Source organism: Melitaea cinxia, chromosome 20, assembly GCF_905220565.1.
Source record: "Melitaea cinxia chromosome 20, ilMelCinx1.1, whole genome shotgun sequence".
In the NCBI taxonomy this organism is placed as follows: Eukaryota; Metazoa; Arthropoda; class Insecta; order Lepidoptera; family Nymphalidae; genus Melitaea; species Melitaea cinxia.
This window is the reverse complement of record NC_059413.1, coordinates 13,082,991-13,154,451: the sequence shown is the minus strand read 5'-3', so window position 1 is coordinate 13,154,451 and position 71,461 is coordinate 13,082,991. Positions and strand designations below refer to the sequence as shown.

The following is a 71,461-nucleotide window of genomic DNA, read 5'->3' as shown; positions in this document are numbered from 1 at the left end:
TGCACCAAATCTCTAAACCCCGTAATTGGGCACAAATTGCCCAGTCGGCGGATCATGAGACCCAGACCTTAATTCAAAAATTACAAGATGGTGAAATAGACTCACAGAGATACATCCACAAAAATGACCTACTGTTCTATCGCTACACTCCCACGGGCGACAAACCTCGACTCCTTTGCTTTGTCCCTAAGGGTTTTCGATTGAGTTTATTGAGGATCTTCCATGACGAACACGAGCATATTTCCCCCGAAAAGACCTTAGATTTGATATTAAAACATTTTTGGTTCCCTTCAATGCGCCAGTTTATTGCCAAATATATAAAACACTGTTTGGTGTGTGTATCCATGAAACGAATCCCGAGAGCCCCTCACCAACCTATAACATCATGGGAGAAACCTGACATCCCGTTTCATACAATACACCTTGACGTCTTGGGTCCTTTACCACAGTCAAACGGGTTTAAATTCATTTTGTTAATGATTGACTCTTTTACCAAATACTGCCTGTTGTACGCTATTTATAGACAAGATGCTGTCGAACTCACCCGTACGTTCACTAATGCCGTTTCTCTATTTGGTGTTCCAAAACTCCTTGTAACCGATCGCGGGAGGATGTTCGAATCTACCGATTTTGTCAGTCTTCTTTCTCAATTCGGTTGCGAAATTCATATTACATCACGCCCGAAATGCATAACGCCAACGGGCAAGTCGAGAGATACGTGAGGACTGTCTTAAATATGATCCGAATAGAAGTTAACCATAAACACGCAAGTTGGTCGGAGCAATTATGGAAGCTTCAACTTATTCTCAACATAACCCGACAAAAGACTACGAGGACATCGCCACTAATGTTGCTAGTTGGGACCGACGCTACTACACCCGTCATTAATTCCTTGATCTGTGACATATGTGTTGAGATGTCGCAAAATCGAGATGGTTGGAGAGAACTCTGTCGAGCCAGGGCTAGTGAACACCTACAGCAAAACCAAACAAATCAGGATCTACAAGTAAACCGAAACCGCCAGCCACCACGTAGCTTCAACGAAAATGACTTAGTCTTTGTGATAAAGTATTCACAGAGTTCTGGGAAATTGGATCCCGGGTAAAACGGGGGTTGGAAGTTTGTATGAGAGTCCCGTGTTTTTGAAGTAAGAGACTTGAAATTTAAGGTTTATGCTCTATAGATGGTAACAAGGTGCCCAAATATTTTATCTTTAGAAATCAACTCCCTTTTGGGGTTAAAACGGGGGATGGTAGGTTGACTCACTCATCATTAAATCTCCGAAACTATTACACCCAAAAACTTGAAATTTGACAGATAGGCTCCTTATAGGTCGTAAATATCGGCTAAGAACGAATTTTAGGAAATTCGACCCCTAAGGGGTAAAACGGGGGTTGAAAGTTTGTATGAAAGTCCTATGTTTCTGAAGTAAGAGACTTGAAATTTAAAATGGATGCCTTATAGATGATGAGAAGGTGTCCAAATAATGTATCTTTAGAAAGCACCTCCCTTTTAGGGTTAAAACGGGGGATGGTAGATTGATTCACTCATCACGAAATTTCTGGAACTATAACAGCTACAAACTTGAAATTTAGCAGGTAGGTTCCTTATAGAGCATAAACATCTGCTGAGAACGGATTTAACGAAACTCGACCCCTAAGGGGGTAAAACGGGGGCTGCAAGTTTGTTTGAAAGTCCTATGTTTTTGAAGTAAAAGACTTGAAATTTAAAATGTACGCTCTTTGGATGGTGAGAAAGTGTCCAAATAATGTATCTTTAGAAATCAACTCTCTTTTTTTTGGAGTTAAAACGGGGTATGGTAGGTTGACTCACTCATCATTAAATCTCCGAAACTATGACACCTAAAAACTTGACATTTGGCAGGTAGGCTCCTTATATGGCGTAAACATTCGCTAAGAACAGATTTTACGAAATTCGACCCCTAAAGGGGTATAACAGGGGTTGGAAGTTTGTATGAAAGTCCTTATGGTTTTGAAGTAAGAGACTTGAAATTTAAAGTGTACGCTCTTTAGATGGTGAGAAGGTGTCTAAATAATGTATCTTTAAATATCAACTCTCTTTTGGAATTAAAACGGGGGATGGTAGGTTGACACACTCATCACGAAACCTCCGAAACTATAACAGCTACAAACTTGAAATTTGGCAGGTAGGTTTCTTAAAAGGCGTAGACGTTATTTAAGAACTGATTTTACGAAAATCGACCCCTAAAGGGTTAAAACGGGGGTCGGAAGTTTGTTTGAAAATCTAATGTTTTTGAAGTGAGAGACTTGAAATTTAAAGTGTATGCTCTATAGATGGTAGAAAGGTGACCAAATAATTTATCTTTAGAAATCAACTCTCTTTTGGAGTTAAAACGGGGGATGGTAGGTTGACTCACTCATCACGAAACCTCCGAAACCATAACAGCTACAAACTTGAAATTTGGCAGGTAGGTTTCTTAAAAGGCGTAGACGTTAGTTAAGAACTGATTTTACGAAAATCAATCACTAAAGGCATAAAACGGGGGTCGACAGGTTGTATGAAAGTCTTATGTTTTTGAAGTAAGAGACTTGAAATTAAAAATATATGCTCTATAGATGGTGAGGTAGTGTGCAAATAATGCATCGTAATCTATATATATAAAAGAGAGAGGACACTAACTCACTCATCACGAGAACTCAAAAACCGCTGAATGGTCTATCCATCCAGGTTGGACAAAGATAAAATTTGGCAGGGAGGTAGATTATAGTTAGCAGACGTCCGACGACGGGTTTAATTGGATTTGATAGTTTATATGAAACACACACAGCCTGAAAATAAAACTAAAAATGTGGTGTATAGAGAGGTTTTATAAAGATAACTAATGAATTGTGCCTTTTAAAAAGTTACTTATGTTTGATAAGCATTTCAAGTGACTGAAGTAAAAAAATAATTTGCGATAAACATCTTAATAGTAATGCATATCTTCATAACCACGCGGACATAGTCGCGGGCAACAGTTAGTGTATTATAAAACAAAGTCCCCAAAAGCGTATGTGATCGATTCGCTCAAAATCTACTGAACGAATTTTCATGCGGTTTCACCATTGGAGAGAGGGCTCCACCATTGGCAAGAGGAAGGTTTACGGTACGGCTAAGCCGAATTTGATGAGAGTTTCACTGGAAGTTTGCCGGGAAAATTTTGTGACACACTAATTTCAACGCGGGCGAAGCCGCGGGCACAGCTAGTAATAATATAATGAAATAATTATCATCACTAGCTCTTTTGGTATTATTTAAATTATCTATTGTAGGAAAAAATTTATTTTTTAATCAAGGATTACGATAATTTTATACAAAATTAATAACATATTAAATATAATCTCTGCGATTATTATAGGGAGGATGAAATTGCTTTTTATTTGCTTTTTTGTTATTGATAAACTCAAATACTAGACTATTTCTAAAAATACTTTCATCATAGAGATTCTACATTACCGTAGCCTCACTTTTATTAAATACTAGCGACCCACCCCGGATTCGCACGGGTGCAATACTGATACTAAATATACTACAGAATGTCTTTATTTATAGTATGATATGAAGCTAGCTTATAGCGTGGTTATTAACATAATAACAACATTCAAATATGCGTCGTTAGATTACACGTTATTACAGAATTCGTTGAAGAAATAAAGGTTCACTGCTCGTTCTCCGTAGGTGATAGCGTGATAATTTATAGCCTATATGTTGACCCGACTTCTTAATAATATTCATGCCAAATTTGAAGTAAATCCATGCAGTACTTTTTGAGTTTATCCCGGACATAAATACAGACAAACAAACAAACAGACAAAAAATCTAAAAACTATATTTTTAACTTCGGTATCGATCGTAGATCACACCCCAAGTTTTCTTTTAAAAAAATATTCAATGTACAGTTTTGACTTTCCTACCATTTTATTATATGTATAGATAATTAATTATAACTAATATAATTTTCATTTGTATAATCGTTTTGCGCGCAAACAAAAAAAACTTCAATCACATCGATAGTCAAGTAAATAAGCATTGTTAGATATAACTCAAAAATCAGTTGTTATATCTCAATCAAAGTTGAATGGTACCACATGAAAAGCACCAGCTTTCAATTTAAAAAAAGAATCATTAAAATTAGTACACACAGTAGGGGCGTTCATAAATTAGGTGCATGACGTGTTTTTTTAAATTTTCTGTCCCTCCCTCCCCCTTGGTGAGATGTCGTGAGATTTTATTCAACCCCCTCCCCCAACCCCCAATCTCACGTGAGATTTTTCAAAATGTGGGTTTCTTACGTAAAAGCGTTGGATTTTTATTGTAAAAAGAAAAAAAAATTGCTTCGTGCTTTTAATTACGACTAGTTAAGACTAGTAATCAGTATTGCTGAGAGTTTAATTATAAGCGTAATAAAAATTTAACAATAGAATACTTAAATCGTAACTACTGTGATTAAAATAATTGTATTTGCTCGCAAACGAAAAAAAAACCGACTTCAATTACATCGACAAGTAATACAACGCAGATCGACGAAAAAATAGTCAAGCAACTACGCGTTATCACAGATTACTCAAAAAGTAGTTATCAGATCTCGATAAAATTTATATGTGACCACATGATAAACATCAGCTTTCGACTAAATTAAAAATTATCAAAATCGGTACACCCAGTAAAAAGCTATTGCGGATTTTCGAGAGTTTCCCTCGATTTCTCTGGGATCCCATCATCAGATCCTGGTTTCCTTATCACGGTACCAAACTAGGGATATTCCCTTTCTAACAAAAAAAGAATTATCAAAATCGGTACATCCAGTAGAAGGTTATGCGATATAATACAACGTAGGTCGACGAAAAAAGCGTCAAGTAAAAACGCATTATTGGATATAACTCGAAAAGTAGTTGTTAGATCTCAAATAAATTTAAATGGGACCAATTGGCATACACCACCTTTCGATTAAAACAAAATTTGTCGATATCGGTCTACCCGGTCAAAAGTTCTGATGTAACATACATAAAAAAAAAAAATACAGTCGAATTGAGAACCTCCTCCTTTTTTGGAAGTCGGTTAAAAAGAATATCTACTCTAATTCAGTCCATGGAGAATCATGCGCGGTCTCAAGAGAGACTGTTGAAACCAACATGTCCATATGATTTTCAGTAAAATCATCTGCTCCTTCAACTTAGTTTTGATCTAGCCACTCTAAGCCGATGGCGCTTGCGCATAGTAATTCATTAGCTCGTCTTGTGACAATCCATGAGGGTCGCACTTTGCGGAACATACGCGCTTACTTAGCTGGTGCAATGTGGGCTGCTCGCATGTTCTCTGCAGCTCTTGTGCTAGATGCAAAGTAAATACCGCATGAACTGCAGCATCTTTTCTCTAAGTCATCATGTACGCTTGGACAACAAATTATTTTCTTTCGAACGAATTAGTGAATGATCTTAATCGTATTACGATTACGCTTGAGATTAAATCTTAAGCATGTACTCGTACAAGCTGGATTAAATGGACCAAAATAGTATATATTTTTTTATTTCAATCAGAAAAAAAATTGCATGATCTTTGCGAGGCCCTCTCTCCAATGTAAGATTAGATGATATTTGACTCGACTCCCTCCCCCCCCTTAAACATCTCACGTATTTTATGAACGCCCCCTAGTTATACCGTAATACAGATTAAAAAAAAAACATTCGAATCGATTACCTTCTCCTTTTCTTGAAGTCGATTAAAAATGTAATATTAAGTTCATGTAATTTTTAAAGCCTACAAGAACTGTAACTTTTTATTCGCACTGATTTTGACCGATGAGTGAAATGGGTATATGTTTATGCAATAAAAAAAGAAAATGAAAACGTTACTAGTAGTAAATTTACACAATGATAAATGTAAGCATAGAGTTCAATGTTCGTATATAACATTTAATTTTACAACCAAGCGATTCTCTCGATTTTACCCGTATTAATATCCAATAGTAGTTGACCTCTACTGTTACTTTTCAACCGCTAATAAAAGAAGTCTCATATTCAGCCCTCAGTAGATTAAGTGCTATTACTAAGTTCTAGAAATACACACAAACACACATCAAACGGCAAACATTTGCATGACAATATGAGGAAAACCGCAATCTAAATATTCGTGAAACGAGGTAAGTAAATGGAAAACTGTGTTGCCAACCCCAAGAAACTAAAAAACAGCAGCTCACCAATAAAAAAAGAGGAGAAAACAGTAGGTAAAGTAAAAAAAGGCAGATTTCATACTTTCCTCGTATAATTAAAATAATTACCTACTTTTATTAGTTATCAGGACTCACATACATTGTTAAAGTAACATTATTTTCCACTTTCATCCTCAATTGCCTCATCTTTAGTGTTTTCAGACTGACTTTCACCTCACTACCTCAAAGAACGCTTTGCGTTTCTCTGCGACACCCATGATCGGTCTCTGATCTGACTCAAATCTGGTTCTTAAGATTCCACATCACACTTCTTTGTTCTACGCTAAATCCTTTTCCGTAACAACTGTAAAGCTCTGGAATTCTCTCTCTCTCTCTATAAGACAAGTTCAATCAGCCTTTAGCCTCAAAAAGTATCTTAAGGCTCACTATCTGTCACTAAATTCGCCATGATTGTCTTTTCACCTTTGGGTGACATAAATATGTATGAATTATTTATATTTATATATGAGTATATGTGTATATGTGAATGTATGTAAGTGTGTAAGCATATGTATGTATAATATGTATGTATAATTTTATAATCTTTTGTGATGTATTATAATTTCTATAACAATTATTTGTACACTTCCTAACCGCTTTTCTATGCACTGTCCTATACCCAAAGGTTGTCTGGAAGAAATCGCTCTTTTAGTGATAAGACCGCCTTTGTACATCTTCCTCTAATTGTACTACTTTTGTTTGTATCTTTTAATGGTGTGCAATAAAGAATATTATTATTATCTCTGAATGTCACTCCGCCCGTCCAATACATAATAGATACATATATTATAATAACTACTTATATAGATAATATAGTAAATTTACTTATACTTACATATATAAATATAAGCGGGTGGAGGAATACGCCCCGGCAGGGAGATCAAACGGCCGGGGGTTAGGGCTGTAGGCTGAGAAACCGGTGGACAATCCTAGCCGAGTCAAGTAACACCGCCTTCTGCATCCTGGCTGCGATTGAACCGTCCCGGATCCCCAGTTGCCTCAGATGGTGAGCGAGGCTAACCGGGATCAAGCCGTTGGCAGATATTACGATAGGGATTATTTCAGCAGACTCCACACCCCACATGTCGACAATCTCGTGCGCCAGATCCAGATATTTACGTTTTTTCTCAGTCTCGGCTTTCACGAGGTTCTCGTCATGCGGGACGGTGATGTCCACTAAAAATACCCTCGACCGTGCCCTGTCCATCACCACGATATCAGGCTTGTTCGCCAGTATCGTCCTGTCTGTGGCGATAGGCAGGTCCCAGTAGAGCCGGACTCCGTCGCGTTCGAGTACTGGCACCGGTGAGTATTGGTAATACGGCATCCTCTGTTCCAAGAGATCGTACATAAGAGCAAGCTCTTGGTGGGGAATCTTGACCACTTGGTTGTGTCTGTGCAAGTACTCAGTATTAGCAAGCGCGGAACAACCCGAAAGCACATGCCTGAGTGACTCTCCGGGATGACGACAGGCTCGACAGAAGTCGGGAGTGCCATCCTTCAGGACGTGCTTTCGGTAGTTGTTCGTCTTGACCACCTGATCTTGTATTGCACAGACAAAACCTTCGGTTTCCCCAAAGAGGTCGTCGAATCGCAGCCACTGCACGGAGGCCTTACTGTCCACGTGAGGCGCGTGAAGCGTCTTGTAGAACCGTCCATGCAGTTCCTTCTCCATCCATACGGTCTCCCGGTCAGAGGTGCTCAGTACGACCGGTTTCTGCCAGTTCTCTTTGGCCAAGGCTAGGGGGGTTAGTCCTTTGTCACACATTGAAACGTCATCATGCAAAGCGCTGTCCCGTCTCGTTTCAAAGTAGGCCCTGACGCTGCACACCTCGCGGTTATGCATAGTCTTAGCGCTTAACATGCCTCGACCACCACACTTCCGCGGGATGTACAGTCTCATGACCGACGACTTAGGGTGATGCATGCGATGGTGCGTCATAGTTGTGGGGACTCTTCTGTCCAGGGCGTCAAGTTCGGTCTGAGTCCATCTGAGTATGTCAAAGGTGTACAAGGGAGTGGGCATGACCCAGGCGTTATAGGCTCAGACCTTGTTGGCTCCTGACAATTAGCTCCGAAGAACTTTTGTTAGCCGTCCAAAAAAGATTTCGCAAACTGCCTGTTTCATGTCCACTTCCTTCACCCCTATGCATTGTGACATGCCCAGATACCGGTAAGATTCAGCTTCGGAAAGGGTCTTGAATGATGTTAATTCGAGACTAAGCTGCGACGATTGAGTCACCTGACCCCTGTCCACATGCACGACCGCACACTTATCCACTCCAAGCTGCATCCTGATGGAACTGCTGAGCTCCATAGTGATTTTCAGCAGTTCCTGCAAGCGTGCAGCGTTAGGTGCCAGCAATTTCAGGTCGTCCATGTCGAGAAGGTGGGAGACTTTAGTACCTCCTCTCCGAAACTGAATGCCTGTCCCTGAACGCTCCAGGAGAGTGCTTAGAGGGTTCAAGGACAAGCAGAACCATAGTGGACTCAGGCAATCACCCTGGAAAATACCCCTCCGTATCCTGATTGGGTCATCCGCACCCGTCAGTCGCTCGCCCTGGAGACATAAGATCGTGCTCCATTGCCCCATACACACTCCGAGGAAGGCTCGAACTGCCTGGTCAATCTTGTACAGCTCGAGGACCCTCAGGAGCCATGAATGAGGTACCGAGTCGAAAGCCTTTTTGTAGTCGATCCAGGCGGCCAAAAAGTTCCGACGGTTGCGTCTGACAAGCTGGCCCGCCACAGAGTCAATGAGAAGGAGCTCCTTTGTACCGCGACCGCCTCCACGACATCCGTTCTGAGCTGCAGACAAGATATTAAACTCACCAATATGTCGTGAGATCTTACAGCTCAGAACGGACGTCAGTGTCTTGTAGATGGAGGTCAGACACGTTATGGGGCGGTAGTTGGTGGGATCTGCGGTGTTGGTGGACTTAGGAGCTAAGTGAGTGATCCCGGTAGTGAAAAGGTTCGGGAGTGTCTTCCGATCTATTGCCTCTTGGTATTGTCGAGCCAAGGTCGCATGGCAGACCGAGAGCCCTTTCAGCCAGTAGTGATGCAGACCATCGGCCCCCGGACTTTTCCAGTTTGGAGCCCGCCGGACCGCACCACTGACGTCCTCCGTCGAGATGGCGATTGGGTTCATCGGTTCGATTTTAGCACATGCGTCCTGAACCGCCGCAATCCAAGGGCCCTCCTCGTGCTCCACCTCCCCTGACCATATGTTGCGCCAGAAGGCGACGAGGTCAACCGTACTCGGTTTTAGGGAAGCAGAGCCCGATATCGGGTTCTCCAGCTTTCTATAGAACCTTTTCTGATCACTCACGAAGAGGCGATTTTGTCGAAAGTGCTCAACTCTCTCAGAGTACCTGCGAATGCGCTTTCCCCATGCCGCGATTCTCTGCTTCAGGCCGTCGATGCGCTCCGTTAGTTTATCGGCTATGTCAGGCTGATCGAGGCTGATGCCTAGCCCGTTAAAGGCCATTCTAACAGAGCGCACAATCCTTGGCCTTGTGTTGCCCGACCTGAAAGCTAGCAGCCTACCAATGAGGGCCCTGGCCAGGTTGATACGGCGTTCTATTCTCCTCTTCCAGGCTGGTACGTCGCTATTCTTATGAGTAGCGCGTCCAGACTCCTGGGTCTTGGCTCCGACAAGGCGGTGCACCGCTAGAGCGGCGCCGAAGAGAATAGAACCCGTATCCTCCAAGCTGAGGCTGCCTTCCAAATAGGGAGGCAACAGTCTGTTGGCTGCCTCAATGGCATTCCGCGTCGCGGCATTGAGGGGGAGGCAAGAGAGTCGCGGTCTCATTTCCAGAGGAGCGCCTCGAGTCTCGGAAATCGCCTCTTGCAAGATCCCTCTCATCTGTTCTACTTTTTGGGCGACTGCTCCCTCAGTGATCACCTCCACAGGCGCTTCGCTACGAACGCCTTCTTGTTGCGTTGACACTTCGTTGCGCACCGTGGACACGGGTTCGACTTCAGGAGCAGCCTCACGTCGAAATCGTTCGAGCTCGGCGGCGTCAAATATGCCCTTTCGTTGGATGTACCGAGCTCGATCTGCCAGGTTCTGTTCCGTAACAGTTAGCGTAGGCTCAAGCAGTAGGAACTCACGGTGCATTACTGCCCGGTAGCCAGTCCGCCCGGTTTCACGTCCTACAGCCCTATAGTACGCACGCATGACACTCTCGTTCATTTTCGGTGTCCATCTCATGCGACGTACTCCACCAGCGGCGGGCAACGAATGCTGAGTCCCTTGGGACTCTGTCGTCGCCAAGCCAACTGGTGGGGATGGTGGATAAGCCGACCGGTCAGGCGGTGGTGCCGGTCAGCGGGGTTGGCTGGCGGCCCGCATGCTGCCACGTCCAGCGCCAGCTCCAGACGCGCCCTGGCGTCCCCCAGGCAGCGGCCCTATGCGCCTTTCCAAATCATCCTCCATCATTTTAGTTTTTTGAGTGCTAATATACTCACTTGGAGAGGCACTCACGCTCTCCGAAGAGGCTGCGTAGGTGTTATGCAGCTTTTGTTGCCCTTAGTCGCCTTTTACGACAGCCTAGGCGTAGGAAGGGGTGGTCCTATTCTACTCTGCCGGGAACCACACGGCTATTATTATTATATTATTATTATATTATTATTATATTATTATTATATTATTATTATTATTATTATTTCACTGAATGTCACTCCACCCGCCCAATACATAATAACAATTATTATTATTATTATTATTATTTCTTTTATTCAATATATTTTCTTATGATTACATTTTTAAATATATTTATAAAAAAGACAAATAAAAATATTTAAAAATATAAAAATAGTAGTCCTCCGATGGCAGGTTGAGGCCCAGGCCACCGGTAGTTAAGGTTCCAGGCTGAGGAACCTCCTCACAATGCGGGCCGTTTCAAGCAACACTGCCTTTTGAATCCGACCCTTGATCCAACAGTCAAGTGAGAGTTTCTTAAGGTGTTGGTCGAAACTCTTCGCTAATAGACCATTAACCGATACAACAATAGGAACAATTATTGTTGAGTCTACATTCCACATGCCGGTAATCTCGTGGGCAAGGTCTAAATATTTACTTAATTTTTCTTTTTCGGCCTTTACGAGATTATCGTCATGTGGAACTGTAATGTCAACAATAATTGCTCGGCGCGCTGATCGGTCTACTAGCACTATATCAGGTTTATTGGCTGCAATAAACCTGTCAGTGACAATAGATCGATCCCAGTAGAGCAATGCACGACCATTCTCAAGAAATGGCGTTGGGCTATACCTATAATAAGGCAACTCATTTTCAACGAGGCCGTAACGAATAGCAAGTTGTTGGTGTATAATCCTGGCTACTTGGTTATGTCTGTGCAAGTACTCGCCGTTAGCAAGATGACTACAACCGGAAACAACATGTCTAATGGATTCTCCAGGCTTATGGCAAGCTCGACATATGTCTGGAGTTCCGTCTTTCATGATATGTTTCCGATAGTTATTCGTCTTAATAACTTCGTCCATAATTGCACAGACAAAACCTTCGGTTTCTCCGAAGAGGTTCCCGTGTTGTAACCAGGATATAGAGCTGGGCTGGTCTACATCTGGGTCTGTCAAAACTTTGTAGAACCGGCCATGTAATTCCTTGCTCTTCCATACGGCCACGCGGTCAACGGTACGCATTACTATAGGCTTACGCCATTTCTCTTTGCCTAAGGACAGCGGAGTAAAGCCCCTATCAACTGCAACAACGTCCATGTGCATATCGCTCTTCATATTTAAAAAGTACTTTCTGAGATTATACACCTCACGATTGTGGAGATTTTTAGCGTTTAAAAAGCCACGACCCCCACATTTTCGTGGGATGTATAATCTCATCACAGACGATCGAGGATGGTGTATTCGGTACGTTGTTAACAGTTTACGGACTTGGCGATCAAGGGTATCTAGTTCCGTTTGAGTCCATCTCAAAATGCCAAAGGTATAGACGATTAAGGGCATAACCCAACTGTTAAAGGCACGCACCTTGTTACCGCCCGAAAGAAAGCTATTGAGAACTTTCTTCAGCCGGCCAAAGAATCGTTCCTTTACCAGTTGTTTCATGGCTCCGTCATCAATGCCCAATGCCTCTGACATTCCGAGATATTTATAGGTTTCACCTTCGTTGAGAGATCTAAAAGACAAAGAGCTGTTAAGTTTTAAATTTTGTGATGATACAGTTCTACCTCTTTCTACATGGATGACAGCGCATTTATCCACACCAAACTCCATTCTTATACAAGTGCTAAAAGTTTCTGTTATTTTTAACAACTTGTATAAGTCTGGTAGTTTGGATGCGAAAAGCTTCAAATCATCCATATAAAGTAGGTGAGAGATTGCCTTGCTTCCTCTACGAAGGTGAAAGCCCAACCTTGAATCCTCTAATAAAGTGCTTAAAGGGTTCAAGGCTAGACAAAACCACAATGGACTCAAACTATCACCTTGAAAAATACCCCGCATAATCCTTATCGGTTCAGTCGATCCTGAAACATCAACCGCACCCGGATGACGTAAAAAAGTGTTCCACTGTCTCATACACGTACTCAGAAAAGAGCACAAAGCAGCATCTATTTTGTATAGCTCCATTACTTTCATAAGCCATGTATGAGGCACTGAATCATACGCTTTCTTGTAGTCAATCCAAGCGGCAGCCAGATTTTTCCGGTTTCGACGTACCTGTTGGCATATGGTCATGTCTATGAGGAGAAGTTCCTTGGTACCGCGACTACCAGACTTACATCCGTTCTGAGTCGTAGCCAAAATATTATTTGAAGTAATATGTTTTGTAATTTTTGTGACGAGAACAGATGTAAGTAGCTTATAGATGGTGGGTAAGCAAGTTATAGGGCGGTAGTTTTTAGGATCAGCGGTACATCCCGATTTGTATAACAGGAATGTGGTACCAGTCGTCATAAATTTTGGTAAAGTATTAGTTGTAATTGCATTTTGAAATTGTGATGCCAGGATGGGGTGCGAACTATGAAACCATTTAAGCCAAAAGTTATGCAATCCGTCCAGTCCAGGACATTTCCAATTCGACGTTGAACGGATTGCATAACTTATATCTTCTTAATTTATTTTAATTTGTTCCATTTGTGGAAGTGAGCTGCACCTCCTCCTGACAACATCCATCCAATCACTCTCAATGTGGTCAATGGGGTTCGACCAAATATTTCGCCAAAAATTATTTATCGATTCTCGGGTCGGTAAATTACCATTGACCACATTAGTAGTGCACTGTTCCCAATTCCTGTATACCTTTCGTTGGTCGCTTTGAAATATGCTATTTTGATGATATCGATCCCTGCGTTTTTTATACCTCTTAATGCGTTTTGCCCATGCACAGAGTTTTTGCTTCAGAAAATCTATGCGGTCTGAGACTGATGTTATGTACTCGTTGTATCTTATATTTGTACCCGCAAAAGCCTGGTGTACAAACCGCATGATTTTTGGACGCCTGTTACCTGCCCTGAAACATGTTAATTTGGCTATTAGTGTTCTGGTTAAATTTATTCGTTTTTCAATTCTGGCCTGCCAAGCTGGAGCTGGATGGTAAAGTAATTTTATTTGATTTAAACTTCACATTAGCTACATTACAAACAGCTGCAGCTCCACAGTACAGAAGTGAGTGAGTATCGGATAAATTTTGAGTGCTGTCTAAATATTGTTGTAAAATTTTATCCATAACACCTACTAAAGCCAAATTACGTCTGTGAATAGGCAAACGAGGTAGCTGTGGCCTAATATTTGGTGGCAAGGATCTATATTTCAAAATAGCATCCTCCAAAGCTCTCCTCATAGGCTCATTATCCTGTTCGTTTACCGACAAATCAACACTGTTAGGAGATATATGATTTATATTAAAATTTATTACCTCTCTTTGCTCGTTTTGTGATGTTTGTATATCACGAATGTGACTAACAGTATTAAGTTGTGGTAAATTTGTACGCAGCCGCTCAAGTACTGATTCATCCAGGAGGTGACAACGCTGAATGGCTCGTACTTGATCCGATAGTCGTTGTGCGGTTACGGTGACGGTTGGTTCAAGCGCCTGAAACAGAGACAACATCGTTGAACGATACGCAGTGAGGTTAATTCCCCCACCTGTCGCCTCATAGTACGCTCGCATGACACTCTCATTCATTTTTTGAGTCCATCTCATGCGGCGCACAGCACCACCGGCAGCGGGATTTCTTGTGGGAGCGCATTGTCCCTGAACCTCCAAGCAAGCTGGTGGCGGGCGTATGACTCGTCGACGGTTAGATGGTATCGTAGATGAGTCAGCATCGTCAGCATCCGATTCCGCGGTGGACGGCGGTGTTTGATATTCGTCATCTGTCGTTGACTGTGTTTCGGAGCTCGATGAAACCTTTGGTCTTTTTTGTGCGCGTCGTCCTCTGGCTTTATTCATTTTATCTTCTTGGTATTAGTCATTTTTGTGATATTTTAATTGTATTTTCATGTTTAAATATATTTTAAAATAATAAATTTAATGACAAGATAAAAAAAGCGTCATTTCAGTTGACAGCTGCCAGGCTTTTTTTTATATTATTATTTTTTATTATTATTATTATTATTTATTTACCTGAATGTCACTCCGCCCGCCCAATATATAATAGATACATAATAGATACATATATTATAATAACTACTTATATAAATAATATAGTAAATTTACTTATACTTACATATATAAATATAAGCGGGTGGAGGAATACGCCCCGGCAGGGAGATCAAACGGCCGGGGGTTAGGGCTGTAGGCTGAGAAACCGGCGGACAATCCTAGCCGAGTCAAGTAACACCGCCTTCTGCATCCTGGCTGCGAGCGAACCGTCCCGGATCCCCAGTTGCCTCAGATGGTGAGCGAGGCTAACCGGGATCAAACCGTTGGCAGATATTACGATAGGGATTATTTCAGCAGACCCCACACCCCACATGTCGACAATCTCGTGCGCCAGATCCAGATATTTACGTTTTTTCTCAGTCTCGGCTTTCACGAGGTTCTCGTCATGCGGGACGGTGATGTCCACTAAAAATACCCTCGACCGTGCCCTGTCCATCACCACGATATCAGGCTTGTTCGCCAGTATCGTCCTGTCTGTGGCGATAGGCAGGTCCCAGTAGAGCCGGACTCCGTCGCGTTCGAGTACTGGCACCGGTGAGTATTGGTAATACGGCATCCTCTGTTCCAGGAGACCGTACATAAGAGCAAGCTCTTGGTGGAGAATCTTGGCCACTTGGTTGTGTCTGTGCAAGTACTCAGTATTAGCAAGCGCGGAACAACCCGAAAGCACATGCCTGAGTGACTCACCGGGATGACGACAGGCTCGACAGAAGTCGGGAGTGCCATCCTTCAGGACGTGCTTTCGGTAGTTGTTCGTCTTGACCACCTGATCTTGTATTGCACAGACAAAACCTTCGGTTTCCCCAAAGAGGTCGCCGAATCGCAGCCACTGCACGGAGGCCTTACTGTCCACGTGAGGCGCGTGAAGCGCCTTGTAGAACCGTCCATGCAATTCCTTCTCCATCCATACGGTCTCCCGGTCAGAGGTGCTCAGTACGACCGGTTTCTGCCAGTTCTCTTTGGCCAAGGCTAGGGGGGTTAGTCCTTTGTCACACATTGAAACGTCGCCATGCAAAGCGCTGTCCCGTCTCGTCTCAAAGTAGGCCCTGAGGCTGCACACCTCGCGGTTATGCATGGTCTTAGCGCTTAACATGCCTCGACCACCACACTTCCGCGGGATGTACAGTCTCATGACCGACGACTTAGGGTGATGCACGCGATGGTACGTCATAGTTGTGCGGACTCTTCTGTCCAGGGCGTCAAGTTCGGTCTGAGTCCATCTGAGTATGCCAAAGGTGTACAAGAGAGTGGGCATGACCCAAGCGTTATAGGCTCGGACCTTGTTGGCTCCAGACAAGTAGCTCCGAAGAACTTTTGTCAGCCGTCCAAAAAAGATTTCACAAACTGCCTGTTTCATGTCCACTTCCTTCACCCCTATGCATTGTGACATGCCCAGATACCGGTAAGATTCAGCTTCGGAAAGGGTCTTGAATGATGTTAATTCGAGACTAAGCTGCGACGATTGAGTCACCTGACCCCTGTCCACATGCACGACCGCACACTTATCCACTCCAAGCTGCATCCTGATGGAACTGCTGAACTCCGTAGTGATTTTCAGCAGTTCCTGCAGGCGTGCAGCGTTAGGTGCCAGCAATTTGAGGTCGTCCATGTAGAGAAGGTGGGAGACTTTAGTACCTCCTCTCCGAAACTGAAAGCCTGTTCCCGAACGCTCCAGCAGGGTGCTTAGAGGGTTCAAGGACAAGCAGAACCATAGCGGACTCAGGCAATCACCCTGGAAAATACCCCTCCGTATCCTGATTGGGTCACCCGCACCCGTCAGTCGCTCGCCCTGGAGACATAGGATCGTGCTCCATTGCCCCATACATACTCCGAGGAAGTCTCGAACTGCCTGGTCAATCTTGTACAGCTCGAGGACCCTCAGGAGCCATGAATGAGGCACCGAGTCGAAAGCCTTTTTGTAGTCGATCCAGGCGGCCAAAAAGTTCCGACGGTTGCGTCTGACAAGCTGGCCCGCCACAGAGTCGATGAGAAGGAGCTCCTTTGTACCGCGACCGCCTCCACGACATCCGTTCTGAGCTGCAGACAAGATATTAAACTCACCAATATGTCGTGAGATCTTACAGCTCAGAACGGACGTCAGTGTCTTGTAGATGGAGGTCAGACACGTTATGGGGCGGTAGTTGGTGGGATCTGCGGTGTTGGTGGACTTAGGAGCTAAGTGAGTGATCCCGGTAGTGAAAAGGTTCGGGAGTGTCTTCCGATCTATTGCCTCTTGGTATTGTCGAGCCAAGGTCGCATGTCAGACCGAGAGCCCTTTCAGCCAGTAGTGATGCAGACCGTCGGCCCCCGGACTTTTCCAGTTCGGAGCCCGCCGGACCGCACCACTGACGTCCTCCGTAGAGATGGCGATTGGGTTCATCGGTTCGATTTTAGCACATGCGTCCTGAACCGCCGCAATCCAAGGGCCCTCCTCGTGCTCCACCTCCCCTGACCATATGTTGCGCCAGAAGGCGACGAGGTCAACCGTACTCGGTTTTAGGGAAGCAGAGCCCGATATCGGGTTCTCCAGCTTTCTATAGAACCTTTTCTGATCACTCACGAAGAGGCGATTTTGTCGAAAGCGCTCAACTCTCTCAGAGTACCTGCGAATGCGCTTTCCCCATGCCGCGATTCTCTGCTTCAGGCCGTCGATGCGCTCCGTTAGTTTATCGGCTATGTCAGGCTGATCGAGGCTGATGCCTAGCCCGTTGAAGGCCATTCTAACAGAGCGCACAATCCTTGGCCTTGTGTTGCCCGACCTGAAAGCTAGCAGCCTACCAATGAGGGCCCTGGCCAGGTTGATACGGCGTTCTATTCTCCTCTTCCAGGCTGGTACGTCGCTATTCTTATGAGTAGCGCGTCCAGACTCCTGGGTCTTGGCTCCGACAAGGCGGTGCACCGCTAGAGCGGCGCCGAAGAGAATAGAACCCGTATCCTCCAAGCTGAAGCTGGTTTCCAAATAGGGAGGCAACAGCCTGTTAGCTGCCTCAATGGCATGCCGCGTCGCGGCATTGAGGGGGAGGCGAGAAAGTCGCGGTCTCATTTCCAGAGGAGCGCCTCGAGTCTCGGAAATCGCCTCGTGCAAGATCCCTCTCATCTGTTCTACTTTTTGGGCGACTGCTCCCTCAGTGATCGCCTCCACAGGCGCTTCGCTACGAACGCCTTCTTGTTGCGTTGACACTTCGTTGCGCACCGTGGACATGGGTTCGACTTCAGGAGCAGCCTCACGTCGAAATCGTTCGAGCTCGGCGGCGTCAAATATGCCCTTTCGTTGGATGTACCGAGCTCGATCTGCCAGGTTCTGTTCCGTGACAGTTAGCGTAGGCTCAAGCAGTAGGAACTCGCGGTGCATTACTGCCCGGTAGCCAGTCCGCCCGGTCTCTCGTCCTACAGCCCTATAGTACGCACGCATGACATTCTCATTCATCTTCGGTGTCCATCTCATGCGACGTACTCCACCAGCGGCGGGCAACGAATGCTGAGTCCCTTGGGACTCTGTCGTCGCCAAGCCAACTGGTAGGGATGGTGGATAAGCCGACATGTCAGGTGGTGGTGCCGGTCGGCGGGGTTGGCTGGCGGCCCGCATGCTGCCACGTCCAGCGCCAGCTCCAGACGCGCCCTGGCGTCCCCCAGGCAGCGGCTCTATGCGCCTTTCTAAATTATCCTCCATCATAGTATTTTTTTGAGTGCTAATATACTCACTTGGAGAGGCACTCACGCTCTCCAAGGAGGCTGCGCGGGTGTTATGCAGCTTTTGTTGCCCTTAGTCGCCTTTTACGACACCCTAGGCGTAGGAAGGGGTGGTCCTATTCTACTCTGCCGGGAACCACACGGCTTTTATGTTATTATTATTATTATTATTATTATTACTTTCCTTCTTAAAATCATACATATTGTTGTTAAATTTCTTTATGGCCTTTTTGTGCCTTCAAATGAGTAGCAATCAGTTATTTTGGATTTAACCGTTTGCTACTCATTTGAATATTTAATTTGTATGACCTTACCGACCGTTTTTGATGCGTAATTAAGTTTTCATAATATTTATAGCAGAAAATAATCTTTACACGATGGCGCAGCAAGCAAGCACAAAAGTTTTTTCAGCAATTCACACAATACACACAAAGGTTTAACATTTGTGAATGCTTGAAATGTTTTAAAATATCCGAAAAATAGGTTTTGGAGAATTTTGTACGTAGTTAATTTTGTACAAAGTTTGTAATATGATTTTCCCGTGTATAAAATATGAATGTCAATCACTTAAGACTGACTGGTCGGGGAATTCCCTCGAATCGCGACAAGAGTAATTACTGCCATCTGGTGATCTGGTATCATTGTGTATTATTATTTAGTAGTCATCAAAATATATTACATAGTGTAATAGATAACGCCGAACATTTAAAAACAGTAAAAATTAGGAATAAAACAGAAAACAGGGGCACCAATGTAAAAACAGCAAATCTACTGTTAAAACAGTAGGGTTTGTAACACTGATATAAAACATTACTAAGCAAATTAGGTTACAATCCTCGAAATCTCGCCTAAATAGATTGCAATGTAAATTAAACTATATTTGTTAAAAATAAAGTAAACTAAACTTAATGTACTTAAAATAAATTTATAAATAAATTAATATATAATAAAATATTGATTTGGGTTTCCAATAACTTTTACAGCATAAACAATTTTATATTAAATTAAATAACAAACAAATAAATGTGTCACAACTTTTTATTTATAGGTCACCAAATCCCATCCAGGCCCATTCAAGGTATGCTACGCCAAAGGCTGTCAGCCCCGTCTCGCACACAGTGATCCCAAACGTACGATAATTATCGCACTTGTACGATAATTCAAGGCTTGGCTTACGTACGATATACGATGCGTACCCTAGGATCGTATGTGATTTGTACGATAATTTTGAAATACTGAAACGTAACGATTTCTCCACAAATTATGAATTTGGAGCAATAGCAACACCCTTTTTTCCCAACTGGAATTTGAAATTTGATGAAATTTACCTATAATTTGAAGCAATGACAACCTTTTTTTTGGCCGACTGAAATTTGAAAACAGTCGTTAAGATTTTTTTTGGGTGGGCGACCTTTTTTTAGCAGATTAACATTTGAAAACAGTAGTTCAATGTAATTTATACGTAAAACTTGTTTTTTTTTTTGTGTACGATAATTGTTCCGAAAGTACGATAATTTCACGGCACTTTGTCGATCAGACAAGGAATGTCGGAGTGAAAAAAAATATCAACATATCGATGTATCGATATTTATTAAAATATCAATATCGATACATCGAAGAAAAAACATCGATATATCGGTCAAATTTTCAAAAGATTTCGCGTTTTTTAAATAATAGTGTATTTTTAGCTCAATATTATCAATGTAGTATACACTACATAGTATAAAACAAAGTCGCTTCCTACTGTCTGTATATTTAGATCTTTAAAACTACGCAACGGATTTTAATGCGGTTTTCTTTAGTAAATAGAATGAATCCAGAGGAAGGCTTATATGTATAATACACGCATAATATAGTAGAAGAACACTGATAATTTTAGAGATTTCTAATATTATGACGTTGTAAGTAAACACATTTTTTGCGCTTAATTGCAAATATTTATTTTATATTTAATATCAGCATTGCACCCGTGTGTAGCCGGGGTGAGTCACTAGTTTTTATATAAAATGTAAATTATTTTAATGTACAAAAATTTTAATAGAATGAAAGTATTTTCATAAGTATTTTTTTTATTAGGCAATAATTGCAAAAATATCAAATACTATAAAACTATCTTCTAACTAATATTTTTAAACCTATTTGTTGTATTAGGCAAACTAGTGTTTTTCCGGTGAAGAAACGAACGAAAAAAATACTCTTTAAATGCTCCGCTGTCAGTATTTAGTTACATAAATAAAAATAAAAAATTTTGTTTATTACAATTTTCGATATTGGATATTTTGTACCGATATATCGATATATCGGATAAAAATATTTCGGCTAGTATTTCGGCAAAAAAAATATCGATATGTTGGATTAAGAATATCAATATGTCGATATGTCGATACTTTTCTAACAAGCCTAGATCAGACGGGCTAAATTTTCTGGTAACACTGCTCGCAAGTATTATTTTATTTATTTTCCGTTTGCAGTGAAAAGACGTGTTGCATACAAGACATAAAATCGTTACTATATTTGAGCAGCAGTTCTGAAATTTCCTATAATATTCAGAATATAGTTCAAGATGAGTGCGTGGCCAGAAGTAGCGACTGCGAAGTCGGAAAACAGACATGAAATCAAATTGGCGGGAGCCGCGATTTCGAAACGCATTTCAGATGAGGGTTTAGACAAAAATTTGTTTAAATTAACAAATTTAAACCTCCTTAACATCAGCGACACATGTCTTACAGCCATTCCTGATGAAATCAAACTGCTCGTGAACCTGCAATCGCTTTTATTGTACGGAAATAAAATTGCAGACTTCAATGAGAATTTAACCTCCTTACCTAAGCTAAAAGTGCTCGATTTGTCTCGAAATGAACTGACTAAAATACCGGAGTCCCTTAAAAAAATGAAGGAACTGACGAGTATCAACTTTAGCTCCAATCAAATAGCGCAAATGCCAAAATTTGATAACCATCCCAATTTAATTACAGTTGATTTATCTAACAATAAATTAACATATTTCCCGGATACGGAATATGCATATTTACCCCATTTAACAGATTTAAAATTAAACGGCAATCAAATAGAATCGATTCCGAATCATATTGCTCGTAGTCTACCTGCCCTTAAGAATTTCGACATTGAAGGTAATCAGTTAAAAACAATCCCAGGGGAACTGGCTTCTATGTCCAAATTAAAAGGTATATTTTATTTATTAATTAATTATTTATATATTCATAATATTGCTTCAGTATTGCACCACACATCTCATAAATATATAATCCAACAAAGTGTATGCTATTACAATAATAATACAATAATACTCTTTATTGTACAAAACAACAATCAATACAATAACATATTACAAATAAAAACAGTGTACAAAGGTGGTCTTATCACTAGAGTAACGATCTCTTCCAGACAACCTTTGGGCATATAGGATACAGGGTAATATATATTGTAAAATCATTTATACTTATTAAATATCTTATTTCAGAATTAAATTTAAAAGGTAACAAGTTATCCGACAAACGTCTTATGAAGCTCGTTGACCAATGCCGTACAAAACAAGTCCTAGACTATATAAGAGACAACTGCCCTAAAGTGGACAGCACCCCAGCAACCAGCAAAGGCAAGGGGAAGAAAAGTAAGAAACAGGATGAAGCACCACCAGAAGATATCAGTGAATCATCCCACTCTATCAAAATTCTACATGTGGAAGATGACACACTAAAAATTACGATAGTAGAACAAGAACTTTGGAACGTAAGACCTTTTATCCTGTGCTGCATCATACCGGAACTGAATTTCACGGACGCACTGTTTAAAAAGTTTATTCAGATGCAAAATAAATTGCATGATACCGTATGCGATAAACGTAATGTCGCTACAATTGCTACTCATGACATGAGCAAACTTCCGCCTGGTAAGCATATAAATCTGAGCTACTTACAATTTACCTAATATGTAATCTAGAACTGATGTAGCCTACATGCCTAGGCCACTACAAATAACTTAATATTTTCGTAATGCGCTGAAATTGCATCAGCACTACTATGGTGCTAGGAATTTTTTGACTAGCCCGTTGGCGCAGTTTTTAGTGACCCTGCTTTCTGCTCCGGGGGTTGTGGGTTTGATTCCCTGAGTCTGGTTGTAATATTTATATATGTAGTATTTATATGTATGTTTATCTAGAAAAAAGTATGTAGCTATACTAGTAGTCTATTACCTATAATACAAGCATTAAGTTGCTTACTTTAGGAACAGACGACTGTGTGTGTTGTAGATATATATTTATTTATAATTTGAGAATCGGAGCTAAAAATTTATTTGGTTGTAAAAAAAATCTAGAGGACCCATATACCCATAGTAGTTATGTACATTAACAAATTTTGAACTATAAGCAAAATATTTAGTTTATTATAAATATATAGTATTCATGGTTCTAAGTAGTAACAAGTAATTTACAAAGGAGGGGTTTATCTTTGCTATTTGTTCATTAGTTCTGTGTATTTATTCTTATAATATGATATATTATGACGATCGATCTGGTATAATGATGCGTGTGCCGTGTCGTCGGTGCCTAAACATCGAGGGTCGCGGGTTCGATCCTGCTTGAAATGAATATTTGAGTGTATACAAATATTTATTTCCAGTCTGGTTGTTAGTCCTTGATTGATCACTTTTTAAATTATTGCTAATAATGTCTATTTAATTAACCATTGTACTGACTACCTATGTCATATTACTGGTGCAATTGAAGTTGGCTTTTACACAATTAGTTAATTGTTAAAAGTGTATGCTACCTCAAATTGCTTATTTTCCACTCGGCAGGATGTCCATATCTTTGATACTACTGAATATTTAAGTTTGAAATGTTTGTATGGTAAAGATCAGGACATAAACTATCTTCTATATTCCATAAAATTTTCTCGATACAAAAAAATCGCAAAGTTACCTCTATTTTTGTATTAAAACCTTAATATTTCAGTAAATATAGAAGTTATGGACTTGAGATTAAGCATGGTAATTGGAATAAGTATGGGGAACATTTTATATGTTGCGTTTTTTAAAAAATAACTATTGATAATGTTTGTGGGAAGAAAATACATATAATTCGCGCGCTGAACAGCCAAGCGCTCAATTCTCATGTGTGTCAGTACGGGTGAAATGAGAATTCGAGCTGAGGTAGTGTAGCCCCTTAATTTTCTATTAAATACTTACTTAATTATACATTTTAGTTATACCACTTAAATTTTGTCAGTAAATATTTATGTAACTTTTATTTATTTTTTCTTCATTTCACTTCAATCGTTCATTTTACGTGATATATCACTTAGGTCTGTTTCACCGGTTTTTTTTTTTTATGTCTCTAGGTCGGCAAACAAGCGTACGGCTCACCTGATGGTAAGCGATTACCGTAGCTTATAAATGCTTACAACACCAGAAGTATTGCAAGCGCGTTGCCGACCCAATCCCCAATCCCCCCCAGGAGCTCTGGTCACCTTACTCACCAACAGGAACACAATACTGCTTGAAAACAGTATTATTTTGCTGTGATCTTCTGTGATCTTTCTTCTGTGATTTGTTATGGATAATGCTATATGACTATCAAATTGTACTATATTTATGAGATATGTCTATTTGCATATATTAATTGAGGAGAAACAGGTCCTACTGGCCTGTTCAACCTCCGTATCATCATCCGTCAATTTACCCACACCTAATAAAACAAGCCCTTACTGTTACGTCAATCTAAGAGGATAGAGTCGCAGTAGCACTTTATCTGTGACTACTATACAAATGTAAATTTTTCTCACTTAAAATTTTATTGTTATGGAAATTGAATGTAGCCTTTGGCATTTAGGAATAAATATTATAACTTTAAACCAATCGAAGAGTTCTTAAAATAGATTCAGTGGTTTCAAAGATTATCCTTAGCAACAGATTTACAGTTTAGTAATATCGCTTCAGCCTGTAATATATATCAGTGGGTACTGCTGGGCATAGGCCGCTTTCCCCATGTAGGAAAAGGATCAGAGCTTAATCCACCACGCTGCTCCAATGCGACTGGCGTATATATTCCCTACTAGTAGTATGAGTAGATATGATCGCTGTCAGATGTACATAATAATAACCTGTACCGACAGCTTAATGTGCTGTACGAGGCACGGTGGGGAGACCCACAAGGACTGACAACCAGATTGGAAATAAATATATTACGTATACACACAAATATTCACAGCTTAATAATATCTGTAAATATGTACTATGAGAGATAGATAAATAATATTCTTTCTCGTACACCAAAATACAAAGGGACACTGTAAAAAATTAAAATAAAGATGTACAAAGGCGATCTTATCGTTGATGAGCTATTTCTTTCAGATGACTTTTAGACAAAGGACAAGATATAACAGTGGTAAGAAAGTGAAAAATAGAGGGAAACAAATGACGAACAATAAGTGTTTCCCGAAATGTATTAAGAGTGTTTAACAATATTTAGTATCTATATTAATATGTGTCTATTTATGTATGTACACATCCATGCTCCATTCTTTGTCATGTCCTTTCATGCTTGAGGTTATCTGAGAGAGATTGTTCCTTTAGAGATAAGACTGCCTTTTGTATGTGAAATCAAAATAGCTTTATTCAAATAGGCTTCACAAGCATCTTTGAATTGTCATCTTACAAATTCAAATTTTCGTTATAAGTGTTTTATGTTTTTCCTTCCTACATAGTTTATCTTTCGATGTTAAAAATGTCAGTATTATAAAACTGAAAATATGAAATGTTCTTAAATTTCTTAACAGGTAACATAGTGTACACAGCTAAACTTGCGTCCCAGCTGTTGATCACACCGCTGTCAAGATCAAAGCAGTTCACCGGCGAACAGTTGTTCCAGCAACTCTCGGCTGAAGCTGATGTATTGCGGAAGGAAAAGAAGAGAAATGTTTATTCGGGGATTCATAAGTTAGTATTTTAAATGTTAACTTGACTGGCCCGTTGACACAGATATTTTGGTGATCCTGCCTTCTGTTCCAGGGTTGTAGGTTCGACTCCTGCTCTAGTTTAGATTTAAAATAATGATCTTTGTTACATTGAGTTTGTGATATCTCTATCAGTTAGTTGTCACCTAAAATACGGGCATTAATTAATGTTACCTTCCTTAGGAGCGGACTATGTAGCACTTACAAAATCTCAGTGATGTTAAACCAGATTTGAAACTGCATTATATTATCTAAACTAACGATATAGGCGTATTTTATGTAATCTAATCTTTATGTAGTGATTTGCTAAGTAAGCATAATTTTTTTTTTCAGATATTTGTACCTATTGGAAGGCAAGCCCAGATATCCTTGCTTAGAAGACGGATCCGGCAGAGTTATCAGCCTCCCACCAATTACTAACTCAGATGAAACTAAGGTAGATACTAAGACTGCTATGGCAATTGAATAACAAAAACTCAGTTGGCGGATATGCTTGTAGGCATCTCTGTTTCCTCTTATATATGTCGTATTATTGTATTTGAAAAGTAATTGTTTTAATGTAAGGTAGTTACCAACATGGTCGTTTTAAAATTACTGATATTTCTGTGACGTTGTAGGCTCTCTAGACGCCGCGTTGGCGCAACGGTTACAGCCATGGATTGTACCTGTTGCGCTGGCGGTTGCGGGTTCGATCCCCGCACATGACAAACACTTGTATTGGCCATACAGGTGTTTGCCGTGGTCTGGGTGTTTGTAAAGTCCTTGTGGGGCGCCCCACCGTGCCTCGGAGAGCATGTTAAGCCATCGGTGGCGGTTGTTATCATGTTCACCTGATAGTGATGGTTACTCATAGTAGGGAATATATCTGTCAACCCGCATTGGAGCAGCGTGGTGGATTAAGCTCTGATCGTTCTCCTACATAGGGAAAGAGGCCTATGCCCAGTAGTGGGATATTACAGTCTGAACCGTAGGCTCCCTGGTCTCGACGACTCGACGTAGCCCCAAAAGACTGAGGTATTTTTATTGGTATGGGATTTGTACAATAAACAGTATGATATCAATATGATGATACGATATGATTCAGCCTGTAACATCTTATCGCTGAGGATAGGCCTCATTCACTCCAATCCTTCTCCACATAGAGGAAGATTTGGAGCTTAATCCACTACATTGCTCCATTGCCGGTTGGCACATATGTTCCCTACTAGGAGTAACGATCTCTATCGGGTATTTATGATAACAATCGGGACCGACGGCTAAACGTGCTCTCCGAGGCAAGGTGGGGAGACCCACGAGGACAGACATGCAAACCTCAAAAAAATATTTGTACACATACCATATATAATAAATATCCATCCCGAGCAAGAATCGAACCCGCAAACCCTCGGTGTTTTAGATAACTACACGAACCACTACACCTGACAACGTTATAATATTATATCAAGAAAAGCCTATTGTTACAGTAGGCAGTGACCATACCTCTTTTTCAAAGTGTATAAAGTTTTATTTTTTAGCAAATAATGTGTCACCTAAAAACACAGCCATTAAGGATACCTTAGAATCAGACTATTATGTTTATTTCGAAAATATTATTATTTTCAGATGTCACAAGACAGCAAATCAATGCTGGTGGAAGTAACGTCCCACTCATCGCACGGGGCCTGTAAAACGGTCATGGACAAAATGATCCAGGAGTGCCTGTTGCTGGGCATCGGAGACGGTGAAGAGAGTGGCTTTCACACACTAACTGTACAACAGGTAGATTACTGTGCAACATATCTGTTGTTCGAAGCTAAAATTTGTTACATATCTCTTTTTGTGTATAATAAAGTAAACTTTTGTATTAACATAACTTTTACCGGCTTGTTTAAAAGAGGATCATAGATAAAAGGATGCTAGGCACTGTATAGATAAACTAAATAATGTATTTCTGTTGGATAGTAGTAGAAGAGGTAGTAGAAATAGTAGCATTTTAGAAGCGTGGTAAACTAAAATGAGTGTAGTTTACTACGTTATTACGATTCGGCCTGTTCTATCCCACTGCTGGGCATAGGCCTCTTTCTCTATGTAGGAAAAGGATCAGAGCTTAATCCACCACGCTGCTTCAATGCGGTCTGGCGGATATTTTCTTTACTATGAGTAACGATTGCTATCAAGTGTGTAGAAACCGGACTGGAAATAAATATTTGTATAAACACAAATATTCACTCCGAGCGGGAATAGAACTCGCGACCGTCGGTATTTAGGCGCCGTAGAAACCGGCCGTCGTCATACCACTTGACGTAAGCTCCATACAAATTGTGTTGTGCTAGTTGTGTATTTAAATTATTACCTTTTCCAGGTAAAAGTCGTGGACACGGAGGGTAATCTCAAAAGTGTTTACCCATCCCGGACGGACTGCGCCTTCGACAGTAACATCAAAGTATACCGCTTACCTAAGAAATAGTTCTATGTGTTCCTTTCGCCTTTTATTTATTTGTCAGTACTTCGCTTGTACAACAGTTTAGTGTTTAGTTTTAGTATTAAGTTTTGGAGTGTGAAAAAAATTAAATAGTATGAAGTGACTTGTAGTCATGACTGATTCAAAACCTACATCGTAAATGATAGTGATTGTTCAAGACAGTTGTTATCTTCTTTTTCTTTTACTTTGGCTCCCTGAAGGATTTGCCAATATTTATTTATTTATTTATTGGATTTGCCAATATCTGAGTGAAGCTTAGCTTACGTTATGAGAATTGTTAAGTTAGGGCAATAAACTTTGCTTTGTGTAAGGCTTTGTGGGAGTGCAAGTCAAAGGGCAAAAGTTTCTGATGTCTTTTTGTTTTGTTTTACCGAATGGAATTTGATTCCACTACATCTCTCAGGTTTATTTACCCGCAACATTAAAACCGAATGTTGTAGTTATTACTGAATATGAAATGGATCTGAGGACCATGATAAGAGTCCCCGATTATCTATCAGTAAGTGATCAAATTTATCAGTAAGACGTGAAACAGACCCTAGTTCTTATTATATTAATTTAGAACAACTTTGCACACTTATCATTCGTTACCACAAGTCACTACTATTTCATTACGTGACAATTTTTGATATCACATTTTACTTTTCTATGTATTATGTTGGACATTAGGAAAATCAAATGGACGATCCGAAAATGCACAAAAATAATAAAACAAGTGGACGCATTTGACTGTATACAGTAATCTTATTTAAATTAAAAAAAAAAAACTATTTTTATACACATGTCCTGCATAAGTTGATTTCATACAATGACGCCAGCGCTGCTATTGGCGGAAAAACAAACTATGATAATAGGATAAAAAAAATTGTAAACTTAAAATTAGCATGAATCGACATCGCTTCTTGCATGCATATTATTGTATAGCATATGCATGGATATTCTAAGTTCAGTAATATTGTACAGGCCAAGTTCAAACCACGATAATGACCGATGTATATGTAGGAATGTCTATAATATATAATGTCTTCTTGGTATGGTTATTTCGGAATTGTCTGTATTTCTGTATCCCCGACTTAGGATTGTAACCTTTTATAATCCTTGTGATTACTTTTATTATTTTATAGTTGTACTATACTGTGTTTTTTTTTTGCCAATATTTCAAAAATTAAATTGACTATCTGTTAACATACGTGTAGTTGTCAGTTGAATCAATACGTGCTTGACGTAAATGTTACATACTCCACTGTTTACAATGATTATTGAGTATTAGTTTGATTACTTATTTAAATCGGTGTGTTGTTATAGATCTTTAAGAAATTAATTTCATTTTGTGCAGTGGCGTAGCGAGGGGTAAGGGGGCAAGGGGGTATCATGCCCGGCCGCTACTCTCAAAAAGACGCCAAATGCTCCGCAAAACAAAAAATTGTTGAACATATTGTATGGTTTTCAGATGGGGGAGTGCTAAAAAGGTATTGCGCCCCGGGCGCAAGTTAAGCTCGCTACGTCACTGATTTTGTGTTTTGTTTTCTTATATATAAGGTATATTTGCCTAATAGGTGTTTGTAGATGTTATTAAGTAATAGGCTGAAATGAAAGGGTCTACTATGTAGGGTATATATATTTCCCCTACTTAAGTCCTTCGCCTAAAGATCAGTGCCATGCAGGGAACAAACTACCAGAAGGGCAACAGATTTAAAATAGCACTAAAAATACCTAAGTAACGTTTTTGAGCAGTAAATATTGCATATATAATTTTTTTTTTAATTCCTGGGGTACGACTCCAAAATAGTTATTTGACTTTAGCGGCTGTGATCGTGAAAACAGAGTTTATTGAGTGATGTTTAATTTTACTACGTTTTTTTTTAAAGTATATTAATATTTTTTAATAATACCAGTCTTAAATAGTGAAAAATCGCACAAGTAAAGCACGCAGCGATTGTTCGCTACAAAAAATAAATTATATTTTTTTTAAACTGTAGAAAACAGTACTACATTCCTGTAATAATTGTCGATCAGTGGTCGAAATATGTTTTTTTGTCCTTTGTGTAAGGGTTGATTTTGATAGATTTGGCATATTTCTAGTTCAATTATGTCTATGTCGAACTTCTGGTTACATATTGCTGATACAATAAGTGAATATTAAAGTCACTGATTGACAATTACGACACTATTGAATTATATATGTATTTGCAAAATATGTATGTTCGACTATTATGATGTTAAGGTCAATGAAAGATATTTTTGTATAAAAAATTAACGATTGGCTGCTAAAGTACACTAATATAATATAATATTGATGTAGGTATACGTCTAGAATATCTAGGTATTAATGTATTTCACTTCTATTTGTTATAATTTAAAATATGACATTAAACTGACTTGGTGTTAATAATTGTGTATAAAAGTTTGTTTAAAGCATTTAATAATCGAATTACCTAATCTATTTACAGTTTAATAACATGATAAAATCTCTATTTGCCCTGTTATGTGTATTTAAATGTATTACATCAAGACAATGTTAATTTTCTGTTTTTTTTTTTTTTGGAATAAAAATTGAAAATTACATATTTTTTATTTGAAGTCAAAAGGTTATCCTTATTATTTCTTAATAAGGATAAAGATGACCTTCACATATCTTTTTATATGGATTTTTTATGGATGAAAGTTATTTTATATTTCGCATCGCATCGCATTCAGCCTGTAACCTCCCACTCTTGGGCATAGCCCTCTTTCTCCGTGTATGAGGAAGATTGGAGCATAATCCACCACGCTGCTCCACTGCGGGTTGGCGCATTATGTTCCCTACTATGAGTAACGACCGCTATCAGATATTAATGATAACAACCGGGGCAGACGGCCTAACGTGCTCTCCGAGACACGGTGGGGAGACCCACAAGGAGAGATATCCAAAGTGGAAAGAAATATTTGAACAAATACAAATGTCCATCCCGAGAGGGAATCTGACCCACAAACCGTCGGTTTTTTAAGTGACTACTCGCACCACTAAACCAAGCGGTTGTTTATTATTATACCTAGTATGTTATATTAACTTTAGTATGTTTAAAAATATATCGCGAACTTTGGCTTAAGAATTCCTGATCTACGATTTTTTCGAACCGGGGCAAAAACTTGATAGTGGCGCGCCCAGTGTTTTTTCAGTGATTGAGAAAAACTGTTAAAAGTAGTAAGTAGCATTTTTGTGACCATTTGTGAAATAATCTATAAAGGCAGATTTACACAGGGTCAGTAGCTGTCGCCAATGCTGGCTCCGAAAACTGACTCATACAATTTACACGCAGTCAGTATTTCGTCAGTAGTCTTATGGTGTACACACGTTTGTAAAGTCAGTGCGTTGTTTGTAGCTTGACTTTGGCATCGGAGTGATTGCGTGAGTGATCGCTAGATAGTTACATAGTAAATTAGGTAGGATGCGTTCGGAATATTTATAAATTAGCAGTAGGAAACAATAATTACAGTAGGAATAGGCGCAGTCGTCGATATAATGGCGTAGTATATGCCTTGTAAATACCTTCTGGTAAGATTACTGATTTGTGAAAAAAGTGTAATGTGCCCGACAAAATGTTTTAAAAATAAATGTGTGAGAGAAATTGTCAGTTCTTTGGGGCCCCCTGAGAATGGGGGCCCTGGGCACGGGCCCTGTGTGCCCTTATGGTGAAGAGGCCACGCTCCCGCGCTACCACCACCGCCGCCCCGTTGCCCGCAAAATTCGTTGCACCGGCCTTGGCTCCTTAAAGTCCGTGGCATAGGCAGTTTTTTTTTCAATGGCTAGGATCGCAAGGCCAGATAGCTTGCAAATGTTGTTGGTAATGTGCAATAAATTCTTAAAGCTTTTAACATTTGGAAACGCTTCTTGCAGGTCATGCTTGATCTTTCTTGATCTTTTAAAATTTCCTATAAATATTCTTTATTGTACACCAAAGACAAATACAATATATGTACTAAGATTCACAACATAGTCTTAGCTTTGTACAATAGGCGGCCTTATCGCTAAAAAGCGATCTCAACCAGGCAACCGTGTTGCGGAGGATGTAATGACCTGGGAATACAGACAGACATAGGTGTACTTATAATGTTTGTATTGACTGAGCGCGTCTGATATGAAGCGGCAAGGAGGTCCAAAGCCGAACAGCTTCTACGGAGAAGAACTTAAAATAGGAGGAAGTTTTGTGAGATAGAATTTTTAGGACTATACTTTCTAGATCACATAAGATGCGTTCATGAATTACTTAATTAGTATGTGTTCAAAAACGAACTGGGCGTATGGAAATACAAGTTTGTTTTTCAAAAATAATATATTAAGATTTGATTACTTAATAAAATATATGAGATTGTAGGAGAAGAGGCTTCACTTATATACGGTATTTTAAATTCTTGTCTCAAGGATTTGACGCCCCCATGAAACTGCCACCCGGGCAAGTGCCCCGGTTTGCCCCCTTAGATCCAGGGCTACGTTGGGTAATCTTTTATTTTTTTTCATAACTGGGTTGGTAGATATAACAGGTATATTGAATTACTGATATATAAGGCGCGTTCCTCTAAAGACCCACAATTCTTAATTTGCCGTTGTACTGAAGTAAAAAAACGCCACCGGCGTTATAGTCGTAGACGAATTTTATAAGTGGAACGCATGTTTGGGCACTGTCAAGTGTTAGTCATATGCTCGCAATATGGCGGCATGGTGAAAACATGCAGCTGTGGGGGCTGTGAGTAAATATTTCGCATGGATTGGAATAAAATTTAATTCAACGTGGATTTCCGTAAACTTATCGTTCCATTTTGGACAAAACGAATGAGAAATAATCACTCGGAAAGCTCATCAAAATCTAATGACATTCACAATTTGACATCGACAGTTGTTTTTCAATAATTCCCGCAAAGCAAACTCTGACCCATCTATATTTTGTGGGCAATGTGGTCATGGACAGTAACGTCATCTATGAAGTGGTGGAACGACAGAAAGTTCGTTACTATCGTTGTGGTCGTTTAGTGAACCGCACCATCATTTGACATTGTCAACGATTTGACAACAACTTTGCTAAAATGTCATAACAAAAGTCGCACAAGTTTTGACATGCAGCTTAAGTTCAAATCAAGTTCAAATGTTTTAAAAGAAGCCAAACATAATAGTTTCATTTTAATCAATTATAATATTTTTAATGGATATATTACTACAGTAACTTACAAAATGAGGCGCAGTTTAGCGCCGAGCCAAATAGGCTCCGGTGACAATGTGTTTAAAAGTCCATTACTAGCTGAATCAAAAAGAAAGAAGCGGGAATGCACAAGAATACCGCTAACACAAAAGTCAGCTTCTCAATCGCTATCATCCACAGATCACGAGAATCTCATTAAGCAGATATTGAGCAAACCTTTCAAAGTCCCTATACCAAATTACGTATCGTCTTATTGCAGTAAGAGCTTAGGATTAAAACGGACTCAAGTAAGACGGGCTCTACATGACCCTGATGAACCTAATGCACTTGTTTTATACCGTCCCCCGTACATACCAGAACATGAAAAGATGAAAATGAACGCTAATGATATAAAAGTCGCTGTTGTGGTCGATCCCATTCTAGGAAACATCTTACGTCCCCACCAAAGGGAAGGTGTCAAGTTCATGTACGACTGTGTGACTGGAAAACAGATAGAAAACGCTTATGGGTGTATAATGGCTGATGAAATGGGCTTAGGAAAGACTCTCCAATGTATAACTCTTTTGTGGACCCTTTTACGACAAGGACCCGACTGCAAACCTACTATAAGTAAAGCGATAATCGTATGCCCGAGCAGCTTAGTCAAAAACTGGTATAATGAAATAGGAAAGTGGCTCGGTCAGAGGATAAACGCATTGCCAATGGACGGTGGCTCAAAAGCAGAGATAACTCTGAAATTACAACAGTTTATGAATACGTTTGCTGCAATCAGAGTCGCAACTCCTGTCCTTATCATATCTTATGAAACATTTAGGATATACTCTAACATCTTACATGCTTCCGAAGTTGGTCTAGTCCTTTGTGATGAGGGTCACAGGCTTAAAAACAGTGAGAATCAAACGTACCAAGCTTTAATGGGTTTGAAAGCTAAAAGAAGAATTTTAATATCAGGGACTCCCATACAGAATGATTTAACAGAATATTTCAGCTTAGTTCATTTCGTTAATGAAGGAATTCTTGGTACAGCTCAAGAGTTCAAAAAGAGATACGAAAACCCAATATTAAAAGGGCAAGACGCACTAGCAACAGTTCCAGAAAGGGAGAGAGCTCAAGAATGCCTTCAAACTCTGACATCTATAGTCAACAAATGTATGATTCGGCGAACTAGTACTTTACTTACAAAGTACTTGCCGGTCAAGTTCGAACAAGTTATTTGTGTGAAAATGACACCACTGCAAACGCAGATATATAAAAACTTTATTAAGTCCGATTCTATAAGGAATAAGTTTGCTGGAACCGGTGAAAAGAATACTCTTAGTGCCCTTTCAAGTATTACGACACTTAAAAAGCTTTGCAATCATCCAGATTTGGTCTATGACAAGATTATAGAAAGATCGGAAGGTTTCGAAAAGGCAAGAGATCTATTGCCAAGTAATTATGACAATAAAGATGTCCGCCCCGAGTATTCTGGAAAGTTGATGATTTTAGACTGTATATTAGCAAATTTAAAAACAAACACAGATGATAAGATTGTCCTCGTTTCAAACTATACTCAGACCCTAGACCTGTTTGAAAAACTGTGTAGAAAAAGATGTTATCAATACGTAAGGTTAGATGGATCTATGACAATAAAAAAACGAGCAAAGGTGGTTGAAAGTTTTAATAATAAAGACTCCAAAGAATGGATATTCATGTTAAGTTCTAAAGCAGGAGGATGTGGCTTGAATCTCATTGGTGCTAACCGTCTAATCATGTTCGATCCAGACTGGAACCCAGCTAATGATGAACAAGCAATGGCAAGAGTATGGCGAGATGGACAAAAGAAACCTTGCTATATTTACAGACTTCTAGCAACAGGTACTATTGAAGAAAAGATCTTCCAACGCCAGGCGCACAAGAAAGCTCTCAGCGACACTGTCGTCGATCAAAATGAAGAATCCTTAAGACACTTTACTTCCGATGATTTGAAAGACTTATTCCGTTTAGAAGAGAACACATTATCAGACACTCATAGCAAATTCAAATGTAAGAGATGCGTCAATAACATCCAAGTTACGTTACCCCCAGAAAGCTCAGACTGTACGTCAGATTTATCAAACTGGTATCATTGTGCTGATAAGAAAAATTTAGCAGATTTAGTTCTGAAACAATGCTGGGATCTAGCTAAGAGCATATCATTCGTTTTCCATCACCGTTCAGCTGAAACAGAGGCACAGAAGAATAATGAAGAAGATAAAGAGAATGTTCAAGAACGAAAGAGAAGGAAAATAGAAATAGATGAAGACTATTCAGAGCCTGACGATAGTGGTGATGAAGATTATGAATAAGTTATTTTTGAATTGTGATATGTAATTTTTGTATATTATAAATAATAATAATAAGATTTTCAAATTATAGGGTTGATGATATACACTATACAGTGATCTTGTGATTGTTAATTATGTATAATTGTAAAAAAAAAATACTCTAATGGTTGAGATATTCCAAAAACATCATGCTTATCCTTATTTCTTATACCCTCTCAAACTGAATTGTTTAACAAATTAGCTCTAAAGCAGTATTATATAATATAAAACAATGAATATAAATGTTAATTATTTTTCATTTTTTGTAAATTTAACAGTATCATGTCAAAAAAGTTTTTAAATACAAACTAAAAATTACTTTATAAATAAAACAATGCATACAAATATATTAAGATTTTTATTTTTTAAAAGTAATTAACATCAAATATAACCTTTCCGAAAAATAAATAAACTACCAATTTTATTGGCTCCAAATGTAAAAAAAAAAAAATCAAATTCAAATATACACATATAACAACTATTTGTTAAAACTTATTTATCATAATGCATATCCCAACTTATTTCAATGAGGTTCTATATTATTTCAATTACATACATAATAATTACTACAGTAATACACCGTGTCTTTATTTCTCTTTAAGTTATTTATGTATGACCAGTTAAGCAAATTATATACGATGTCATAGTTTTCTTAACTGGAACAACTCAATTTCAGTCCATAAGACCAGCTTGGAGGTTGAGCTGCGTATCCCAGTTCTTCAGCCTCTTGGTTTATTTCATATGGTTGTTTGAATATTTTTAATAATAGTCTGACCTAAAAAAAATAAAAAAATTAAAAATTACAATATTATCTTTGTATTAAGATTTTATTTTAAAAGACTATTTTACATATTGACAACTTATTTAGTCTATTTTTAGAACCATTTGAACTATCACTACAACTAGAACCTCCAACTCAAAAATAGCAATATTAGTAGTAGTAAAGTGACAGTCTGAACTCATAAAATCACATACATCCAGACTAAAAAGAACTTTATAAACTGTCTTAAGTAAAGGTTGTACCAGCACAAGTTTCTATGACCACGGCCACAATATGATCTTACAATAACACATATTTGTACCTTATGGAAATCATTATTCTCAGCATCGACTATGGCCTCCTGTAGAATCCAATTCCTAGGAACGTAAAGTGGGTTCACTTTCAACATTCGAGAACGACGAGACTGCTCGCTTACTGTTAACAAAATAAACGTAGTATGTATTAATGAGCTACAATTATACATTTTGTACTGTAAATCAGCATCGGGATCCCAACTCCTACACTTTGCCACACTACTAAAAAATAGGGGTCGGTGGTAGAAAGGTGAAAATTTAGGGTTGTATGTATTCTTCAGTGCCGTCATAATAAAAAAAAAAAAATCTGCCAAAAAAATGAAAAAGACATATTTTGGAGGTGGGTTTTATAACATAGGGCTTTAAAAAATTGTTTACGACCGATTCTCAGACTTACCAAATATGCACAAAAAATTTCATAAGAATCGGTCAAACCGTTTCACAGGAAGTTGGGTCCTAACACTGTGACAGGAGAATATATATTAAATTGAATATAGATTAATACTCACCATTTTCCTTTTCTAATCTTTCTTTATATTTCTGTACCCATTTTTCCCATCCTTTAGCCTTGCTAACTTTAGCTAGCGACCAATTTTTATCTAACACTTTACTTTCCAATAATTTTTCTGTGTCTATCTGTAAATAAACATATACAATATATAACAATGATTGTTATAGTATATAGTTACATAAATAATTATTTATGTAAATAATACACAACATAATAAAAAGTTTAAGAGAGGGCTCAACAGGAAATACGCTTCAGCCTGTAATATCCCACTACTGGGCATAGGCCTCTTTCCCCGTGTAGGAGAAGGATCAGAGCTTAATCCACCACGCTGCTCCAATGCGGGTTAGCGGATATATTCCCTACTATGAGTAACGATCGCTATCAGACGTAGATGATAACAACCGGGACCGACGGCTTAACGTGCTCTCCGAAGCACGGTGGGGAGACCCACAAGGACTGCACAAACACCTGTATGGCCAATACAAATGTTAGTCATGTGCGGGGATCGAACCCGCAACCGCCAGCGCAACAGGTACAATCCATGGCTGTAACCGTTACGCCAACGCGGCGCAACAGGAAATATCCAGTTTAAAATATGGAACAGCACGACTGGGGAAGTGCTTGTACCCTACAGAAGACCACAGCTAAATAACACTGTTTTCAAGCAGTGTTGTATTCCTGTGGTAAGTGCCCAGAGCTTCTGGAGGAGATTGGGGGGTCGAGTCAGCAACGCGCTTGCGATGCTTCTGGTGTTGCAGACGTCTGTAAGCTACAGTAACCTTACAATCAGGTGAGCCGTACGCTTGTTTGCCGACCTAATGGTATAAAAAATGAAATAATTCAGGAGATAACTTTCAAAACAACTCAAGTCTTCTTTTCCACAACAACTCAAGTTTTCTTTTCCACAATTACAATATTTGAAAGTGACGAACTACAATATTGAACTCGTTTCTAATTATTTTCTTCAGTTCTTATTTTTTCGCTTTAATTAATTTCTCTTATAAATATTTTTACTCTGTACTTGTAATATTTTCTTGACGTGCAATAAAATGTACTTGTATTGTACTGTTAGACTTGGTGTTTGTAAGGAATTAAGTTAGAACCAGCCCACAAGCAGAACAAAGTTTTGCTAAATTACTACTTTTGGGGTTGTCTATAAATGGATGGACAGTGAGAGAGTATCTAATATATAAAATTCTCGTGTCATGGTGTTAAACATTGAACTCCTCCAAAACGGCTCGACCGATTTTAATAACATTTTGTGGGCATATCGGGTAGGTCTGAGAATCGGCCAACATCTATTTTTCATACCCCTAAGTTTTAAGGGGAGGGGGGGGGAGATTAAGCGGGTTAATAACCTATATGGCAAAGAAACGTTTGCGGGGTCAGCTAGTTTTACTATATACTTTTTTACTGTATATTGTTTTGTAAGTGTTCTGTGTCTCATCTGTTGGCGATCCTTTAAATACATTATATATACTAATAACTGACCTCCGCCAGTTGTCGGAAAGTAGCCGTGAAGTCTGAAGTTGTCTGTTGCATTAATTGTAAGAGATCTTTCACAAGGTATTCGTCTCCATCTTGAATTTCTTCCAAACCGAGTTTCATCAAATAAGTTTTCCTACAATTAAAATAATAATAATATTATTTAGAGTTCCACCGGTAACAGATAAAATTTATTTAGCGAATTAGTTACTGACAAGTTTTCTCAGCTGGAAGTGAAACCAACCCTTTGGACGACAATCACCTCAGCTAAAGCTCAAGACATTGTTATCTGACAGATAAAGTGGGATTTGATTGTGAAAAAAGTATAAATTATAACCTTTATCTGTTAGACACGATTACGTCAGATAGTTTTATCAGCAAATGATGAAACAAAAAATAAAAATTGCTTGCGTACAAAGTACACATGTCAGAAGTGAAACTTCTTTGGCAAACTAATTCAAAAAATAACGAATTGAAAAAAAAAAAAAACAAAAAGCCTACGTCACGAGGTGTTCCCAGACGGTCACCCATCCAACAACTGACCGCACCCGACGTTACTTAAGTTCGGTGATTCGACGAGAACTGGTGCATTCAACGTGGTATGGACGTTTAAAAATTAGTGACGCGTGACGCGTTTGATCCGTAAAAACTTTACCCCTCATGCACCTCAAGATGTTTCACTTCAAAAACATTTATTATTTGAGTTGATCTTTAAACTACCAGTCATACACCCTTGTCGCTTTTGATTTTAAAAATTACTAAAAGCAAAAAGTATTGCATAAAATTTAAAGCGATTTTAAGAATTGTGCCTAGGTTTATCTTTGACTTAGATAGTTTTCTAGTAATTTAGACATCATTTTTCAATGTCCGTGCACATGCAGAAGTCCAAAGTATGAGGCTAGTAAAGAAAACGTAATCAAGTTAATGCTTACAGTATTTTCGCCTTGACATATTCTTCAAGGGTTTTGTGGATTTCTTTAATCTTCTTCTGATGTTCTTCTGACAGTATGGGCTGTAACGCTTCGGCAAATTTCTCCAAATTCCATATTAATATCTAAAATATAAATTACATCAGACTTTAAGACAGTACAAGAAAGAAGAAAATATAATATAAGAAAAGCAAATATTGGCTATTTGCATTTTTTTTTTTTTTTTTTATTAAAAACTATATAACTATTTTTTTAGTACTAAGGTGGAAAACTAATCCTATGAAAACTTGTAACACCAGGAGTACTGCAAGCTCGTCACCGACCCTACCCAGAACTCTGGCCACCTTACTCACCAAGGAACACAACACTGCTTGAAAACAGTATTATTTAGCTGTGATCTTCTGTAAAGTCGAGGTATTTCCCTAGTCGGGCTGCTCCAGATTTTGAGGAGGACATTTTACTGTGCCTTACAACAGCGCCACTATTGTTAAATTACTTAATAAAGAAAACTAACCTCTGGCTGTTTGTTAAATGCGTATCTGCCCATGTCGTCTGATGAGTTGGGCACATAGTGCTCATTGTAATGGTCTATGAACCCATAGGGTCCGTAGTCTATGGTCAGACCGAGGATGCTTATGTTATCTGTGTTAAGGACACCGTGAGTGAAGCCTATACCTAGAAAATATATATTTGTTAAAAAATACAACCAAAAATATACAAAAAAACCTTAATGAGTACATTTCTTTTGTCATATAGGGAGAAAAAAAGGCCTATTTTTTTTTTCTAAGTAATTTACAAAAGAAAATCTTTTGCTATATCAATTGAATATGTATGTATTTATCACATCGATAGTCATAGCCTGTTGTTTTATTACAACATTGCTCAATAAACAGGTATTCTACAATTATTTTAACTCTTTTATTAGTAAATTATTTTTCACGCGCTTCAGCCTATAATATCCCACTGCTGGGGATAGGCTTCTTTCCTCATGTAGGAGAAAGATCAGAGCTTAATTCACTACTAGTCATGTTGGCACCAGTGGCGTAGCCTGGGCACCAGTGGCGTAGTAGGGGGTGCAGGGCAGGTAAATCAATAAAAAAGTATGTATGTATGTATGTATGTGTGTCATGTTTGTAGAAATTTATATATGTATTTTGATTAAACTTTATTACTATTGCGCAAGCCCGTTACACTGCTAACTTTTTTCTGTTGAATAATCTGGAAGAGATCGCTATTTAGTGATAAGATCGCCCATTGCACTATATGTGTCTAGAATTAAGGTTTGCTATGTATAAAATCTTTAGTTGCAATAAAGTCGTTTATTATTATTAAAGTACTACACACACTATCATGTATTTGACACACACACGCATATAAACTCTTTTCTTTATTATGATAGAAGTATAGTCTTTGACAACAGACCCTTCATAATGTTAAAACTGATAATTTAATTTAATTATGGTCGAATTTCGACCACTGGTCGACCGCTACTGTAGATAATAACACCCACCTTGCCACGTAGCTACCATGTCCAAGTTCCTGTGCGCTACTTCCGAGTAAAACTTCACATATCTCTCTTCATCAGTCACATCGATTTCAGGGAAATGATTCTGTGAAATATCATATCAAATGCAGGTGGAATATTGATATATAAAAACCCGTGAAGTATATAAAATGCTCATATATTCCTTTCATCGGTTGCTGATAATACTATCAGACATTTAACGGTATCCAAGATGTTAAGGTTTTTCAATCAATTTTTTACTCTTCTTCGATACCTCTTCCTTGCCATCAAACTTGTTTGTCAGACATTCGCAACTTGTGAATCAGACCCTTATAGCTTTTTCAGCTCCTGCTGATAAAGCCGATCAAAAAATTTCGCGAAAAAAACAGACCCAAGACTCGATTGTAAATATTTCAAATACCTTAGAAACTGTTAATAAAATCTTTCAAGCGGCTTGAATGTATTCTATATTACTTGGTGTGACAAAATGTGAAAAAGGTGTGTCACAGTTTAATTTAACCTTTAATAGGCTATATAGCATCATGTTGTGACTGTGTAATCAATACCTTAATAATAAAGTCAGCTAAAGTCTTCTCCAAGTCCGGTTCTTTCCGCTTGTGGAGTATTTCAAAGGATCCTATCCTGTACCAAGTGGGCGCTAGTCGTACCACAATGGCTGCCTTTTCTTTTCGAGCCCTTCCGCTGTAGGTTTTATCTCTCCAGACTTTATGATCGTCAGAAACTGAAAGACATTAATAATAATTATAAATTATAACATCTTAGTTTTCACTTGATAGTCCTAAGGATTGCTGATTAAAATGTTAAAGACATACATCCTGTTCAATATAGATACTAAAGCCCGCGAATGATTTTTTATTTTGTTTGCGTAAACAAAACACCTTATATAACTCAAACGATGTTACAAAATAAAAAACATTCTCATTATATCTTTTATCTAAACTACAGCTTCCTTTTGACTGAGTTTAATATTTATAGCTTAGAAGTGGCATGTATTATATGTGGTTTAGCTTAAAGAATCCTAAGCTAGCTAGGAATACCCATCCTTTAAGAGGGCATTCAAGTATTACGTAATGCAATTTTTGAAGATTTTTGACCCTACTTCCCTCCCTCCCGTCATACCATTCTTCTGCACCACGCCTCCATAATCGTTAAGTAACACTCAAGTGACCAAAGACAGAATAATTTTCTTTATTTTTTAGTTTTTCTTTAGCCGTTTTCCAAATTTGGTTGGCATTTTTGGGCACAGTTGCCCTGGCAAGTCAGCATATCATTTATATACGGTTGGACCGATTTCGCTAATTCTTTTTTAAAAATATTCCTTGAAGTACGAGGATGGTTCTTACGGAGAGAAAAATTCTAAAAAAAAAAATTAATAAAATTAAAGAATCGACTGTTAGGCGATACGAAGTTCGCCGGGTCAGCTAGTTAATCATAAAAATACAAAATCTCACCAACAAGCGCAGCAGCCCGAGTGGTAGGAATACCGAGGTGGTAGCAAGCTTCACTAGCTACCATCTCTCTGATCGATGATCGCAGAACAGCGCGCCCATCTCCGAAGCGAGAGTACGGGGTCTCACCGGAGCCTTTCAGTTGGGGTTGCCAGGATTCGCCTTTACTGTATTATATTTATTTATTTACCAACAAAAAAAAAACATTGCAATAGGCAATCTGTATAATTTTAAGATAGTATCGATGCCAATTACATGATTTACAGGTATATACATCATTCTTAATTAATTTATATTAATTTTTTCACAATTTTTGGAGAAAAATATACTAAATAAGTGACTTTATGTTACATATTTCTGTGACGTAATATAAAAGGCAAAATTAACAATTAAGATTTCAAAAGTTATAGTAATAAACTTGACAAAGTGTGCAGGTTATATGCCAGGTTATGAACAAATATGTTTCATTCTAAGGCTTGAGACTGAATCCTGAACAAAATCTGTTACAGGTACATTGATTTATTGAAAAATTTTGTCAAGTAATTATGTGTAATAAAAATAACTGTTTAAATGACTATTTTTATTTCTACTATTGAATGTTAATTTGAATTGGTATGACACAGAAGGAAATTTCTTGATCAACATATGGAGCATCCTAACTGGTGTAGTACCTCAACCTTACAGAAGATCACAGCTAAATAATACTGCTTTCAAGTTGTGTTGTTTAGCTGGTTCCTGTTTGCGAAAGGTGACCAGAGCTCGTGGGGGGAATTAGGGATAAGGTTAGTAACGCCCTTGCGATGCTTCTGATGTTGCAGACCTTTATAAGCTACGGTAATCGCTTACCATCAGGTGAGCCGTATGTATGCCGACCTAGTTATATTTAAAAAAAAAACAGAATAAGAGAGGAAGAAACCTAGAGGGCGCCTCACAAACGCTTGTTCATAAACTCCAAAGGTGGTGTTGGAGAGTCAATATTAAAATAAAGATAAATGTCAGTATAGACAGTAATTGCAAAACAACATATAACAGAGCAGTATTATTGAAACCTAAACGAATAAAACTTTGTTTTCAACCCTCTAAAATACACAGTTTATATAAAATCCAACTGAAGTAAATAAAATATTATTTACCTGTTCACATATTCACCCAGAATGTGAGCCCTCCCATCTCCCAGCTGGTCAGCCCAGATGCCAAATTGATAGCCACCATATCTGAAACGATCATACGAAAAAAAATATTAAAAATACACTTGAAAAATTATCTGGCATAATAGGCATTCATCACTAACTACTCATCATCAAGCATCATATACATTAGTTTAAATTGTGACCAGGAAAATGACGCAAATGATTTCACATGAAGATAAGTGAAACCGGCTGGATCATCTAGTCACATATTATTCAGAAACTAACAACTCAGTATGACAAGAGTTTTTTTTTTTTATTTATATTGTATTTAGTTATGACACTTTAGATTATAGTTAAGAGCCATTTCACAAAAATCGGTAACAATCCGCGAAATTGTAATATTTTGACGTCGTTAATCTCAGTGTTGGATGCAATAATGTAATTTATATTCTTGAAATATAATAGAGCAACCTTTGTTGTAGTCCATAGTCAGATCAGAATTTTGATTTATATTATGTGTATAAAATTATTAACCTTTTCATCAGCCTCCTCCCTGGGTAAAGGGTCGCAATGTATACTTTGAAGTCCTACTTTTCAATAACCTTTACGTTGAAACCATTTTAAAAAATATCATAATATGTGGAATATAATTTTGTTGCGCACTATCGCAGATTTTTATTCCATTTGTATCTCTATTAAACGATAAATAAAAATTAAAGTTACGAATATTTTCCAAATAAGTACAATTTTAAAAGCGATATTTTTCTTAGAAAACTAAGAAATTTTAACGAACTATCTTCATCAAAGTAAACTTACATCATTAAGGAATACAAAAAAAATAATTAAAAGATGTAATCATTTTTAATACATTTTATATTAAATAATAAAAAGATAGTATATATTACCACGCATCAAGCCCAGTAAATCAGTCGAGCGCTAGCGCTCTTAGAGGTAAGGTCCACGCCAAATTCTGCGGAGCCGTCTCTTTCGCTCACACGCGGCAAGCGCCTGTTGTTATAGCGGATAAACCGCATTTGATACTTTTATAATAAAATATAAATAAAATAAACGTATTACGAAAATGACTGTAAAATAATATAATGATAATTTCTGTGAACAAATGTATAATTTAATTTTCTTTTCTCACACTATCAATACAAATAGGCATTTCAATCTGTTTGTCTTGTTATTTGTTAATTAATATGTTTGTCGGTGTCGATGTCATAAAATGCTATTTTATTCATATCGTAAATATTAGATTCATTCGTAAACTGGAAGAACTAAATCAATTTAAAAAAAAATTGTTTCATAAAATTGATTTTTTATTTTTATTTTAAATTTATTGACTGTTGTTATATAACACACTTGAAATTTTTAACAAATTAACTATGTAAAAAACATTTTATACCATAGTTATAATTTTTATTATACATCAGAAAATGATCAAGATGGTCTTTTGGTTGTCACACTATACGTACTAGCACAAAGATCGCGCGGCTCGTACGACTCGCGCGATGCGACCAAATTTACCTAAACTTGCAGAGCGTAAAATTGTGAAATGGCTCTTAACTAATACATATGTTTAAGATAAACATCTCCTTTATTTAATACTTATTATTAAATTAATAAATCAAAATATTATACACAAGATATAAAAAATAAAAAAAAAATGCTTTTTATAGATATGATCACACTTGTAAATCTTTTTTGTATGTCATGCTTTATTTTATCTTAAAATTGTAGTGAAGATGAAATAATGCTATTTTTTATTACCGACCTATGTGATACACTCAGTGTTCCTTCTGGTGCATAGTTTCCGGCCACAAAATTAATAAATTCTTCTGTCTCTGAAACCTTCGGGTCCAAGTCTAAAATATCACTCATCACCTCATCAGATGCACACACGAGATGAATCTTGCCTTGGAGAGGTTCAGTTGGCACCTGTAAATAAGAATTTTTTTCTAATATGATTAAAAATACTTAAAAACCAGTAAAATGCTGAGCATATTTGGACATTAGCATGACTCAAGCGGTGATCTAGCGTGACTGGTACTTCCTAAAAAATAAACGAAATACCATAGACCTAACCTCAATATTAGACCGTTCATTGGCATAATTTCGTCCCGTGATGTCCCTGGCGCTTTGGGAGGTGCAGCCCCTTTGCTCTTGGGTAACAAAATGCAGACACCCACCAGCCTCAACCGCTCTTAACTTTTATCCTAATAAAATTAATTTGGGGCTTTTTCACCAATTAGGATTAAAGTTAGGAATTAGGACCTGTTTCTCCTCTATTAATAATCTATAACTTTTAGGTACATATCTGTGAATGGAAATATCTCATAAATATTACTACATTATTACAATTCTAGTGAATTTAATGGTAAAGAAAGAATGATTATGTCAAAAATATGTGAAGATGAATTAAATGAAAAAAATGTATGCGTTGAATACAGTCATCCGTCAAATACGATAATCATAAAGGCTACTAAATCTCTATCTAAATCTAATCTATGGCTACTTATCTATACTATCTCTATCTAAATCTAAGGCTACTTGAAATATGCACCAGAAGCAAAATTCAGAGGAGCTACAAAATATGATAACTACCAAGACTATTTATAATTATCTAACTTTCCGATACTATAAAACTATATTAAATCGTAAAAAACCGTCATTTGGAAGTTACATAGGTTAGGGTTATTTTTTTTTTTGTAACGAAATTATGTCGATAAACGGTCAAATTTTGAACTTAGTTAATTCGACGGTTCTTAATCTAAGGCCTTACCACACTGAATAACAAACAAACCTTGGAGAACACGGCATTCTTCACAGCAACAGGTACATTGTACTCTGGACTTTCATCTATTGGTAAAACCGCATAATTTGGTGGATTTTTGAACTTCCACTCTTTAAAATCACTAACTAGCTTCGCCATACTCGACACAGTTATCTTTTGATCATGTAAAAGCGCGGTGAACACACAAAAAGCTCGCTTCATTAGTAAAAGTAGATTGATTTTAGTTCACTTTTTCGATATACGATTAACATAGTTTAGCGATTTAATAATTACACGATATGAAAATCAGATGAGGATATAAATATATGAATAGCTTATTACGAAATTGAAAATAACTTTTTTATTTTAACAATTACTGCTTCAATTCCTATACTTGTATTAACAATTTGGCAACAATAGTTGAACTTTGAAGTTGAAAGTTGACACTTGACACTTTTCAGCCGTCAGTTGGACCCATAGATAAATTTCTTTAATCATTGGTTGGACCACGGTCTTATATACAGGTCATGCAATTGAGCCCGTTTCCTTCGCGTCAACGCCGCAGTACGTCGCTGCTATCGACGGTTGCGGTCACGTGGTGCGGTGCGCAGTACGCAAGGCGCACTGCACACTCCAGTTGAATGACGTTTCATTGTAATCTATACTAATATACTAATATAATTAAAAGGTAAAGTTAAAAGGTAATCTTCGCAAATACTGATCCGATCACGAAAATTCTTTCACTAATAGAAAGCTACACTATTCGGTAGTGTCATAGACTATATTTTATTGTGATTGAACAAAAAATTCAATGAAAAATCTAATATATAAAATTCTTGTGTCACAATTTTAATTACGATACTCCTCCGAAACGGCCCGACTGATTTTTATGAAATGTTGTGTGCATATCGGGTATGTCTGAGAATCGCCAACATCTATTGGCTAGGCTTTAGATTAAGAACCGCATATTGAAGTTAGATAGGTTAGGGTTATTTTTTTTATGTAACCAAATTTTGTCGATAAACAGTCTAATTTGGTAGTTAGATAGGTTAGAGTTTTTAGGGGGTGTTAATAACATATATAGCAAAACAACGTTTGCGGGGCCACCTAGTTGGCTATATTTTAAAACATAAATGCGTTACGTGTGATACAAAGAGACAGAATGCTATTTTGTCTTCGCTGTACAACACATCCATCGATCCTCATGCCTCTGGCGGCCGTAAATTAAAAAGAAGAGCACAACCATTAAGCAAACGTATCCCCATTCCCCACTACTGTAGTTGCACGACCTGTGTATAAGACCGTGCTTCAGAAGAGAAAATTGGACCATGGAGCATAGAGAGCTCCATGAAAATAAGTGACAACTGACATAATTATCTTTGACTTAATTCAATGCTGCCCTTAATAAAAACAAACTATTAAACTTTAAACGTATAGGTAAGTCAACAAAATTATAATTATACATTTTTGTAATTAAGTATGTTACGATCAAGTGATTAATAGGGTATTATTAAAAAAAGGGCCATGCAGTTTGATATAAGGCACACTATAAGGGCTGTTTGAAATAACTATAGAAATGATAAATTCTACCGTGCGTTATTTATAATGCTGGTCACTTATTCGTTTCTTTATTTTATTTTGCAAGAATATAGTATAAAGGGTTAAATTTAAAGGTTTAAACATGGACGTAATCTACATTACATCCACGGTAAGAGACCTATTCCTATTTTTTCGTCGATCTACGTTGTATTACTCGTCGATGTAATTAAAGTCGGTTTTTTTTCGTTTGCGAGCAAACACAATTATTTATTCATTTAAACCTAGTTTAATTACTGTACTATGCGTGTTTATTTCAATTTAAGAATTAGACTTATTTTGTTTTGGTTTTGTGTAATTAAATTATTAGTTGTTAGTTGTGTGTTGTCTCACCTTTGTATTGTTTCCGAACCTTTAACGGAATACACATCCAAGGGCTGCTGTGTGTTAGACTATTGTTTTTATTTTTTAGAAATAAATAAAACCAGATTAATTTTAATAGTCATTTATTGTTATACAATATTACAGAGATTATAAATACATCAATAGATGCACGAAAATTAGCTTAGGCTCCATTCAATGGCACCGTTTACAGCCATAAAACCTTATGATAACAATAAGGTTAAGATAATAGACATAAATAGACAAAATTTAGTTATATTTTACGTTGATAGATCCTTCTTTCAGTACGAGTAAGTAAACAACTAATTTTTTTTAACTTTATTAATGGTATAGTCGTAAAATGATGTTGACATCACCAAAAACTTTCAAAACTGCAGGTATTAAAAAGTTAAAAAAATTCAGAATATACTAGACAAAAAAAAACTGATATACAAAGGAATTTTCTCAGACGGGATGGCAGACTCAGACATATTTTTTAACAAATCTTATTTGTAGGAGTGCAACACAAAAAAACGTTAAATTTGGAGAGAACCAGAGTTTAGTACATTTTATTCTTCTTAATATAAAACACTTGTATTTTAAATACCATCAAAACATGACATGTTTATCATGTCAGAAATGCTGAAAGCATAAATTTTTTTATCCTATTTTCCGACATTGATATCAAGTTAAACATCACCTTCTGTAGAAGTATATTCTTCTCAGGAAAATTAAAAAATTTGGTGATCCGGCTAATAAATATATATCAATAAATTATCCCCAGAAAGTATAACATCCATCCTACCTATCAACCTCATTATTTACTACCTCAACTTGAGGGTAACTGTCAAATATCTTCAAAATGGCCTGACAATATTCCTTTTCCTCAATGAAATCATCATTTTGTAGTTCTGGACGTTTTAGATGATCTTCTAGAATTTTCTTGAGGTTCAGACTTGGTTCCCTGCACTGCTGTACGACTGTGGAATCCTCGCCGTCTAGTAGAATTGGTAAAATGCTCAGTAAATGCTCTGATGAGCCATCTCGACCGGCTTTGATCTGTTCCGCTATTATTTTCACGATGTTGTGTTGTATGAATTTTTCTGCGAAGAATAAGAATCATGAATATTAACTATGGATAGATATATAATAACGAATCTATACATATAAATAAAATTGAAGTGTCTGTCTGTGATTTCAAAATAACTGTTTTATAAGTGCATATAGTTATTTCCACAATACTTAAACACAATAAAACAATTTTAAATTAATTGTTTGTCTTTCTGTTTGTCCGGGCTTTCACTAAAAGATAGGAGGTTGTGGAGCAATATATATGCCATTTATCCCGGAATTTCCGCGAAACCTGCATTTACGAAGGGAAAAACCGCATTTACCGCGCACGGAGTACCCATCGCACAGACAACTAAAATCTTATAATATGATAAAGGTCACATGGCAACATATTTTTTTTAACCCATTACTCCCACGGGATCAGGGTCACGCTGTTACAAAAATAATGAGTGTAATATAATACAATGTCCCACGCGAACGAAGTCAGTAATTATTGCATAAAAATATTTGCTGAATTTAAAAAAAAATCATCAAATGCAACGTGAATGAAAGTTTGTACTGATGTTTGTTATTTTTTCAGCCAAGAACTTACTTTTTAAGAATAACTGATTTTAATAAATCTTAGTTTATAACAAATAGCCTTAATTAAGAACAATACACAGGCTAATTATACCTAATCTATCTAGGCTAGTCCAGCCCTGTAGAAAAAATCTCATAAAACATGGACAAATGCAGCCCAAATTCTCATACAGGCTTATGAGAGTCTATGAGATCGGATCATCATCATCATTACAGCCTATACAGTCCATTGCTGGACATAGGCCTCCACAAGTTTACGCCAAAAATAACGTGAACAAAAATAACGTGTTTTGCCCATAGTCACCACGCTGGGCAGGCGGGTTGGTGACCGCAGTACTGGCTTTGTCGCACCGAAGACGCTGCTGCCCGTCTTCGGCCTGTGTATTTCAAGGCCAGTAGTTAGATGGTTATCCCGCCACCGGTGGGCTTTTTAAGTTCCAAGATGAGATCGGATAGATTCTTATAACTCGGTATGAGAATTCGGTCTGCACTTGTCCATGTTTTATGAGACTCTTTCCATAGGGAGGCTAGGTATATCGGAAGCTAAGCAGTTTATTTATATAGATTCGTTTTGTTTCAGTTCAACTACTAAATTGTTATTTTTCAGTTTCCATACAAAGGTTGCAGGGAAAAAATTATTGTTTTATGCAATAGTCACCTGTTTTACTTTTCTAGATTTTGAAATTTATTTTCTTTTTAGTGTATAATAAAGAATACAATAATATTATGGATACAACAGAAAATGCTCACCTTTGGCTGCCGGATAATTGGTGCATAGATAACGTATGAGGAAGGCGGTTTTAGTCCTGGCAGCGATATGTGGGTGGCCCAGGGCGTTAGTAAGCGTATCGCAACCGCCTTGAGCGATCAACTCGCGACAACCGGGGTCGAATTCACGAGTCGCGCCTGAGAATTACGATCAAATTAATTAAAGAGCCCTATTTCAGAGTAAAAAGAAAAGCATATTATTTATATATATATGTAAATTTCTTTGTGCGTCACAGAACTCCTACTAAGCGGCTGGACCGATTTGGTTACAATTTTTAAAGTATATTTCTATGGGTTCATTGATGGTTTGAAAACACAATTGGACTCGGTAGGTGGCGCTGCTATCGGTATATCAACAATCTACCAAAATTTGGTGGCTGTATTTCGGGCAGAACAATGCTTGGCGGGTCCGCTAGTAATATAGATTTTTAGACTTTTAAGGTCACTGTGTACACGCGATTTTACGGGAGTTACCGTGTTATCACGGGGCGAGTGCAATGTCGTCGAAATATCGCAAAATTCTAAATGACAATCGTGGTCAGTACCTTAGAATTAAATAAATTCGTTATGGTCACTAGCGTTAGTTAGCGAATTATTAATGTAGGTTGAGATAATGATTTTAAATAGTGTTACAGTGGTAAATATTTATCATCATCATCATCTCTACAGCCATCGCAGTCTACTGCTGGACATAGGCAAGATCGCGCCAAAAATGGCGTGAACTCATGCGTTCCGCCCATAGTCACCACGCTGGGCGGGTGGGTTGGTGACATAAAAATGATTGCTTTTGACTGGTTAAGTCTTCTACTATTGAAATAGTTTAGGAATGAAGAGAATCGGAGTCGAATGGAGTACCACCTGTAGCCCTGTACTGATGCCGTTTGTCTCAAATATATTCATTTATAGAGAACTTTCCAAACATTCTGTCTTGAATTGAGACAGAAAACAGAGAGGGTGTTGTTCGGACTTTTTCAATCGCACATATATCAATTATTACTATATTAAATCTATTCAATTTTTATTATATTTAATTTATTATTATACTTATTTAATTTTTAATTTATTATTTTTTTACTTACTTGAAATAGCCAAAATGCACTTGGCCAACGCAAAACCCTTCTCGCTATTAGCTAAGTGCAGGAGCACATTCAGTAGGCCATATTCGAGCACGCGCGCCTGACACTGCGGGTTGTTCTGGCAGACTTCAGCCAACAACTCACTGGCACGAGTACGGATGCCTTCGTTCTCACTTCCATAACAAATTGGGAACACCGCAAAACCACCCAGCTTTTGAAAATCTAAAAAAAATAACATGAATTTACATTTTAAACTGACTTCAAGAAGAGAAGGTTATCGATTCAAATGTTTTTGTTTTATGTGTATTACGTCATAGCGTACTAGGTACTGTATGTACCGATTTTGATGATTCTTTTTTTAATTTTGTCATATGTTGCCATTCAAATTTGATCGAGATCGGTGGGCAGACCCACAAGGACTACACAAACACCCAGACGACAGCAAACGTATGTATGGCCAATACAAATGTTTGACATGTGCGGGCATCGTTTTGCAACCGCCAGTGCAACAGCCACAAACCAGTGCTGTGACCGTTGCGCCAGCGCACTGCTTAGTGGTATACAAAATAAACCAATTCAATAATAATTACGATATTATTTTTAAAGAAAAATTCTCACTTACCGTTAGCAACATCAATGTCGTCAACAAACTCCATCATATTGTTGAAAGCTGCTCGAATGTCATCTGGTACCTGCTGGCCAAGCTGAACACTGTTAATCAGCTCTGTGTTGGTCAAGATTTTGATCCCTCTCTGAAGCACCTTGGGAATGTCCACCGTGAGGCTCTTCAGAGCTTCTTCCAAGAACCTGCGCCTCTGAAATGTTATTATAGTTAAGATATAATAACATATTTCCATAACAATATTAAGATATATATTATTATACACCCGGCTTCAATCAGTCATCTGAAGTACAGCACAGAAAGTTAGACATAATCGATGGTCAAATGACAAAGGTAGGCAAAGACGATGTTTTATAATCTTCATTTTTATAATGAAAGAGAAACTATTTACCAGTTACAATTAAGCTCTGAAGCCATCGAGTATTAGCGCAGACATCAAAGAATACAACGCTCGTAGATACAGAACAACATTTTTTTTGTACATGCTATGTATAAATAATAAAAAATCAGCCTGTAATATCCTACTACTGGGCATACGCCTCTTTCCCCTTCTAGGAGAAGGATATAGTCCCTACTATGAGTAACGATTGCTATCAATCAGGTTTACATGATAACAACCGGAACCGACGGCTTAATGTGCTCTCCGAGGCACGGTGGGGAGACCCACAAGGACCGCTCAAACACCCAGACCACGGCAAACACCTGTATGGCCAATACAAATGTTTGTCATGTGCGGGGATCGAACCCGCAACCGCCAGCACAACAGGTACACAATCCAACGTGACCGTTGCGTCAACGCTACGTCATAAATAAAAAATACAATAAATATGAAAGCTAATTTACTCCCTCTCTTACTAGACTCAATGAATTATTACAGACAAAATATTTTTTACTTAAAAATACATTTTCACGAAACTGAAAATTTTGAATGCATATTAAAGTAAGATTGACATTTTTTTTTTCTTTTGTACAATTTTGGTCAGCAAATAAGCGTACGGCTCATCTGATGGTAAGCGATTACCGTGGTCTATAGACGCTTGTAACACCGAAAGCATCGCAAGCGCGTTGCCAACCCTACCCCTCAATCCCCCCAGCCGCTCTGGCCACCTTACTCTATAATATTTAACTAGATACGAGCTAATATGAGTTAATGTGACTAATGTGTGATCAAAATATGTAAGCCTTCCACGATATTTTATATTTACATCAATTTATAGCAACAAGAAATTCAAGTACCTCTTCATCCATAGGGGTCGTTTCTGACCCACCCGGTGCATCCTCAGCCTTTGTGGCCTCCATGGCGAAGCGAAGCAATGTCTGAAATTCAGGAAAAACAATTTTATTTACGTTCTAGGCATAGACAGTATTGCTGGGTTTAAGAAAATAAATGAAATCATTGTTTCCCAAAGTAGTTCAGGTGGAAACCCAGGGGTCAACGGGGGTCTATGTTGGCGTGACAAAAAAATAGGGTCCACGGAAAGTTATCATGTTGGGCATGGTGGATATGGTACTTTCAGCCGACACATATTTTCATTTAATTTAGTTTATTTTTTATACAACTAGGTCGGCAAACTCGCGTACGACTCACCGGATGGTAAGCGTTTACCGTAACTTATAGACGTCTGCAATGCTACAAGCATCATAATTGTGTTTGCTCGCAAACGAAAAAAAAACCGACTTCAATTACGTCGACGAGTAATACAACGTAGATCGACGAAAAAATAGTCAGGTAACTACACGTTATCAAAGATTACTCAAAAAGTAGTTATCAGATCTCGATTTTATATGTGACCACATGATAAACATCAGCTTTCGATTAAATTAAAAATTATCAAAATCGGTACACCCAGTAAAAAGTTATTGCGGATTTTCGAGTTTCCCTCGATTTCTTTGAGATCCCATCATCAGATCCTGGTTTCCTTATCATGGTACCAAACGAAAGTTATGCGGTATAATACAACGTAGGTCGACGAAAAAAGCGTCAAGTAAAAACGCATTATTAGATATAACTCGAAAAGTAGTTGTTAGATCTCAAATAAATTTAAATGGGACCAATTGACACACACCACCTATCGATTAAAAAAAAATTGTCGAAATCGGTCTACCCGGTCAAAAGTTCTGATGTAACATACATAAAAAAAAATACAGTCGATTGAGAACCTCCTACTTTTTTGGAAGTCGGTTAAAAAGTCGAGGTACTTCCTCAGTCGGGCTGCGCCAGATTTTGAGCATTTCCTGCTGTGTGTGTGACACAGTTAAGTTACGGAATGAGGTAGGCCTCAGTTATGGAATGATGTAGGCCTCAGTTAAGTCATGGAATATCTGGGCAAAAAAAAAAGAAAAAGTCATCGGAAATATATTCTGGATATTTCCCACGATTATTTAAAGAAATTAGGGAATGGCTAAACTAAAAAAAGATCAGCCCAAAAATTTTAATCTTTTTCACATTCCTTTTTTTCTCAATCCAGTATCAATAAAGCGAACACAGCTGCAATGCAAACTTCTATAGTTAGATGGGAATATGGTATAAATGTAGCAGGAATATGAAATGTACACCGGAATCACCAAAATTTTGAGTGGTCAATGAGAAAAAGTTTGGGAACCTCTGAATTAAATCTATAACATATGATAGACCAAGTTTATTGTATTAAGCCCAGTTTCTCTGTTCTTATGAAGACGTCATGCTGGAAATTGCAGATCATAAGTAAAACTAATTATGTTTTGAATATAGAAACCAGGCTATATTGGTTGAAGTTTTCTACCGTTGTGCTTCTGCTTCTGCGTAGCTTAGCAAGATAAAAAATGGGGTACAGATATCAAACTTATGCTATAACAACTTACTTTAATACCTTTAGTTAAAATTTTTATTTATAGCATTTTTCTTGTTATGAAACTTGCTTATTATAAGCACTTCACTCTCAAGGGACCCAGTAGGATTGTTGGATGTCCAAAACTCAAAATACATAATATAAGTACAAACACACAGACCCTCAAATATCTATATGGCCAATACAAATGTCTGTCGTGAGCTGGGATTGAACACGCAACCGCCAGCACAAAAGCCAGTGCTGTGACTGCTGTGCCAACCCCTTTACCATTATTTGATATATCAGTCTTTTTAACACAAGATTATTGTTATATATTCAATCAGCTAAGTCAAATGTTAATGCATGTAAACAAAAACTTTCTAATTGGATGTAAAATTATGATCTTTTGACAGCATATAATGTAAGTTTTTTTTTTTTTTTAATTCCTAATATGTATTTTCATTATAAACAAATACAAATGAAGAAAAATACAAGAAGTTATATTCGAATTTGCATGCATGTAAGTTTCTAGGAAGTATTTTTATACTTAACTTATGTTAACACTAATTTAATCATTATTTAGTACTAGCTTCTGCGCACAACTTTGTCTGCATGAAATAGGAACACGTTTGTCATACATGATTTTTGTGAAACTTTAACTGTTTACACAGCGCACGCAGCGGAAGCTCTCCAAAGATTATCATTATATATTACTAGCTTCTGCCCACAACTTCATCCGCGTTTAATAGTTACTTGAAAAAGAAAACCCCGATTTTGAAACATTTTTTGTTGGTGCTCTGCTCCTATTAGTCTTAGCATGATGATATATATAGCCTATAGCCTTCCTCAATAAATAGGCTGTCTAACACTGAAAGAATTTTCCAAATCAGACCAGTAGTTTCTGAGATTTTCGCGTTCAAACAAACAAACAAAACAAACTCAAGCTTTACAATGATGAAATCTATAGTGCAGAACTAACAAGACAATTTTATGAATAGCCAAGTTTTTAATACCATTTTTATATAACAATTACTATGTTAATAATAATTGTTTTACAATATATATATATATATATATCTAATATTGTGTCACAATGTTAGTTACCGTACTCCTCCGAAACAGGTGGACCAATTTTAAAAACCTTACTTTCATATTACTACAAAAAATAATGAGAGATTCTAGATAGACCTCAATTTTATGTTGTACATGTTTCGTACTGTACCTGTAAATTCGTTGGCTGACGAGGCTGACGAATAGGTTGTCCATTGCTGTCCGTGTAGGTCAGAGCTCCAGCAACATGGTCCGCCCGATCACTGGATTCCATTTTGAAATAACAATATCTGTGTTATTGACGGACAAACACAAAAACAACAATATGAATGATATACAAATTCGCTCTACGATCAATAATAATTGAATAGTTATTGCTGGTTAAAATACGGTCACATGAAATTGTGAATCACTTAACACTTGTTAAATTCTAGAATTTTGGAGAAAAATCAATAACTCTACGCTTTGACAATTTAAAGTGACATTACTAGGTAGTGTTTCTAGCACAAAAAAGAAATCTCCACAATGTCGGGGAAAACGCAATTTTATATACAAATATCAAGTATCACTTTTTAAAACTGGAATAAAAAATTAACCGACATATTATTTATTACTTATGTATAAAAATAGGAAATCTGTGGCTTAAAATTTGGAGCAATCCAACTTGGAAAGTATCTCAACCTTACAGAAAATAACAGCTTAATAATACAACTCTCAAGTTACTGTGTATTTCTGTGGTGAGTAAGATAGTCAGAGCTCCTGGAGCTGTTCGTGGATAAGGTCATCATCACACTTCGTGGATAAGGTCACCATTACACTTGTCCTGGTTTTGCAGGTGTCCTTTAAGTAGCTACGGCATACGCTTGCTATCAGGTTGACCGTACATTTGCTTACCATCTTTGAAATTAAAAGAAGAAGTAATAATGATGTTAATAGTTGAAGGAAAGGAATGCTTTATTTTGCCAAAAACACTAGGGTAAGAAAGCAGATTTTAATCTCTCGTAAATGCTACTCGTAACACCATCCCTTATTATGAGCGTTATTCATCAGAACACAAGTGAAGATCATATGGATTCACGAGTTTTCTGATAGTCAGGATTTATTCATCAAAACATGATCGAGAACTAAGTAGAACCGGAGTCTGTAATTATATTTTACAAGTTGGTAGCTGGAAAAGGATAGCAAATGATAAAAGTACCGAAAAATATAATAAAACAGTCTGTAACTGTTGTTCATCCCACTGTTGGTCCAGCTGTGCTGGGTATAGGTCTCTTTCTTCGTGTGTAAGTCTTATTTCAAATATAGTTAAATATTTTGATTTTATTGTCAAATTCATAGTTTCATGTCATAGCAGTATTGGTATTATGTCAGCAAAGAAGGAAATGATAACTTGTAAAGATTAATTCAAAAGCGTGACAAGTGACTTTTTAATATGTGTATGTATGTATATGTATGTTTATTTAATTGTATGATTATATGTACTTATGGAAACCTCCATGCCGTCTAATTCTTTGTCATATCCTTTTTCGTGCTAGAGGTTATCTGGTTGAGATCACTCTTTTAGCGATAAGAACCGCCTTTTATATTTTTTTTCTTTCGATGTAAAAAAATGCTTTGTTAGTGTACAATAAAGAGTATTTGTATTGTAATGAATTGTACTGTGACTTTCTTGGTGGAAGCTATTACCAACCCCAAAACTAGATGTTATTATTTGAACATTCTCAATATTTATCTCCTCAATGTATTATCTATATTTTTATCATTGCTAGTTAATGCTTGTAAAAAGTTCAAAATAATGTTAAAAATTCATCAGTCATCATCAGTTCAGCCTATTGCAGTCCACTGCTGGACATAGGCTCTCCAAGTTCGCGCCAGACATCCCTGTTTTCCGCAATCCTTATCCAGCCTAAACCGGCAATTTTACGTAAATCGTCGGTCCAACGGGCTGGCGAACGTCCCACACTGCATTTGCCAAGATGCGGTCTCCAAACAATAATATAATAATAATCTTTAAAAATTGCAATCAGCTAATTATAATATAAAAATTACATTAATTTCGTGAAAATGCATATTTGGTCATTTGAATAAGTTAATAATAAATAATAAGTACTTATTAATTTTCCTTTAATTAAAGTTACATGCCTCTAGTAAGCAACATTACAGAACTGTCAAATAGTACGTCAACACTGAAATCTTTTTCGTCGATCGTTGCTCTGTTGAACTAAGTCGTAAATCCGTAGGTAAATAATTTCGACTCGAAAACAAAAACTTTTAAAACAAATACATATCAATCTGTTGTTTTTCTATTGTAGATGTACCATGATTTTGTTAATTGAGGAAACACCTTACGTAAAAGCTTTTTTTTATTATCATTGCTCAAAATTTTGTATACTCAAAAAGAATGCTTTACTTAGTAATTTATAATTTTAGTAAAAGTTAAAAAGCTATATAAATATTACAAATAATACGCATAGATTTTTTTTTTACGAATAGGAAAATATTAAAAATAGTTGAAGTGGACCGTAGCATTTATTATTTGTGTTCGCCTTGACATGAAATACCTATTTTGATTGGCCCGTTGACGCAGTTGGCTTAATATAGTTAACTCTGCTTTTCTCTCCAGTGTAATAGGTTCGATACCTGCTGCAAGTCTGATTGTAATATTTGTATACTTATGTATTACTTATATGTTAATTTAAAATATATATAACGGAAAAGAGTCTAGAGACAGGGGCTTCTTGATAAAATCGTCATCAATATGACGTCACTGTCTTTATTATAATCATGTTCGTGTTACGTCGTGATAATTCGTTTCATAATAAAACTTTTTTCAATACAAAACAATAACTTTAATTTTACGACAATTTTATCAATAACTTAAACGTTGTTACACTTGATAACAATATTTCAATGAATACAAATTCTAAAATTTATACTGAAACAATATTAATGTTAATAATCTGACGACTCAATAAACGAATAATAAATCGATGTAGCGCCACCGTCAGATAGACACCGCACAAAACATAAAAGCATGCGTCCTTTTTTCGTAAAATCGAACAATATAAGAACATTTCTGTGTGAATGAACATGGTGTAACAAACAGGTTTAATCACGAATTGTACACTGAGATATCGCGTTGATATAAGTAACCTCGTAGAAACGTGTTTTTGACATCGGAGTTTCTCGCGCCGACATATTTTTTTTTTTTATTTTTTTTTTTATTTATAAAGAAAACATACAGCTTGTAATTATACATATGAATCTTACAAACTAGAAAATACATTTAATTAAGTTTTCACTAATTACTTGTAACAAATATTAGTTGGGCAAACCTTAAAATTGTACAAATACCTAATTCAAATTTAGTTTTTATTTTTTTAACACAACATTGTATACGATACAAAATTACAGTAACAATATCCTGTGACGATTACAGTTCATTTTAATTGTTTGGCAGTTTTAAATATATTAAGTTTTAAATGAAAAATGTTTAGCATATTATAATCATTATTATATACCTAGTCTACAGGCCCTAACGACAAATCGATTCAAAGCATAGTTGGTTGTGGAGAATGGAATAGATTACAGTTGAAGGATATTTCATTTACAACGTATATATATATATATATATATATATATATATATATATATATATATATATATATATATATATATAAATGTGTATATCCTTTGGTTGTTACTTGAAACAGTTGAAACTCATGCTTGATATTACTTTTTTTATTTACTTAAATATAGTTTACGCATTTTTTTAAACGTTGTGTACAGTTTTTATTAACATCTATTCCTTGACGTCTGTACGTAATGTGTTTATCTGCGATAGTGCTGCATACTGCGACATAACCTTTTATCTACAAAAATAAGACATTTTTACTAAAAACAAAAACATGAATTTGGTTATCTAAACTGATTTTATTAATATTTACCTAAAAGTAATTAATTTATGATATAACTTTTTTGAGTTCTAAAGGTTGTTAAAATAACTGCTTTTACAACTGAAAAAAAAAAAACTAGTTAACTATTTTTTTAACAAAACAAGTTTTTTATGGTACTAAAAATGGTGTCAACGGGACTCAAACTCCGCTTTCTGTAACCTGTCTGAAGGTTGTAAGCTTATTGTGACTTTGTTAGAGCGGTAATAGGTAGAGACTTGAAATTTATTAAAAAAGAAAATAATTTAAATATAAATCTGTGATTATATTATAATACATATTTTCGACGTTATTAGTTCGATATTTAAAAAATATAGATTTAAAAATATATTCTAGGAATATATACATATATAATTATACTTTTTCTGTTCCTTTTAATAGAAATCCCAAAATAAAGACTATATTTGCGTTTCTCTAAAACAAGAAATTTATTTATATTACCACATATTTTCTATATTTACAATTCTTAACATTTAAACTACATTATAATTACAATATTCACTTACCTAAAACAAGAAAAACAACATTTAAAGCCTTTATTTAAACTAATTTCCTTACAATCTTAAAAATTCTGTCATCACAACAAAGTTTTATTTTTCTGTCCTGACAATAAAATAAACAAAAAGGTTCTAATTAAAAAAAAGTAACAAAATATAAAATGAATGTTGTGTTTTCTTTACATATATTTAAAACTACATTTTCTAGTAATTTACAACTAATATTCTAGGAATATATTCGTGAACGTTCGTAATATCATTGTTTTTGCTCGCAAACGAAAAAAAAACCGACTTCAAATAGATAGATACAATGTAGGTAGACGAAAAAGTCGTCAAGGCGCGTTATTAACGATTACACAAAAAGTAGTAATCAGATCTTTATCCAATTCAAATGGAACCACAAGACAAGTATTAGCTTTCAATTAAAAATCATTAAAGAACCATCAAAATCGGTACACCCAGTAAAAAGTTATGCGGTATAATACAGCGTAGGTAAAGTAGGGGACGAAATAATTGTGTTTGCTCGCAAACGAAAAAAAACCGACTTCAATTACATCGACGAGTAATACAACGTAGATCGACGAAAAAATAGTCAAGTATCGACGCGTTATCAAAGATTACTCAAAAAGTAGTTATCAGATCTCAATAAAATTTATATGAGACCACATGACAAACATCAGCTTTCGATTAAATTAAAAATTATTAAAATCGGTACACCCAGTAAAAAGTTATTGCGGATTTTCAAGAAGTTCCCTCGATTTCTCTGAGATCCCATCATCAGATCCTGGTTTCCTTATTATGGTACTAAACTAAGGATATCTTCTTTCCAACAAAAAAAGAATTATCAAAATCGGTACACCCAGTAAAAAGTTATTGCGGATTTTCAAGAATTTCCATCGATTTCTCTGGGATCCCATCATCAGATCCTGGTTTCCTTATCATGGTACTAAACTTGGGATATCTCCTTTCCAACAAAAAAAGAATTATCAAAATCCGTACATCCAGTAGAAAGTTATGCGGTATAATACAACGCAGGTCGACGAAAAAAGCGTCAAGTAAAAACGCATTATTAGATATAGCTCGAAAAGTAGTTGTTAGATCTCAAATAAATTTAAATGGGACCAATTGGCACACACCACCTTTCGATTAAAAGAAAATTTGTCGAAATCGGTCCAAACGGGCAAAAGTTCTGATGTAACATACATAAAAAAAAAAATACAGTCGATTGAAAATTTTAACTGAGGTAGGGCACAGCAGGAATTTCCTGCTCAAAATATGGAGCAGCCCGACTGGGGTAGTACCTCGACCTTACAGAAGATCACAGCAAAATAATACTGTTTTCAAGCAGTATTGTGTTCCTGTTGGTGAGTAAGGTAACCAGAGCTCCTGGGGGGATTGGGGATTGGGTCGGCAACGCGCTTGCGATGCTTCTGGTGTTGCAGGCGTCTATAAGCTACGGTAGTCGCTTACCATCAGGTGAGCCGTACGCTTGTTTGCCGACCTAGTGACATAAAAAAAAAAAAAAAAAAAAAAAAGAATTGAGAACCTCCTCCTTTTTTGGAAGTCGGTTAAAAATACGCATTATTAGATAAAGCTCGAAAAGTCAGATCTCAATTTAATTTAAATGGGACCACATGATGACATGACATGCATCACATTTCGATTAAAAAATCATCGAAATCGGTCCAACCAGTCAAAAGTTCTGAGGTTAACATACATTAAGAAAGTACAATCGAATTGAAAACCTCCTCCTTTTTTGTTTACTTATTCTCTGATTAATTGTAGTTTTGTGGACTGAATAAATAATGATTTACCCGTAAAGATTATTCTTGAAAAATTCTTGGACATGTAATAAATTAAGTGTGTGTGTTTTCTTCGTCGTCCCAAGAATTTCTGACCTACCTATATCGATATCGATACATATAAAAATTCTTAAGATTTTTCTTATATATAGAATACAATTATTTATAATCTTTTATGTGGCCTGTAATATTTTGCTGGACGTTCTAAAACTTCAATTTGTGTAATAATGATTAATATAGTCAGTCGTAATACTCAATGATTCGATAAATATACCTTATTAAAGCTTTTAAAATTTAAAGAATTCCTTTTTAAAACGAATGTACCTATCTTATTGAGTGTTTTAATAGACGGACATAGGCTATAGGATAGGACGTAACGATACAGAAAAAAGGCATAGTAAATAAAAACACGATTGATAGCAAAATAGTATTGACAAAGAACGCCTTGTTTGAATATTAGACTGGCTTTTCGTCCGTGCTTACGCGTGTATTATTGTCGTTTGCTTATGAAGTTTTTTCCCATACAAATATAACCAATATCACTCTGCGATAACGAAGCATTATAGGTATATTTTTCATCAATATTTTTTTTTTATCGATCAAGTAATTTTTGAGTTTAACAACTTTATGAAATTAAGTATTATAACCAAAGCAGACCTTATTTGTTTATAATATTAGTAAAGATATACTCCGTATTATACAACACAGTAAGTTTTATATGTTCAATAACAAATAGTTTTAAGCTGTACGTCGATACGAAGATCTCGAGCTATCTCGAGATAAGCGTGATAAGATAGGTGGAGATAGACACAGCTCTCCTGTTTTCATTTAAAGATCACATGTAGTATCTTTCTATTGTTCTAGAAATACAATTTATATTATTACAAATTATTTATTTATTGTTCTATATTGTTGAAAGTTTTGTTATTTTAAAAGGTAAGTTATTAATTATTAACTTTAATTATTTTTAGTGCTGTTTAAATGACTTAGTTAATAATTATGTATTTAACTGTATATAGAGTTTTAATATGTAAATTTTAATATGGAAGATTGTAAAATATTTTGTTGTTTTGTTCAATTCGTGTAGAAAGAATGATCACGTATTTAATATATTTTCACAAACTAGATGATAGCTTCTTTAATAAATATATATTTATATTAAATGCTGACTTACAAGAATATTTTTTTGTTATTTCCAAAACCGAGTACTTACCTAATGTAAGCGGCCAACGAAAATGAAAGCATAACTATAATCTATATATTTACAACATGAACAAAATACACATTGTATAGATGATTGTTGTTGGTCTTCCAAAAATTTATTTTTTATTAATTAAATTTTAGAATAACTAACTACCTGCAGTGTTAAATTTTCATTTATTAATAATAGTTTAGAAGTTTTATTGGACATAATAATAAATAATCATCATATATCTATAAGACCACCTCAGTAAATATTTTGAAACAAAGACAAAACTAGTTTCGTAAACGCGACGAAATAAACGTACAAATATATACCTACCTACTTACATACAAAAAAAAACATATACGTGACAATTTTGATAGAGTTTTGCTCTACTTCTCTTATTATTAGATTTCTAACATAAAAATCTTTTCAAACATAAACTAAAATTAAACCATCTTTTGTTCTTTCTTAAATCCTCCTTCAGTAAAAAATTCAGTTACAAATAATTCAAATTCTACATCTGAATTTTAATAACGGTAAGTACTTCCAAATTTGAATTAAAATATTTGAGTTAAATAATAAAAATATCATTATATGTATTTCCATAAATGTGAAATAAAAATTACTCTGCAATATTGCCTGTCTCTTAAGATTACAGAATGAATGATGAGGTATAATTTATTATTATAGTAGCTTGAAATCAGGAGAAGGACATACATAGGCTTATGTCATCATCATCATCATATCAGCCTACAGCAGTCCACTGCTGGACATAGGCCTCCATAAGTTCGTGCCAAAAATGGCGAGAACTCCTGTGTTGGGCAAAATTTTATTGGGTATTTACCACGCTGAGCAGGCGGGTTGGTGACCGCAGGGCTGGCTTTGTCGCACCGAAGACGCTGCTGTCTTCGGCCTGTATATTTCAGACTTCAGGCTTATGTAATAGTGGTTAATGTATATTGAAAAAAAGAATATTTATACATGTATATCTGGAATATTAGTGGAAATTAAAATTCACACAAACGAAGTCAATAATTACCATTAGTGTTTAAGAAAAAATTTAATAAGTTATAACTTTTTATTAATTCAAAAGATATATGAAAGTAGTTTATCAACGCCTTGGGGTATTTTTACGTTTTGTTTTTCTCGTTGATATCGTTATAATCTTACCGATAAACACTCCTTAGATATTTATGTATTTTTATACCACTGTGGTAAACAGGTGTAGAGTGTGGGCTAGTTAATTAGGAGGTGAGAAACATATACCTACGTCATAGGAAATCATTAGGAAATAATATTTACATATAGATAGGTATAATATATACATATAGATAGGCTAAGCTAAGGTATTGTTTCACTGGTTGTGGGTTAAATTATTTTGAGCTTATGAAGTATTTTTCTTTAACACCATCGTATTATATATATATATAGGATGGCCGATCACTTGACGTCATAAAAAAAAATTAGGTCCGGTATATTGTTGGGTATCCGAATCACCCCCATGTATGTTACGCGATTTTTTTACAGTTTAGGAGTTATGAGTTTTTTTCGATTTTATGAGAAATTTCGACTTGACCATCTTAAAAAATTTCTAAAAAAAGCCAAAAAAATTTTAGTTTTATTTTTTGCAACTAAATTCGCATAAGTTGTACTTTTATGCATAAAATAATCAACTTCGTAGCTTTGATGAAAGTTATGAAAATGTTGGTCTAAAATGATGTGATGATGAATGTTGGTGAATTAGGACTTGAATTTTCAACAATAAATTAAAAATCTAAAGAGGGTGCCTTATGATTTTTTAGTTGGTCTTAAAAATGTGCCAAACTCGCAGCTTTTATAATAATAAAAAAAGCCGTACTTAATATGGAAAATTGAGCTACAATCGGTCTTCAAAGACAGCAAGGTGGAGAATTCTTAAAATTAGCCTATTGTTAAAAAACAAATTTATCATTCCTAAGGCTAATTAATGATTAGAAAATGCTGGAAACCTATTGTATTGGTTGGATAAGAAAAGTTTTAAGTAAAAACGAGATCATAATGTTAAAATCATTTAATATTTTTAAAATTTATAATAAACCTTCAGAAACAATACACATTCTATACCGTCGTAAAAAACGGCAACTTCTACCTGCAATAACAATGGGCTGAAAGGATAAGAAACTAAATTGCTATCTCTCTCACTCTCGGTGGCGTGAGGGGCCGATCGCAACCGATCAAAACTAGTTTGTTAGTTACTGATCTCAGTTGCGCTCACATTGTGTTTACTGCTACTCGTGTCGCCATTTTGTTATTGCCCACAGACTCCACCGCTGCTTACTTGTTTCACTACTTAGCTCGTTTATTGGACTGTTTTGCATTCTGATTTGGACTTGGATTACTTGGTAATGTACCTCCGCGATATCCCGACCATCGTGTTTTTATTAACACACACAATGCTTTAATGGCAGACCGCATTCCTGGTCAACACGGCAATCGTGAAGGTATCCTTAGAGCAACCCGGATCGCACAGAAGTGGTGCTGGAAGCAGTTCAGCGAAATCCGTCTACAAGTACGAGAGCTATGGCTTGTGCTTTAGACATCCCAAGGACTTCTATCCAAGCCATACTTCACGATGCAGGATACCACGCGTTCCACTTTCAACGAGCCCAAGCTTTAAAGCCGACAGACCACCAATTGCGCATAGATTTTTGCCAAACCATGTTACGAAAAGAGCAAGAACATCCTGGATTTTTCACTAAAGTTTTATGGTCAGATGAATAAAGCTTTGGCGATCTGGAATATTTAATATTCATAATTATCACATGTGGGCAATTGAAAATCCACACGCTGTGAGAGCTTCAACGTTTCAAGATTGTTTTAGCGTTAACTTGTGGTCTGGTGTCCTCAATGGTGAACTAATTGGTCCGTTTGAATTGCCGACCAGACTTAATGGAGCCACTGACAAAAACTTTTTAGAAAATGAACTTCCATTGTTGCTGGAAGATGTAAATCTCGAACTTAGACGTACTATGGTCTTTCAAAATGACGGCGCTCCGTGTCACTACGCAACACAAGTCCGTAATTATTTAAATCAAACATACCCCAACAGATGGATAGGACGCAGTGGACCAATTAGATCCACGCTCACCTGACTTCAATCCTATCGATTTTTTTATTTGGGGCTATTATAAAGAAATAGTATACGCCGGAGAATGTGTGAGTGAAGAAGAGCTGAGGCAAAATATTGCAGATGTCCAACGTGTTGTCAGGGGGGAAAGAGAAGCATTTAGACAATTACAAAACAATTTTTTACGAAGGTGTCGTATGTGTATTGCTGCTGGAGTTGGCCACATAGAACATTTATTATAAATTTTAAAAATATTAAATGATTTTAACATTATGATCTCGTTCTTACTTAAAACTTTTCTTACCCAACCAACACAATAGGTTTCCAGCATTTTCTAATCATTAATTAGCCTTGTGCTGTGTGGCTACGGCACTAAAGAATTTAGCCACCCCTCTCTTCCCGTGGGTGTCGTAAGAGGCGACTAAGGGATAACAAGGTTCCACAACCATCTTGGAACTTAAGAAGCCGACCGATGGCGGGATAACCATCCAACTGCTGGCTTTGAAATACACAGGCCGAAGACGGGCAGCAGCGTCTTCGGTGCGACAAAGCCAGTACTGCGGTCACCAACCCGCCTGCCCAGCGTGGTGACTATGGGCAAAGCACATGAGTTCACGTTATTTTTGGCGTAAACTTGTGGAGGCCTATGTCCAGCAGTGGACTGTATAGGCTGTAATGAATGAAAATTAGCCTTAGGAATGATAACAAAAAAATTAACCGACTTCAAAAAAAGGAGGAGATTACTCAATTCGACCTATATATTTTTTTTAATGTATGTTCGGGGATAACTCCTTCGTTTATGAACCGATTTTGATAATTCTTGTTTCGTCGGAAAGGAGATATCCCTAGTTTGGTACCATGATAAGGAAACTAGGCACTGATGATGGAATCCCAGAAAAATCGAGGGAAACACTCGAAAATCCGCAATAACTTTTTACTGGGTGTACCGATTTTGATAATTTTTAATTTAATCAAAAGCTGATGTTTATCATGTGGTTGCATATAAATTTTATCGAGATCTGAATACAACTTTTTGAGTAATCTTTGATAACGCGTAGTTACTTGACTATTTTTTCGTCGATCTACGTTGTATTACTCGTCGATATAATTGAAGTCGGTTTTTTTTCGTTTGCGCAAAGAAAGCAAGCACAATTATTTAAGAACTTTTTCTTATATTGATTAAACTAAAAATGTCTTTATAAAATGTAGATTACAAACAAATAATTTGTTAAAAACGACTATTTTCTCTTAGCTAATCGTTTTTTTTTTCCAGTATTTGTTGTCCTTTAACGAAATTTAATTAAGTAAAGGCCACATAACATAGGGTTGCCAACCATACTTTATAATAAAGTATTCTACTTTATTTTTGGTAAATATACTTTATACTTTTGCATACAAATAAAGTATATGAAAATACTTTATTTTCAATCTTTACTGTGATGCGTGAAACAAAATACCCATTATGGGTACTTAACTATTTAACGGTACATATAAGGTAAAACGGATGATGGAAAGGATTTAAAATTACTGAACGAAATGTTAGATGTCAGATGTGGTGTTTTGAATGTGACAGGACAGGTGACAATCTGACATTTGTCACAGATGTCACTACTCACTATCAACGATATTGTAGAAAAATTGACCGTTGGCTTTGTTTATATGTAGTTAAGGAATCAATGGTTGGAAAAATGGTTTGACCTTAGCGAAGATAACTGGCTTTCAATACTTCCTAACGTGTCCTTAAAAATGCGGTTAAATTTGGACATTTTGAAATGATAATTATAAAAACTAAATTACAACACAGATTAAATAATAAAATGCAGGATATATATTCCGAATGTATAAGACAAAAAAAAATCACTAATGATGATAAAGAATTTTCAGTGAAAAGTACAGTTGAAAAATGGCAATATATACTTAAAAATGCACCTGATAGCTTACCAAATATAAAAAAAAATTCTTACTTAATCTCTGTTCCCACTACTTAAGCTTTCACTGAAAGGGTTTTTATAGTAATGAATCTAAAGTAGCGAGAAGAGAGAAATATAGCGTCAATAAATTTAATTAGAAACGAATTTTTATTTATATAAATTTAAATATTGATTGTTAAACAAGTTTGAAACATTTAAACATAACAAAAAATTGTTAGCATGTGCTAAAGGCTGACAAAAATACGTTTTTAAAGCAATAAAAACATAAAATTTTAAAAATACTTTTTTTTTCTTCCAAATACTTTACGTTTTTACTATACTATACGTTTTTTTTTTGTCTAAAAAGTTGGCAACCCTAACATAACATGAATTTTTCTTATCGTACTATAAACAAAATTCTAACACTTCCAGCGATGCCGCCCCGTCAGGATATCGTGATTCAGGTGGAACGAGTCCAGGTGCAGACGACCCCTCCCCCTCCGCCGCCACCTGGGAGACTCCAGCGTCCACCACACGACCACCCCTCCAACTATATCGACAGGAATGCTCACCAACGGAACAACACGCAACGAACAGCACAAGCGAACAGCTAATTTATTTTTAAGTCTTCCGTGTTAAGCCATATTTTACGAAAGTGAAAAGTTGTAATTTTAGTTATTAATTTTGTAGAATTAATTCAAGGTTAAATTTTATTTCTCCACACTATATTCTACTTGATTATACCGTTACTTTTTCACGACAAGATGGCGTGGACGATAAAAAGTGGGCGGAAAGTATAATTATAAAAAAATATATATATTCACAGATTATGTTTTATATACTACTTTTATTAATTGTGAAGTATAAAAGAGAAATTTGAGGTAGTTAAGGATTAATTTAATTAAAAGGAATATTTAAATTTAAAATTTAATCTTTAGTTTCATATTTTTATAGTTGTAAAATAATTATTTAGTCGCATAGGGCATGTATGTGTATTGTATCAGTTCAATCACGAAATTGTATTTTAAGGTATATTAAAAATTTAAAATCTAATAAAACTATTTTTTCCAAAGAAATTTTTATAAGTATTTACTTATTGTTAGGACGTTCAGCGCTCTACGTTTTTTTTTATGCTTTATATTTTTAGTATTTATATTTTATAAACCAAAAAAAATCATATTAATAACATGTAAATTAAAAATATCAAGTTGTTATTATGAAAACAATAACGTTCAGAAATGGCATACGAACCAGAAACTGACATTATTTTCTAATAAATTGTTTTAACATATTTTATTGATATAACAGAATATTAAATTAATACATATTTGAAATTAACTTTGTTACTAATTGCTAACGCTATTGTATTAATATTATTTCTTATTTATTACATAACACTTATATTAAATAATTGTGTTTGCTCACAAAACGAAAAAAAATAATTCAATTTTCATCGATAAGTAGTAAAAATAATAAAATGTATCGTAGGTAGTCGAATAAATATTCAAATAAATACATGCGTGCACTGTTATGGATAACTCAAAATTATCAAGCACCAGCTTTTGAATAAATATTAAGAAATAATCAAAATCGGTTAGTACTTCCTGTAAAAGTTATGAGGTAACACAAATTAAAAAATACAGCGGAATTGAAAACCTCCTTTTAAAGTCAGTCAAAAATAGCGCAACACTATTTTAAAGTAAGTTACATGTATACGAAATGAAACCACCAAATAACTACCAAAATGAATAAATATTAGCATGTTGGCATCGAAGTTCTTACCAAGTTGTACAGCTGCCAGACAATTAATTGTAAAACGCTGTCCAGAAGGATATTTTTACATACATTTTGTACTGACATCGTTAGTAACATGCAATTATTACTTAACATCAATGAATTTTTTGGCATTAAATATTACATAATGTCTCATTTATACTTAATAATGTAAATCTATAATAGGTAGCCTAAATTTTCTACCACTGCCTCTTTATCTCAATTAATATTATAATGAAAGTACAGTTTTAGAGTACACTAATACCTCGTGGGTATTCATTCATCTGTAGGTATTACTTCATCTGCATCAAATGTTTATGTTCAAAACTACTTATGATTAGTTACGATTTCGCTACAATTATCTATAGAGTTATAACTGAATTTCTAGCCTATGTAAAATGGTGAAATCTACACCAGATTTTAAGTCAGACTTCCTAGGTCATACCCTAAATTACTAAATAGTTATGGTCATACTCGTAACTGTGAAAACTATATCCAGCAACACACAGACAACAGTTAAATTTAAGGTAATATAAAAAATAATGAATTTAATTTATTTTATAACTAGAATAAACCTAAATATGTGTTTTTATTATTGCTTGATGTCGATTTGATGCAATGCTGTCGTCTATCTAATATACCTAAAATAAAAGTAACGTAATTTTTCTTATAAAAGTTGGAGCAAAAACTTTTAAATTAAAATTCCAGAGTAAAATTTGCTTAATGTAGGTACCTAAATAAAATTTTCGTACAACCACAGTTCACTCTAATGATGGGAATCGAATCCGCTATCGTCACAACTCCACAAGAATGAGAATCTCTTCACATACACACACACAAAAAATAAACCAAAGCGAAGAATTAGAAATTTGTATGTTTCTGAGCAGAAACAGACTTCCCATCAACATGGCATACACAAATAAACACACAACAACGAAATAAG

General features: G+C 36.5%; 4 protein-coding genes and 1 pseudogene across 4 annotated transcripts; 2 read left to right on the top strand and 3 right to left on the bottom strand.

Annotated features, from left to right (window-relative positions):
* The first annotated feature begins 21,132 nt into the window (after nt 1-21,132).
* LOC123663456 (leucine-rich repeat-containing protein 47-like) lies at nt 21,133-29,044 on the top strand. Its single transcript, XM_045598137.1, has 6 exons — nt 21,133-21,754; nt 22,051-22,479; nt 25,367-25,526; nt 25,877-25,979; nt 27,146-27,301; nt 27,885-29,044. Exons 1-6 carry the CDS (start codon nt 21,133-21,135, stop codon nt 27,987-27,989), a joined length of 1,575 nt encoding a protein of 524 aa, XP_045454093.1. The 3' UTR covers nt 27,990-29,044.
* A 4,078-nt stretch (nt 29,045-33,122) lies between these two features.
* On the top strand, nt 33,123-35,668 carry LOC123663469 (DNA repair and recombination protein RAD54-like). The gene has a single exon (XM_045598148.1). The coding sequence runs from the start codon at nt 33,211-33,213 to the stop codon at nt 35,503-35,505; it is 2,295 nt and encodes a 764-aa protein (XP_045454104.1). The 5' UTR covers nt 33,123-33,210; the 3' UTR covers nt 35,506-35,668.
* A 418-nt stretch (nt 35,669-36,086) lies between these two features.
* Nucleotides 36,087-46,813, bottom strand: LOC123663379 (protein adenylyltransferase SelO-like). Its single transcript, XM_045598067.1, has 12 exons — nt 46,432-46,813; nt 45,403-45,566; nt 43,629-43,709; nt 42,499-42,662; nt 41,593-41,768; nt 41,033-41,132; nt 40,037-40,197; nt 39,526-39,647; nt 38,600-38,729; nt 37,107-37,233; nt 36,606-36,718; nt 36,087-36,298 (listed from the first exon to the last, which is right to left on the bottom strand). The coding sequence occupies exons 1-12, from the start codon at nt 46,621-46,623 to the stop codon at nt 36,176-36,178; spliced, it is 1,653 nt and encodes a 550-aa protein (XP_045454023.1). The 5' UTR covers nt 46,624-46,813; the 3' UTR covers nt 36,087-36,175.
* On the bottom strand, nt 39,088-39,206 carry LOC123663786 (annotated as a pseudogene).
* A 1,615-nt stretch (nt 46,814-48,428) lies between the features above and the next one.
* On the bottom strand, nt 48,429-56,796 carry LOC123663184 (hsp70-binding protein 1). The gene is made up of 6 exons (XM_045597880.1): nt 56,464-56,796; nt 53,671-53,751; nt 52,435-52,627; nt 51,816-52,034; nt 50,719-50,874; nt 48,429-49,421 (listed from the first exon to the last, which is right to left on the bottom strand). Exons 1-6 carry the CDS (start codon nt 56,563-56,565, stop codon nt 49,120-49,122), a joined length of 1,053 nt encoding a protein of 350 aa, XP_045453836.1. The 5' UTR covers nt 56,566-56,796; the 3' UTR covers nt 48,429-49,119.
* Nucleotides 56,797-71,461: the final 14,665 nt, after the last annotated feature.

Coding starts and splice junctions, on each gene's coding strand:
- LOC123663456 (XM_045598137.1), top strand. CDS start 21,133: ATGAGTGCGTGGCCAGAAGTAGCGACTGCGAAGTCGGAAAACAGACAT. Junction 25,527..25,876: donor GTTTATTCGGGGATTCATAA/GTTAGTATTTTA, acceptor TTTTTTTTTCAG/ATATTTGTACCTATTGGAAG. Junction 27,302..27,884: donor ACACACTAACTGTACAACAG/GTAGATTACTGT, acceptor TACCTTTTCCAG/GTAAAAGTCGTGGACACGGA.
- LOC123663469 (XM_045598148.1), top strand. CDS start 33,211: ATGAGGCGCAGTTTAGCGCCGAGCCAAATAGGCTCCGGTGACAATGTG.
- LOC123663379 (XM_045598067.1), bottom strand. CDS start 46,623: ATGAAGCGAGCTTTTTGTGTGTTCACCGCGCTTTTACATGATCAAAAG. Junction 41,769..42,498: donor TCGGGCTGCTGCGCTTGTTG/GTGAGATTTTGT, acceptor AATGTCTTTCAG/TTTCTGACGATCATAAAGTC. Junction 41,133..41,592: donor TAGCTGACTTTATTATTAAG/GTATTGATTACA, acceptor GATATTTCACAG/AATCATTTCCCTGAAATCGA.
- LOC123663184 (XM_045597880.1), bottom strand. CDS start 56,565: ATGGAATCCAGTGATCGGGCGGACCATGTTGCTGGAGCTCTGACCTAC. Junction 52,035..52,434: donor CGACATTGATGTTGCTAACG/GTAAGTGAGAAT, acceptor TATTTTTTTTAG/ATTTTCAAAAGCTGGGTGGT. Junction 49,422..50,718: donor CAATTATCCGGCAGCCAAAG/GTGAGCATTTTC, acceptor TATTCTTCGCAG/AAAAATTCATACAACACAAC.